Genomic DNA, 72089 nt, shown 5'->3' with positions numbered 1-72089 from the left:
GTGCCGGGGCTTGCCAGATTGCCCCCGCTGGCAAAATGGCGCTCCATCTGACTGGAACTTGCGAGCGTCCCACATGCACTCGTGTCCCAGTTTCTGGATGGCGTGGGAAATGAACCCTGCCCATCTCCGCATCAGGGAGATGGGCAGGGTTAGGGGGGAGTGGGGAGGTCAGGATCGGGGATCAGCGGCGAAGGGGCAGGGACCGGCAGGGAGCATCATAGTAAGGGGACGCACGTGCGTCCCCCTCCGGGGGCTGGCGGCTGGTGATCCGACTGCCAGCCCCTGCAACAATGAAGGGCGCTCCATCTGTATAAGCTATTATATTGTAATATTGGCAGAATCTAAAATAATCATAGGGACACCTAATGCTGTCGTATCATTGTAAAAATGTACGATTACTGATACATTGGTACCATGGTTGCATATCGCGTCTCCTGGGATGCAGAGGGCTCTCATATTGCAATGGATAATTTATGCATGCCCAGAAAATGCCTTCCGAATTGCCAAAACATGCTTCCATCTCCCAGTTACCACCCGTAACGTTTTCCTCCTGTCACTCACTTGGTGACTACTTCCTCGATGTGACCTCAATCGTAACTCACTCTAACTGCTCGTGTGCACTCAAACATCAACCAGCGTGAGACCTGTTGATAGCAAAACTTGGAAGGAGACTCCCTATTGCGGTGATTTTTGTAAGGTGCCATAATATTTGGGTCAATTTTTGGGCAGTGGGGGTCATAGTGTCAGTTAGCAAGCTTTTCTGCTACAATTTAGGCTTTTTTGTGTGTTGGTAGGCATGCTACTATTTTGTGTCTGGGATCAGTAGAGGTGACAATGCTTATTTCCTTGATCAGATGATTAAGGAGCAAACTACTGACTCTCCTCTATCGTTTTAATCTTTTTAAATCCTCTTCTATGCACCTAGTTGGGAGACCGTTTACTATGACCATGGGCTGGATGGTCTTAGAGGTTGGAGTCATCCCACACTGCCACCAGACTCGCACTGCATTACATCTAGCCCTTGGTGTAATTAATGTGCAATCCTGTTCGTTCTTCTTGTGTTGACAATTTTTGTAAAAGATTTTTCTGATTTCATTAACTTTGGTTTTATAATGGACCATCGTGATTTGCCAACTTCCCTAATATCAGGGTCTTTCTACAAGATGGGCCTTGCCTGCTGCCTGCCCTGACCTTGGATTGTTTACTAGAAATGTGTTGCATCATTGCTGGTATATTTAATTTGCCTGTCTTTGGTTACCCTTTAGTAACCAGTGAGTATCTTTCTCTATCAGTCAAATACTGGCATTGATTATGATCATGCTGTCTGCCATCCATGCCCACATTGAGACGCTTGCGCGCCCCATTTTCAGCAATGGGCGTGCCAGCGTTTGAGACGCTCACACGTCCATGTCCTGTCCCGTCCACCGAATCACCATCTGCCAGAAACCGGCCGATGGCGGTCTGTCGGAGAGCAGCCCCAACTGTATGACACCTGAGGTTGCTCTATTCCCCAGCTTTGTTTGATCAAGAGTCATTTAGAGAATCTTGCATTCCTTGTACACCTACAGTCAGGGCTATTTTTCAGCAGGCTCCAGCAGGAACTGTGGCCCTTATTCTAGTTCACTCTTTCTGACAAAATATTTCTTAGATGGACAAAACCATGTGCACTGCAGGTGAGGCAGGTGTTACTTGTGCAGAGATAATTAGATTTGGGTGGGGTTTTACACCTGCCTCACCTGCAGTGCACATGGTTTTGTCCATCTAAGAAATATTTTGTCACAAAGAGTGAACTAGAATAATGGCCTTAGTTCCTGCTGGAGCCTGCTGAAAAATAGCCCTGCCTACAGTACAATAATTTATTAAATAAACATCATTATTAAAAATCTTTTGGCCCCTAGTTATTTCAAAACTACAAAAAAATCCATGTACTTGTGTATTATCACGGCCCCCACTCCGGCATTTGCGTAGTGGGCTATTCAGGGTAGTGAAATCGTATCGCATGCCATTATTGGGCAACACGGATGGTGTAATGGTTAGCATTACTGCCTCACAGCGCTGAGGTCATGGGTTTGATTCCCACCATGGCTCTAACTGTGTGGAGTTTGTATATTCTCCCTGTGCTTGCGTGGGTTTACTCCGGGTACTCCGGTTTTCTCCCACAATCCAAAAATATACAAATAGGTTCATTGGCTTCCAACAAAATGAATCCTAGAATGTCTGTGTGTGCGTGTATATGTGGTAGGGAATATAGAATGTAAGCTCCACTGGGGCAGGGACTGATGTGAATGTTCAAATATTCAAATACTCTCTGTAAAGCGCTGCGGAATCTGTATGCGCTATATAAGAAACTGTTAATAAATAAATAAATAAATAAATTAATTATTGTATGGCATGCGATGCGATTTTCCTATGTAATGTATTCACTGCTCTCTGTCAGTGAATACATTACAAAAATCGGATCCGATAAAAAATCACATCGCATGCCATTATTGTATGGCATGCGATGCGATCAGATATCGGTTCAGATTGGACATATAATAATGGCATTTAATGTGGTATACAATTAGATGACATATAGGGGGAAATTTACTAAAGGAAATTTGTAAAAAATAGGTGTATTTGTATCCAGAAATACAGTTATTTTTGACATTTACTATCCCGAAAATACGGCAATTCGTATTCGTATTGATAGCACATCAATACGAATACGAATTGCCGTATTTTCGGAATAGTAAATGTCAAAAATAAGTGTATTTCTGGATACAAATACACCTATTTTTTACAAATTTCCTTTAGTAAATTTCACCCTTAATGTCATTTATTTAGTCCCCCCCACTATCCACATCATCCCGAAGCATGGCGAGCGGCGGCGGAACGCGTCCGTCCGAACTTTTCACACCCCCAGGATCTTATCCAGGATCCTACATGTTATTGTCAAAGAATGGGACATTTTTTTGGCAAAAAAAAAACATTTGTAATTGGATAGCCTCATAATTAACATAAAATGTAAGTTGTGATATTAGTCCATGGCCCCCATGTATTGCTATTTATAATTATGTTTTGATGAAATGCTTTATTTATGAAAAGTCATAGTCAAACCCTAGCTTGCTAACTCCTAACTACATCAAAGAAAAGGTATCCATTAAATGCAGTGCAAATTCCGCAGCGCTTTACAGTGTATAGTTGAACATTCACATCAGTCCCTGCCCCAGTGGAGCTTACAATCTATATTCCCTACCACATGTACATGCACACACAGACATTCTAGGGTTAATTTTTGTTGGAAGCCAATTGACCTAACAGTGTATTTTTGGATTGTGGGAGGAAACCAGAGTACCCGGAGGAAACCCACGCAAGTACGGGAGAAAATACAAACTCCGCACAGTTAGAGCCATGGTGGGAATCGAACCCATGACCTCAGCGCTGTGAGGCAGTAATGATAACCATTACACCGTCCGTACTGCCCCATATATATAACACATGGTGGGGATAGAACCCATGACCTCAGCACAGTGAGGCGGTAATGCTAACCATTACACCATCCGTACTGCCCCGTATATATATATAACACATGGTAGGGATAGAACCCATGACCTCAGTGCTGTGAGGCAGTAATGATAACCATTACACCGTCCGTACTGCCCCATATATATAACACATGGTGGGGATAGAACCCATGACCTCAGCACAGTGAGGCGGTAATGCTAACCATTACACCATCCGTACTGCCATGTATAGTTAACACATGGTGGGGATAGAACCCAGGACCTCAGCGCTGTGAGGCGGTAATGCTATAACCATTACACCATCCGTACTGCCCCGTATATATAACACATGGTGGGGATAGAACCCATGACCTCAGCACAGTGAGGCGGTAATGCTAACCATTACACCTCCGTACTGCCCCGTATATATAACACATGGTGGGGATAGAACCCATGACCTCAGTGCTGTGAGGCAGTAACGCTAACCATTACACGTCCGTACTGCCCCGTATATATAACACATGGTGGGGATAGAACCCATGACCTCAGCGCTGTGAGGCAGTAATGCTAACCATTACACCATCCGTGCTGCCCCAAATAAGATTTTCTAGAAGTTGCCCTATAGTAACTAATGATTTAAAAGTGTAAACAACAATGTAAAAAATCCCTTTTAAAACTCCTTTCCCTAAATCTAATGCATATTCACTACAACCCATGATATCTGTGCAGATTAGAACATAATTGTGTATATCACAGCTTATCCTGACTTCTTGTCTCTCATTTTTCCAGCTAAAACATTATGTAAATAAAATTAAATACATCGGTCCATATGATGAAAAAATATTTTTTAATGAAAAAGGAGAAACTATCGAAGAACTAGACATTGTGAATTGGGTGAATGTATTTTTTGGCAATATAATGAGTGTCAGGTACATTTATGTTGGTGACTTTAATCCATCACTTCCAGAAGATCAGAAGCTGTTTATTCAACCTTGGAACATAAGATGGAAACACGGAAAGGTCAATCATAAAATCATATCACAATAATAATAAATATAAAGATGTAGCCACTCTCATCTGAGCAGCTCGTGGCGCGCCGTTTGACATCTGCCGCCGGTGAATGGGGAGTGCGCACGCCGGAGACACTCATGTTCCCCATTCTCAGCAATGGACGTGCAAGCGTGTGAAACTCTCCCACATCCACATCTGCCAGCCGCCAGATACCGCTGGTACGCTGGTGGAAACGATGAAAATGGCTCTATCTGTTTTGTAACTACAAGTGAACAATGAAAATGGAAAACAATGTTTACATATATTTCTACTTATATTTTGCAGTCATCATTTGAAGTTTGAAAAATTTGAGTTTTTTTGTTGTCTAATTTGTTTTATTGCATGTGCTGTAATTAGGGATTACTGTAGAACAGTAAAAGATTATTTCAGTTATGATGTCATAGGGCATGTTGTGTGTAATACTGTAATATGGCAGTCAAAATTGTAATGTTATGTAAAAACATTTTGTGGAATTACACGAATTGAGTGTTACTTTCCCATCTACCTTTAAGAATTAGTCCATCAGGAGATATGTTTTGGTTTAAAGGTAGTCATTATTTGCGCTTTCTGAAACAATTCTAAATTTAATACAAAACTGTGCTTATAATGAATATTTTCTGCACCTGTTTTGTTATTATAGTTGACGCAGTCCCTTTATAGGAATATAAGACTTAATAATATAACTGGGCTAGTATGATTCCAACTTTTATCCCCCAGTACTGAGACTAGGGCTGATTCTGAGTCACTCGCTCTGTGTCAGTTACTGTGACTCATGCCGTTCCTCCCAACATTGGTGGCAATGGAGGAGGGACACACCCAAAACTATTTCCATGGCACTCCCGTGAGGCCATGCCCTCTGCTTTGCTGCTGTTGGGTGGCAAATCTAAATCTGCTGACCATGACCCATCCCCTTTCTGCAGTGAATAAACACTGTATGCATGTGCACAGCATCTATTCCATGATGCTCTTCTAAGCAGAGCAGCAGGTAGCAGGGGGGACTTCTAATTGCCCCCAACGCAGGACACTTCTGGCCCCAGGCTAGACACAGTGGGTGCTTGCAGCATAACTATATACCAAGTGGCTTAGAAGCAGCCACACCCAATGCAAACTAAGGCATGCATGTAAACAAGTCAAGGTGGATCAACCAAAAACTGGAGTGCTGATTCAGTGAGTAGTAAACCCATACAGAACATGAATAACAGTGATGGCTGTGGCCACAGCCCATGACAGTGCCCCCATCCCCCCTTAAAGGTGGCCACCGGACACCTTCACAAACCAGGACACAGATAGACAGACTTGAACAAAAGATCTGGCTTGATCAGTGATGATTTCATCTCCTTTTCTGAGAACAGTTGGAAACATTAGGAGAAGCTAGACTCCTCTGTTTGAAAAAAAAATCCTCTAAGAACTTAGAGACAACAAGTGGTCTTCATTAAGTTCAGACTCGAAATCAGAACTAGAATCAGAGTAGAATCCATAGATCACTTCATTCTTTCTGCTAGCTGAATACTTGGGAAGAGTACTGTGATCTGGAGACAGGAAAGCACATCCAGTTGTGATGGCAATGGGCTGCGGTGGTTGTGCTAACGTAGCAGTTTTCTTGTTCTCACCGTCTTCAGAGCTTTAAAGAGATTGGTCTGATAAGGAATGATCTCTCCTAGACCTAACAGAAATAGAATACTGCAAGGCCAGAATAATCTTGGCAGTCAAGGCAGGAGACTCAGAAGATTTCTGGTGGTGTTCATTGAGACCAAATTTTTTTAATGAAAGTATTACAGAATGCCTAGAAATCTTGGAAACAAGTGTCACCAGAAGTGATCAGCCCATGAGCTTATTCAAGAGGTTTACCTTTAAAGGCATAAACAAGGAGGTAAACAATATTGGCTAAAGTGACACATGTAGATGGTCCTGATTCTAAAAAAATGGCATAGTGATTGACCAGAGCAATAAATTGGGCTAGCTCTCATTCAAAGGTTATCAACATGGAGACATCCGCTGAGTCATCTGGGACTCAATATGCAAGAACTAGAGCAGAGTCAGCAAGAGATTCTTCCAAAAGAACTGTGAATGCTATCTTTTTGACAGACTGGTTAGTGTCCGCTACTGGGACTTTAAGACCGGAGTCCCCCCATGGGACAGCATTCCCCCTGTGGGATTACACAACTGGGTTCCCCTTCTTTGACGGCATGACTGGGTTCCCTTTCTGGGACAGCATGACTAAAGTCCCCTTCTAGGACAGCATGACTGAAGTCCCCTTCTGTGATGGCATGACTGAAGTCCCCTTCTGGGACAGCATGACTAAAGCCCCTCTGTAAGATGAAACTACTAGAATCCCCTTGCGGGAACACATGACTAGAATCCCCTTGTGGGACAACATGACTAGAATCCCCTTGCGGGACAATATGACTAGATTCCCTTTGCGGTACAGCATGACTAGAGCCCCCTACTGGGATGACATGGCTGGAGTCCCTCTGTGCAGTGACATGATTGGAGTCCCTCAGCTTTGCACCACTTCCTGGGGCAGTGGCCTTAGTGACTTCCTCTGTGACTATGAGCTCAAGTACAATGACCCTTTTTGTGGTAATACCTACTTGCGACTGCCTCTAGGATTGGCAACTCAGGTACCCCACTTGAGTCTGTGGCCACAGTGACCTCCTCTGCACCTGGTAGCCCAGGTACCTCTCCTGATAGTGATAATAAAAGAGGTTTCCCAGGCAGAATTGGAGGCCAGTCCTGAAGCTTTCTCAAACACCGGAACATTGGATCCTTTATTGGAATCTGGAACATCGATCGCAACGGCTGGGACCGGATCATCCGACTCAGTTACAGGACCCAGATCATCAGTGTGAGCAGATTTTGATCTTGGGGTTAAAACATTGATTATTGGTTCTGAGGTCAAAACATCGGATCTTCTAGTAATAGGACCAAAATTCAAAACCAGAGTATTTTTGGGGCAAGGTTCCATTAAAAGTTTATCTGCAACTGAATCTGAGAATGGAAAATATTTTGCAAGAGCAAAAAAGAATGGTCACTATGTGGTGCACCTAAGAATTGGACACAATAAGACGTAACTTTTAAATATATACAGTATCTATGAAAACTGGTAGCGAACTAAAAGACGCTTAGGACATACATACATACATTGTTGACACAGACATATGTTAAAAAAGGATATTTCTAGCCCTTGCTTCGCGGGGCCGCACAGCCCAAATGTGTATTAATTTTAATTTAGTAACTTTATTTAATAAAGCTGTAATACATTGGTCTGTTTAAATAGAGCAACTGTGTGGGAGGTGGCATGGTTAAACAATAAGCTGTTCTCTATAAAGCTTAGAGACAATATCTCGGCTAGTAGTGAGCAAACTGTTAGCAGAAGCGAGCGATCTCAGTGAGTAGATACATGTAATGTGTATACTGGGATCGCTACCATGTACAAACTGCTGTTTCAAGTGCCAACCCGCTGAATACAGCGTGAGTACGGGACAGACGGCTGGCCGGGCAGCAGCGTCACCCGCTGCGCCTGGAAGGATTGCTGATCGCAGCTACCTGTGGTGCCACGGACACACTTGCTATCTTGAGCTTGGAGTCACGGTGCTAGTACTGATACACTGTGTCAATTCCTGGTGGGACTCACAATGACAGAGACCGCCGGAGCACACCTCATAAATGATTTAAAAAAAAACTGATCAAAATGCATTGTATTAGGGAAAGGGAGTGGGGCACACGCGAAGTGTGCGGTCGTAAATGCAATAAACATATTTGTAAATCCCATAATCCCAAAATGTGCAAAGCAGTAAATTCCTATGGAAAACAGCTTTACAAAAATGTTTGTCATTGTTCATCTGAATGTTTATTTACTCTAATAAAAGTTTGGAGAATGGTCCTTATTCAGATCTGATCGCAGTACAAATGTGTTCTTAAAATGGACAAAACCATGTGCACTGCAGGTGGGGCAGATGTAACATGTATAGAGAGAGTTTAAGACATAGATTTTTTGATCTACACAGTTAGATGCATATGCGAACTCCTTTTTACCAGTGTCTGGTAAGATGGTGGTGCGTGCTAGTCACGTATGTGACAATTTGTTATAGTTTAATATTTCCCATGATCCTTATGATAAATGGTTCTTATCATTGGCTTTTCTTTTTATAAGTTGTCAACTCTATCTTGTGTTTTATTTAGAAAATCTTTGGCATAACTTTTCTGAAGGATTATTTAATTTTGTCAAAACTATTTTTCCATGCATTCTTATCCCCAGAGAGATACTTTTAAACTAATTATGATTGTTTTGACTTAAACGTTGTTTCTTTTCTGTATAGTATGCTTTATTCAGTATACTTTTTGGTTTCATGCCTATTACTTTTAGTATGTAAAGTAATATCTGCAAAATTAGGGTGGTATGCAATCTCCGAGCACGACTGTCGGTCTGTCCCAACAGCCGTGATCCTGGCCCATTTGCGGTTTGCCTGACAGAAATTCAACAGGTGGGATTCAGTGTTCCGCCTGCCGATCATTGAAAAGGGGGCGTGTCTGTGTAAACGGCCAAGGATTGTTGAGATACGGCCGTGATTGCGACAATCCATGGCCGTTCTCGGCTGAACAGGCCCAACAGTTTTTAAAGTTGGGCTCGTTCTGCCATGATGCCTCTTCAATGCTGTCAGTAAAGAGAGCATTGAATAGGCACCCACCGCTATTTCTCCCATCATGCGTAGAGGCGGAGGATTGCATACCCCCTTAGTCTGTGCTGGCTGATTATACAAAGAAGACAAAGCAAATCAGTTTAATGAGACGCACTCCTCATTCATAATGTCCAAAGTGACTTAAAATTGTGCTAAACCTTTATTCAGTGTTATTCATTTTTGTATTTTATATTCTATAACTTGTATCACTTACAGGTCATCATTAGTTACAGTAGTAATCTCAAATTTTTATTATTAGTAATGCTTGACCCGATAAAATGTTTCCCTGTATCAGGGATTACAGTGGCGAAAATATTAAAAATAAGAAAGATATTAGATATAGAGAAAAAGAAATTTTAGAAAGATTAAAATCACTCTCTGCTAACCGTTGGTATAGAGTGTTATACAAAGAATCCTGCTTATGATGCAGGTAAGTGTCGTCCAAGGACGATATTTTCGCCACTGTAATCCCTGATACAGGGAAACATATTATCGGGTCAAGCATTACTAATAATAAAAATGTAAGATTACTACTGTATGGCGTCTGGCGGGGGATGGCGGCTGGCGTCGCCAGAGCCATCCCCTGCCAAGATGGGACCTGCCCCATCTGTATATATATATATATCTGGTGGACACCCCACCTTGGATGGTGGACACCCCACCCTGGATGGAACCCAGGCAAGAGCATTAGGAGTGCGGGGAGTGCCAGACATCAGCGCGATACATATAGAGAACAGAGCTGTTGCTCTGTTTCCAGTCAAGGCACCCACAGCCAGTTTACGTTTGGATCTGGAACTTGGTCTGCCTTCTACATCTGCAGATCAGCCCTGGTACCCTCCGCAGCTATCTATCACTCCCGGAAAGGATTTGCATATATCTTGCATTAAGGATCAGCAGAAAGCGGAGTGGTTATTTCTGACTTTGGCCCTCTTTCTTCAGCATACACACTGGGACATTTCTGCGTCCAATTTCAGCATGGAGTCTGCTATTCCTGCACAAGCAGCTCAAATGCTGCAATGCGACAACCAGAATCCATTCAGCTATTCGGACATTGAAGCCACTGATATACTGTTTTCTGAGCCCATTTTCAACATGAGCCTAAATCCCACCAATGAGGACCTGTGTCGGGAACTCTTAAAACTAAAAAAGAAGGAGATTGATTATTATCTGCACTGCACAACCCTATCTGAATACCATAGAACCAAACAGATACCTCGGGGGTTTAGAGTGCATAACACACCGACAACAGGCAGATTCAATGTGGCCTTTTGTACCAAGTGGATAAGCATACACAATAAGTGTGCAATGGATCTCATGCTATTAGTCATCACAGAGTCCGCTAAGGAACTGCAAACAGCAAAGGAAAAGATCCAAGCTTTTGAAACCCAGCATGAAGCCTTCCTCCAAGCTGATGCAAATAAAGATGTGCTAAAACAACTATCTGAACAAGTGATGGCGTATCGGAATGACCTAATCAAATTCAAGAAAGATAAATTCATCAAGGTCCAAGACGATTATGCTCAGCATCGGGTTTACCGATGGTTGCAGGGAGGAAGAGATCTACAAAGGACCACTGACACTTCGCGTAGAAAATGGCGCAGACAACCTGCCATGAGTTCACGTGACAACAGCACCTCAGCAAGTGAGGGAGAACTAAACACCTCACGTCAAACAGCCCGCCCGAGACAGCAGATCCCTTTAGCTGTGGGCACGAGGGCACGCGAAGCCAGTACGATACAAAACCAACGCGAAGAAGCAATCAGAACAAAAGGAAGAGGAAGACAGCAGCGACAAAGAATGCGCAGGACGTAGTCTTTAATCTTTCGCAAGTAGCCCTAACCTCTGCAGAAATTTCCTTATTAAATAAAGGACTTAACTTCGTGCCCAGAGTGGGGCATGATGTATTTAATTGGAAAATTGACAACTACCGCCTGCAGAGGAAATTGAGACTACGCGAACATTTCTACAAAACTACCCAGATTATGACCATACCCAGCAAAGAGGATATCATTTTACGGAAAATAAGACCACAAAGTACATTTGATCCCTTTCCAACAATCCCACCCTATAGACCTTTGCCAGAGTATTGGCGGATGCTGATAAATCGATCACTGCACCACCCTCCCCTAATCTCACCAAAGAAGAACATCTAGCGTTAAAGCAACTCCGTGACCGCCAAGACATCATTATCCGCTCAGCGGACAAAGGGGGAGAAGTGGTGATTTTAGACTTTTCTTACTGCATGGAAGAATGTAACAGGCTTCTGAGTGATATCGCCACATATGAGAACCTAGCATGGGATCCATCAGATGGCCATATTCACGAACTGGAAGGCATACTGGACAATGCCATCAGAGAAAAGTTCATCTCGATTGATGCCAAGAAAAGCCTGCTACGATCCAAGCCTTTGGTTCCAGCGTTTAATATCATTCCCAAATTGCATAAAGACGCTCAGAGACCCCCTGGTAGGCCCATTATTGCCGCACAGGGATCTCTGTGTGAACCTCTTGCTAGTTTTGTAGATGTCTTTTTACAGGATTGTGTGCAAAGTACTAGCACGTATTTAAAGGACACCATGGACCTCTTGGTCAAATTACAACAATTAGGGGTTTTACCAGCTAACACCATCATGGCAGGTATAGACATTACCAGTCTATATACCTGCATCCGCCATGAGCAGGGCCTTGAGGCCTTTCAGGAGCTTATTACCAACAACCCTGTATATTCGGGGCCTGACCCAGGGTTCCTCATCCAACTACTGAGGTTCACACTTACCCACAACATCTTTATGTTCAATAGTAAGTTCTATAGCCAAGCATCAGGATGCGCGATGGGATCCCCAGCAGCGCCATCCTATGCGAATGCATATATGTATAAAACTGAACAGGAGATCATTTTGCATAACCCCATTTTTCAGAATCATGCCATCTTTTACGTGAGATTTATTGACGATTTGCTGCTGTTCTGGACAGGGCCAGAAGAGATGCTGACTAATTTATTATGAGCACACAATGCGTCTCCTAGCCCTATCAAGTTCAATTATAAAATCAGCAGCAGTCAACTGGACTTTTTAGATGTCCGGATATCGATAATCAATAACAAAATACACACCCAGCTCTTTACTAAAGAAACAGATAGAAACATGCTGCTACAGTTTAATAGCTTCCACCCCACGTCCACCATGAGAAGTCTCCCTTATTCCCAGTTCCTATGGGTATGTAGGATCAATAGTAACCCGAAGATCAGGGATGTTCAAATAGAACAAATGGTAGACAAATTACTCCAGAGGGGGTATCCTTGGGACCTCCTGCAAACAGCCAAAAAGAAGGCATGTGCCCATAGCAGGGATGATCTACTAACAAGTCCAAAAAAGCAGTCACCAAGGAGCAGAGTAAGGTGATTACCTGGGTCAATCACTTTATCCATAAAAGTAAGACCACCAAAAATAACTAAGACTAAGATAACCATCACTAAGACCACCAAAAACTTGTGGAACATAGTTAACACTGATCCAAGTCTACCCAGCCTACAGGGCACCCGCATACAGGCAGGCTACATTAGAGGGCGCAACATCCGTGACAGCTTGGTTAAATCTGATATTTCTTCCATGCAGCCTAACCCCCAACATTTTTTGTCCAGAAAAGGTGGGTGTTACAAGTGTACTGGATGTGTGACCTGCAGCTACATGGTAGGGGGGAGCACATTCAGGCACCCCCACTCTGGTAAGACATTTCAGATCAAACAGGTACTCACATGTAGTTTGAAATATGTGATGTACCTATTAACCTGTCCCTGTGGTCTTAACTATGTGGGTAAGACCATTTGTACATTCAAAGAATGGATTGCTAAACACAGGGCAGCCATCAGAGCCGCAGTGGTTAAAGGGCATAGCGAACAATCAGTAGCCCGCCACTTTTTAGAGGCCAAACACAATATCGTCACCCTGAGATACCACATCATAGATCAGGCCCCAGACAACAACAGAGGGGGAGACAGAGAAAAGCGGTTATTACAGATAGAAAGCTGCTGGATACATAGGTTGGGCACTCTTGCCCCAGGCGGCCTCAATGAGACCCTAAATTTAGGCAGCTTTCTATGAGTAATTGGTATAGCATGTTTAGTCCAAAAAATATTTTCATGCACATTGACCTTTTATTTTGTGCAGTGGCGTGCTTTCAGCATGCACTGCCCATGTACCTTTCTCCATAGTGGTCCCGATAGCAAGTACAGTGGGACAGTTTTGGTTTCTCATCCCTAAAAAATTCATTTTGATAAATAGTATAGCCTTTTGCTTGTGTATTTATTCGCATATATAAAAAATTGTTTAACATAATGTGATAATTTATGCCATTTGATGTGGAACACCATGAGCCCCACTGAACGCATATGCAAACCTTCCATGTTCTGCTGTACCTGATAGTGCTATACATTTATTGGTATTAATTATGTAATTATTAATAGACACACAGGTATTCCAGGGCATGGACCACATTGCCATCTAGTGGTCCTTCAGTGAATTAGCTGTGGGAATTTGTTTGTTTTGTTTCTTAAAACTGTTTAACACCATGCACTATGCACTTTACACTTTTCATGTCATTTTATATTGATATACACGTATATCATTAGACCATAGTATATCCTGCATAAAGCGGGTCTTACAATTGTATTATTATCCTTATGTATATTGTTTTTCTTTTTCCCTTAGTTGCTGTGACCTCCCCGCCCGGAGACCCGTAGGGTCACTTCCTGGGTGAACCCGGAAGCAGAATGCGGTGGACCCGGGCGGGAGAAGGAGCAGCAGGGAGGGTCTTCCAAATGTAAGTTTTTGTATTTAAACACTGCACTGTTGTTTGTTTGAGTTGAGCACTTTTGGTCCTGACGACAGGGAAACCCGAAACGGCGTTGACCGCCTCACAATAAAATTTGATTTCTACTAAGAATTGGAGTGACGCCTTACCCTCTGCTTCTACTACATCTGGTGGACACCCCACCTTGGATGGCACCCAGGCAAGAGCATTAGGAGTGCGGGGAGTGCCGGACATCAGCGCGATATATATATATATATATATATGTATATATACAGTATAGCAGCAATTGATAACTCCGGCACTCAGCGGATCTCAATATAACAGTAGAAGTAACAGAGGCACTCACAAGACTTGTTGCAGGATAACTGAGCAGTCTTTAATCCAACATATTTCGGGGATAAATCCCTATCATCAGGGAGCAAAGTACAGGCACCAACAGACAGATCCCATCTGGTTTCCATACGTAACAAAATCTTACTCCTATCACCACCACGCTTAAGTGGGGGTAAGTGATCAATGAGCTTAGTGCGCAAGCTGGCAACGTATGGCCCACTTGGGCACAATGTCTAGCCACCGGCTGATCACTAGTGCCGGTGGCGATTGCGGCACAAATGCAGCCATTCCTTCATGCAATGTAGTGTCAGTCTTCCCCACATAAAGATATCCACATGGGCAGAAAATCACATAAATTATAAAACTGGTGGTGCAAGTTATTACATGATTAATGTAAAATTTTCTACCCGTATAGGGATGTATCACATGGATCCCGGTCAAGAGGGAGCTACACGTGGTGCAGCCCACACACCTATAACTACCATTAGGTTTAGTTAGAAAATTTTTAACTTCAGTAGTAAATTCTGACACATAAATTTTAACTACATACATACATACATACATACATACATACATACGCACACACATTGTTTATACATTTATGAAAATGGATGAAAAAATAAATAATGCCAATTATGGAACTAAGAGAATAGCTCCTTTTTTTTTTTTATCTAACATATTTTATTCATATTTATACAAATAACAATGTATAAGATTCTCAATAAATGCACAATTTACAAAAAAAAAAAAAAAAAATGAAATAAAAAATAAATAAATAAATAATAATATTAATAATAAAATAAATAACAACAATAAAAATAAATAAATAAATAAGTACAATAATACAAGACAACGTCCTTCATGTTATTCAGAAAACATATCACGAGATTGCAGATTAACACATATATTTTGCTTTTAAAATAGTTCCCATACCATTTTTAAAGTGTTGTTACTATATCTATTCTTACATTAATGTTTTAAGTTATTACGGATGAATAATGTTGAAGGACATAGTAAGTATAAACAAAAAAAAAAAAAAAAAAAAAAAAAAAAATTAGATAAAATATAGCCCGGGAATATTCAATTTGTAAGAGTTCTTCAGAGATTCTTTTTCAAAAGAGTTACCATGTAAAAGGTCAAAATTTGAATTTATAATACTAGATTCACAAGATGGTCATGTTTTTTCCTGCCCTGTATAGATTGTGTGAAAACATACCATGGGTTCCATATTTTAATAAATTTTATAGAGTTGTTCTGTAGAAAAGCTGTTATCTTCTCCATTGATGCTACAAACCAGATCTTATTTGCCACTGTTTGAACTGAAGGAGGGTTTTCATTCTTCCAGTGTGATGCAATAAGGCATCTTGCCGCACTTAGTATGTGGCTTGCTAATTTTTCTGAAAGAGGGTCTAGAGAACTTATCGGATGTCCCAACAGAAAAGACCATGGATCCCTAGTTATTTTAGTTAGTAATACTTTACTCAATAAATTTGCTACTTCTTCCCAATAAGCCACTATTTTAGGACAAGTCCACCATATGTGCAGGAAAGTGCCCGACTCACCACAACCTCTCCAGCATAGGGGGGAAGCTGAACTATACATTCTATTTAGTCTAGCTGGTACCAAGTACCATCGATAATAAATTTTATATGCATTCTCCTTAATCAGGGTTGAGATTGAATTTTTAGATAATCGCTCACGAATTACAGGCCAGGAATCTTCTTCTGGTGTATCTCCCAAATCAATCTCCCATTGGTGTTCAAAATTTGGTGCAGGGGGTTCTGATGATGTTACTAGTAAATTATATAAAGACGAGATCATTCCTTTCCTGAATGGTTCATCTAAACATGAGCGTTCCAAAGGAGATTTTAGCATCCTGGAGGGAAAATGATGGGTGTCAATATCGTGTTTTATTTGTAAATATGTGAAGGCATTCAAATCTGGGAACGAATATTTTTCCTGCAAATCGCCTATACTCATACAGATTCCCCCCTGGAGGACATCTGAGGCAAATATAATTCCTTTGGAAATCCACTTTGCTGCTAAAGTGGTTGCCCGTCCCTGCATCAAAGATTTGTTTTTCCATAGTGGAGTAAGGGGAGAAGGATCAGATAGTAATTTATATTTTCTAATCCCCTGACTCCACACTGAACAGGTGAAGTTAACTACAGGATTGCTAGCCACCTCGTAAGGTCTACTTTTTGTGGGGAGCATTAATACTAGAGGGAGTGACACGATTCCACTCGAAGTAGCCTCGAGGTCTACCCAACTTGGTCCCGATGATGACGAAAACCAGACCACCGCCTGACTGAGATGTGTAGCTAAGTAATATAATTTAATGTCCGGAAACCCTCGACCCCCTCTGGAGGTTTCTTTGCGTAAAGTCATAAAACTGATTCTGGGATTTTTCCCCTTCCAGACAAATTTAATAAACCATTTATGGAGCTGGTTGAGAATCTGGATAGGAACACTAACTGGTAGTGTTTGAAATAAGTAGAGAAGGCGTGGCAAAATGTTCATTTTAAGAGCGACTATTCTACCAAACCAGGATATATAATATGAATGCCATAAGTTTAAATCTTTTTTAATGGAATTGAGAATTTTTGGAAAATTGGCATCATATAGTGAGTTATATTTATTAGTGATGTAAATGCCAAGATATTTTATTTTATCTGTCTTCCATGAGAAGCTATATTTTGCTATAAGTGGATTTAGAATTTCTGGAGTCATGTTAAAAGGTAGTGCCTCCGTTTTTGTATGATTAATCTTGTATCCAGATAAATTGCCGTATGTTTTAAGTATGTTAAATAGGTTAGGGAGTGATGTTTGGGGTGAGGATAACGTAAGTAATACGTCATCTGCAAACAGTGACATTTTATAGTCCTTTCGGTCAGTTAAAATACCTTTTACCGTCCTTGACTGACGGATGTATGCTGCCAGAGGTTCTATAGTCAAAGCAAAGATCAGGGGAGATAATGGACACCCCTGTCTTGTGCCATTAGATATTGGGAATGAGTTTGACACCATACCATTGATCACAATTTTGGCAGAAGGAAACGAATATAGTGCTAATATACCCTGTAAGAACGGACCATCCAAACCGAAATGACGCAGTGTCTCTATCATAAAAGGCCAATTAATTCTGTCAAATGCCTTCTCGGCATCTAGAGAAAGCATTATTGCAGGTATTTTTCTAGAATTAATAATATGTATCAGATTAATTACCTTTCTTGTATTATCTCGCGCCTGACGACCAGGTATAAATCCTACTTGATCTTTATCTACTAAGAATGGCAAGATAGTGTTTAGGCGCGATGCTAAAATTTTAGAGTATAATTTTAAGTCATTGTTCAGTAAAGATATAGGTCTATAATGATTACAATTTGTTGGGTCTTTACCCTCCTTATGAATGACTATTATACGTGCCTCTAAGGTTTGTGGAGAAAAATGCTCTCCTTGCATAATACTATTAAATAAAGAGTTTAAATGTGGTACTAGGATCTCTGGAAAGGCTTTGTAATATGTTGCGGTAAAACCGTCTGGGCCTGGAGCTTTATTGGACTTTGAAAGTTTAATTGTTTGAAGAATTTCTTCTTCCGTGATCGCTGTGCTAAGGGTTTTTGCATTTTCTACAGACAGATGTGGGAGTTTACATTTGGATAAGAATTGTTGAATCGAGGATGTAAGCGAGTTAGAATCTTTTTGAGAGGTGTTATACAGTTTGGAGTAAAATGATAGGAATTCTTCTGTAATGTGTTTCGGATCATAAAGCTGTTTGCCTGTAGACGTCTTGATTGAGTGAATATTATTATGCGAAAGTTTTGACCTCAGCTTAGAAGCTAAAAGACGGTCTGCTTTATCACCTTTCTCATAATAAGATTGATTAAGCCATTTCAGCGAGTTTTCCGCTTGGTGAGTGAGAAGGAGGTTAAGTTCTCCTCTGGCGGTCTGTAATCGAGATAGGTCTTCTACTAGGCCTGAAGATTTATGTTTTTCATCTAGAATTTTTAATTGATCTGATAATCTACGTATTGTTTGAGTTCTAGTTTTTTTTGCATGTGCAGCAATACTTATCAAATGTCCCCGAATCACCGCTTTATGAGCTTCCCATAGTAACATTGGACTTATCTCTGGTGACTTATTAAGATTGAAATATTCTTGTAATTTATTAAATATAAGAGTTTTGCTTATTGGATTAAGGAGGATCCGATCGTTTAGTCGCCATTGCCCATGGCCCACAGCCAACTCAGCGTCTTGAATATCCACACTTACCGGACCATGGTCTGACCAGGTCCGAGGCATAATGGCCACATTAACAATGGACTGAGTTAATTCAGTACTGAAAAATATCATGTCCAGTCTCGTGTAGACTCCGTGCAATGGCGAAAAGAATGTATAGTCTCTAGCTGAAGGTTCTTTGATTCTCCAGGTATCAAATAATAGTTGGTGGGAAAGAAGTTTAATCAAAGCCGATGAGGCCCCCGAAGAAATTTTCTGAACCGATTTCGGTATAGGGATAGATCTATCTAGGTGTTCATCTATAATAGTATTAAAATCTCCCGCTAGGATCACATTTCCTTTGCGATGTTCTGAAATATGTCCATCTAAAGTATTAAAAAACCGGGGTTGATTTTGGTTGGGTGCATATATGTTGATTAGAGTATAAGGTTTATTATGAATTAAACACTCTAGAATTAAAAATCTCCCCTCAGGATCCCGAATAATCTTAGAGTGAGCAAATTTAATATGAGCAGCGATTAATATAGCAACTCCTTTTTTCTTACGTTGAGGATCACATGCATGGAAAACATTAGGGTAGCGTCTACTCCTGAGTTCTGGGTGGTGGATTCCCGAAAAGTGGGTCTCTTGTAAAAAAATAATGTCTCCCTTTAATTGTTTTAGACTTAGGAATAACAATGACCTTTTTTGTGGAATATTAAGACCTCTTACGTTTAAGGACACTATTTTAAGTACCATGGTAGCATATGTGTTGGAATTAGCATTAACAAAGATTTAAATATTAAAGTTTTTGTATAATGGCGCATAAGTAGATAACTAACTCCCGGGCAAGGGGTATAATTGCAGTTAACATTGTAATACATAAGCACATAGACGAAAAAAAATCCAAAAAAAAAAGAAAGGGGTGGGGGACAGGAACAGAATATAAGTCCGTTCCTCATATCGGACCCAGGGGTAAAAGTGGCTAATTAGCCAAAATTGTCCGATGCCGGTCCTATTGACCGGTTGGGGGTTAACCTCAGGTATACCCAAGTCGTCTAAAGACTTGAGAACCTGTAATATATATACATCGAATGTATAAAGATCCCAAGCGCGCGTTTTAGTTTACTATGTATATCGTACTTGTTTAAACCTAGTATCCTAAACACTTCCCAACATTGAAATTACAACTGTTCAAGATTATTAAGCTGGACCAGCTATGAGTTGTGTTGCATCCTAAATACTATATATAATTATTATTTAAACTTGGCATTCCAAACATTTCTTATTAATGAAATAGCAACTGTTCAAAATTAATATATTGAACCATCTACGATTTTTGTTGCATCTTAAATACTGTATAGCAATAACTCTATCGTTTGTCGAATAAAAACAACTATTATTGTCATCCAAAGTTCAGCGTATATTGTCCTTAGGCTTCAACGTAAATTGGCCACAGACTATATCAGATATATCAGTGACGCATTCGTGACCATATGGAAAGTACCTTTTAAAATATTGTTGCTATTGTGTAACTGAAATATTTCCTAGTAGTATAATTTTTTAAGAACTTCAGTTTGTATTTCTAACGGTTTGGGCCCACAGTCTGCCATTCCTCTCTCGGGGCAGATTTTCGATTTAGCGTAGAATTGGCCTCCAGAGGTGGTTTTGGACAAGGAAGTTTTAATGACTGAAGAATCAGCAGGGCTTCATCTGGTGTTCTTGCAGATAGTATTTTATCTTCCGTTCTAACTTGTAATGCAAATGGAAATCCCCATCTATATCTGATTTGATGATCTCTCAGAATTTTAGTAATATCACTCATCTCTCTTCTTTTTGTTAGTGTAATTGGTGATAAGTCCAGGAAAATAAGTAGGGTTACACCCTCAAAGACAATTTGAGCAGATTTACGAGCTTGAATATAAATTTTGTCTTTTGACTGAAAGTAGTGTAATCTTAGAATGACATCTCTTGGTTGGGAGGGATTTAGAGATCGAGGTCGAAGAGCACGGTGAGCTCGATCTAGAATTAGCATTTCATCTGGAATAGAAGGGACTAGAAATCGGAAGAGACGTAGGAGATAGTTTTCTAAGTGGGATGCCTCGACTGACTCAGGAATGTTCCTGATGCGGAGGTTATTCCGTCTTCCACGATTATCCAGATCCTCCTGCTTATCAGATAGGAGGAGAATGTCATGACGCATTTCAATACTGCCTTGATCCAACATCTGTTGGTAGCTAGCGATCTCATCATGTTTCTTCTCTAGTGTATTCACACGTGTGCCTAAGTCATCTATAGCAGTTTTAAGCCCTGATACGGCATTGTGAACCTCATCGTGAATCATTTGGCGAAAGTTGCGTAACTCTGATAATATGGATGAGATGTCCGCCTTTGTCGCAGGAGATGATGATATATCCATATCAGATCCTACTAGTGAAGCACTCATCAGCGGAGGTGACAGGACAGATTCTTGGGATTTAGGTACAGGATTGTCGTATGTTATTATAGGTTGGGAATCTGTCTTCTTTTTTTTCTTATTGTTTGGCATTTAAGGGGGTCTGAGCTTTCAATGTTTCGAGAAATGTCCAGAAAGTCTACAGTTCTTTTTTAAAAGTGTAGCGCGCCTGGGATCAACACACAACGCTTTTACATTTTGAAGCTAGTGAACAGCTTGGCTTTTAGTATATGTTTCTTGAAGAACAGCAGTAACACTGCCTGTGACCCAAATAGACTATTATAATACAATGTGTAAATAATGTTGCAATAGTCTGGATTTCTGAGACACAAGTGCTATAAGATACACTTATCTGAAGTGTCTCTATGAGCTGTAACAAACAGATCTGGGTGTCACTGTCTGCAGAGATAACTGTTGCTCCCAAGATGGCCCCTGTAACTGTCAGTATAGGATTGATTTATTATTTTCATTTCTTCACAGATACAGTGTGTGGGTAAAGTGATTTCTGATCTGTGTTGTGCTTCTGGGGAATGGCAAAGTAGCCGGACCCCAGGTAGCTATTGTCCTGTACAAGTCCCTCCCAGCTCTATATCAGCGCCGCCCCTCCTCCGTCACTAGGAGGCAAGCTCATAGAGACACTTCAGATAAGTGTATCTTATAGCACTTGTGTCTCAGAAATCCAGACTATTGCAACATTATTTACACATTGTATTATAATAGTCTATTTGGGTCACAGGCAGTGTTACTGCTGTTCTTCAAGAAACATATACTAAAAGCCAAGCTGTTCACTAGCTTCAAAATGTAAAAGCGTTGTGTGTTGATCCCAGGCGCGCTACACTTTTAAAAAAGAACTGTAGACTTTCTGGACATTTCTCGAAACATTGAAAGCTCAGACCCCCTTAAATGCCAAACAATAAGAAAAAAAAGAAGACAGATTCCCAACCTATAATAACATACGACAATCCTGTACCTAAATCCCAAGAATCTGTCCTGTCACCTCCGCTGATGAGTGCTTCACTAGTAGGATCTGATATGGATATATCATCATCTCCTGCGACAAAGGCGGACATCTCATCCATATTATCAGAGTTACGCAACTTTCGCCAAATGATTCACGATGAGGTTCACAATGCCGTATCAGGGCTTAAAACTGCTATAGATGACTTAGGCACACGTGTGAATACACTAGAGAAGAAACATGATGAGATCGCTAGCTACCAACAGATGTTGGATCAAGGCAGTATTGAAATGCGTCATGACATTCTCCTCCTATCTGATAAGCAGGAGGATCTGGATAATCGTGGAAGACGGAATAACCTCCGCATCAGGAACATTCCTGAGTCAGTCGAGGCATCCCACTTAGAAAACTATCTCCTACGTCTCTTCCGATTTCTAGTCCCTTCTATTCCAGATGAAATGCTAATTCTAGATCGAGCTCACCGTGCTCTTCGACCTCGATCTCTAAATCCCTCCCAACCAAGAGATGTCATTCTAAGATTACACTACTTTCAGTCAAAAGACAAAATTTATATTCAAGCTCGTAAATCTGCTCAAATTGTCTTTGAGGGTGTAACCCTACTTATTTTCCTGGACTTATCACCAATTACACTAACAAAAAGAAGAGAGATGAGTGATATTACTAAAATTCTGAGAGATCATCAAATCAGATATAGATGGGGATTTCCATTTGCATTACAAGTTAGAACGGAAGATAAAATACTATCTGCAAGAACACCAGATGAAGCCCTGCTGATTCTTCCTTTTTATTATAATATTTGAATTGAAATGATAAACATTATCCTCATCACCATCATCCTCAACTTTTTTTCACTATCACCTTCCACAGGTATTTTATTTATGGTTGATGTTTAAATATTGTCATCAATGTCCCCTATTTCAATATTTTATTGACTTTTCTATTTTCTTTATTTTTCGTTGGAACAGATATTTCTCAATTTTTCTAATTTTCTACTATTTGCTGATTATTGTTTTCTCTTTCCCCTTTATTCTACTTTAAATATCTTAATTTATCTAGTAAAACTTCCATCTGCTGTGTACAGGTATTTTACAGTATATTGAGAGTTGGAAATTTTCCTCATCCAAGGCTTTCTTCTTTTCTTTTCTTCACTCTCTCATGCATTTTTTCCTTATTGCAATATATATAAATATATATATATATATATATATATATATATATATATATATATATATATTATATATATATATATATATATATATATATATATATATATATATATATATATAGTTCTGATATAATGATAGGGATCTATTTCTCTACTGTACCTGACGAAGTAGTATAGTTCCATTCCCTAATGTGAACCTCTTATTTTTTTTTCTTTATAATATTTTTGTTTATATTTTATCCCTCTACAAAATTCTTGTTCCTACTTTTTAATTTTTATTTATCAAAATGTATATTTCCTCATTAGGCCTTTTTAACTCTTTTTTTTTAACAAATACATTAATGCTGTGCATTAATAATGATATGTATTTTTCTTTTTTTAAAACAATCTTTAAAGCTGTAGATATTGATTGTACATTATTTGTTTTAAATTCCTTTTGGGATCATATTGTCATATTGGTGCTTCCCTAATATTGCTAATTCCATTATAATGAATTATCTTTAACAATGGCTTAACTCACCATGAATGACACTTCAAAATAATTTAACACGTTAATTACTTTATTTATCATTAAAGTTCTATGAAAAATATATTTATAAGAAAAGGTTGGGAATCTGCTGCGGTATTTAGTACTATAGTAAAAAGGAAAACTGATGGCTGACAGCACAGAGGTTACATAAACTACTAAAGTGTTCTGGAGATGTTTTACTAGCTAGTTTTCTGTGAGATATGATGATAAGGCATTAGCCAATAGGGTGTAAGAGGGGAGGAGTGGGCAGTTAGAAAGTAGCAGGAAGTGATGTTACAGCCCTCCCCCCCATCACTATGTTTTATGTTCGGCGGCAGTAAAGTTTCAAGTTCATTGATAATTTATTTTAAACAAGTGTAAAAGCAAAACTGGAAAAATGTGAATATTTAGAAGAGTGAATCACAACACAGACTAATATTATTTCCCAGGTTCCAATAGGATTATGTTCTGGGATCTGTCTTCCAGGAACAAGACGGGCAATGAGCAAAAACTTCCACACCTGCTGCTATGAGTGTATCCCATGCTCGGAGGGGGAGATATCCAATGTGTCTGGTAACTATATTACATTGCTTTCAGCATCCCTGTGTTCATTGTAAAGATACATATAGAGCAGTGATGGCCTCGAGTCGCCTGTCACTTCAAGAAATAGCAATCATTTGGTGATATTTGCAGCCATTATAATGATCAGCCATACTAAAGAGTTATAATATCCCCCATCACACCAGCCCCATGCTGTCCCCATCACACCAGCCCCACACGGTAGTGTCCCATCACACCAGCCCCATGCTGTCCCCATCACACCAGCCCCACACTGTAGTGTCCCATCACACCAGCCCCACACTGTAGTGTCCCATCACACCAGCCCCATGCTGTCCCCATCACACCAGCCCCACACGGTAGTGTCCCATCACACCAGCCCCATGCTGTCCCCATCACACCAGCCCCACACTGTAGTGTCCCATCACACCAGCCCCACACTGTAGTGTCCCATCACACCAGCCCCATGCTGTCCCCATCACACCGGCCCCACACTGTAGTGTCCCCATCACACCGGCCCCACATTGTAGTGTCCCCATCACACCAGCCCCGTACTACCCCATCACAAACAGCCCACACTGTCCCACCATGATAACAGCCCCTCACTGTTTCCATTGCACCCTGTCCTTTCTGTCCCCCGGTCCCTTTCAGAACATATAATACAAGTACAAACAATATATACTCAGAAGGGGGTTCACTGCTCACTGTCTTTTGCCGCAGATCCGATAAGGCTGCCACCCCCCCCCCCCTTACACAGGGGAGGGGTGCAGCATGATCGAACGGGCAGGGTCAGGGACAATGAGTGGCAAGAGCAGCGTGCAGAGCAGGGCGGGCGTTGGCAGCATGCAGAGCAGAGCGGGCAGCAAATGCTGCTGCAGGGAGTGGAGGACAAACATTTGAGCCAGCAGAGCTCTATGCAGACCCCGCTGCCGGCGCTGTACACTCACCAGGGCGGTCCCAGCGCCCAGGCCACTGACACTCCATCTCCAGTGATGCCGCTGCCGGTGCTGTACACTCACCAGGGCGGTCCCAGCTCCCAGGCCACTGTCACTCCGTCTCCAGTGACCCCGCTGCCGGCGCTGTACACTCACCAGGGCGGTCCCAGCTCCCAGGCCACTGACACTCCATCTCCAGTGACGCCACTGCTGGCGCTGTACACTCACCAGGGTGGTCCCAGCTCCCAGGCCACTGGCACTCTGTCTCCAGTAACCCAGCTGCCGGCGCTGTACACTCACCAGGGCAGTCCCAGCTCCCAGGCCACTGGCACTCCGTCTCCCGTGACCCCGCTGCCGGCGGTGTACACTCACAAGGGCAGTCCCAGCTCCCAGGCCACTGGCACTCCATCTCCCGTGACACGGCTGCCGGCGCTGTACACTCACCAGGGCAGTCCCAGCTCCCAGGCCACTGGCACTCCGTCTCCTGTGACCCCTCTGCCGGCGCTGTACATTCACCAGGGCAGTCCCAGCTCCCAGGCCATTGGCACTCTGTCTCCTGTGACCCCGCTGCCGACGCTGTACAATCACCAGGGCGGTCCCAGCTCCCAGACCACTGGCACTTTGTCTCCAGTAACCCGGCTGCCGGCGCTGTACACTCACAAGGGCAGTCCCAGCTCCCAGGCCACTGGCACTCCATCTCCCGTGACCCCGCTGCCGGCGCTGTACACTCACCAGGGCAGTCCCAGCTCCCAGGCAACTGGCACTCCGTCTCCTGTGACCCCGCTGCCGGCGCTGTACACTCACCAGGGCGGTCCCAGCTCCCAGGCCACTGGCACTCCGTCTCCAGTGACCCCGCTGCCGGCGCTGTACACTCACCAGGGCGGTCCCAGCTTCCAGGCCACTGGCACTCCGTCTCCAGTGACCCGGCTGTCGGCGCTGTACACTCACCAGGGCAGTCTCAGCTCCCAGGCCATTGGCACTCTGTCTCCTGTGACCCCGCTGCCGACGCTGTACAATCACCAGGGCGGTCCCAGCTCCCAGGCCACTGGCACTTCGTCTCCAGTAACCCGGCTGCCGGCGCTGTACACTCACCAGGGCAGTCCCAGCTCCCAGGCCACTGGCACTCCGTCTCCCGTGACCCCGCTGCCGGCACTGTACACTCACCAGGGCAGTCCCAGCTCCCAGGCCACTGGCACTCCGTCTCCTGTGACCCCGCTGCCGGCGCTGTACACTCACCAGGGCAGTCCTAGCTCCCAGGCCACTGGCACTCCGTCTCCTGTGACCCCGCTGCCGGCGCTGTACACTCACCAGGGTGGTCCCAGCTCCCAGGCCACTGGCACTCCGTCTCCAGTGACCAGACTGCCGGCGCTGTACACTCACCAGGGCAGTCCCAGCTCCCAGGCCACTGGCACTCCGTCACCAGTGACCCCGCTGCAGGCGCTGTACACTCACCAGGGCAGTCCCAGCTCCCAGGCCACTGACACTCCGTCTCCTGTGACCCCGCTGCCGGCGCTGTACACTCACCAGGGCAGTCCCAGCTCCTAGGGCACTGACACTCCATCTCCTGTGACCCTGCTGCTGGCGCTGTACACTCACCAGGGCAGTCCCAGCTCCCAGGCCACACACTCCGTCTCCTGTGACCCCGCTGCCGGCGCTGTACACTCACCAGGGCAGTCCCAGCTCCGAGGCCACTGGCACTCCGTCTCCTGTGACCCCGCTGCCGACGCTGTACACTCACCAGGGCAGTCCCAGCTCTGAGGCCACTGGCACTCCATCTCCTGTGACCCCGCTACCCCGCTGCCGGCGCTGTACACTCACCAGGGCAGTCCCAGCTCCGAGGCCACTGACACTCCGTCTCCTGTGACCCTGCTGCCGGCGCTGTACACTCACCAGGGCAGTCCCAGCTCCCAGGCCACTGGCACTCCGTCTCCTGTGACCCCGCTGCCGGCGCTGTACACTCACCAGGGCAGTCCCAGCTCCGAAGCCACTGGCACTCCGTCTCCTGTGACCCCGCTGCCCCGCTGCCGGCGCTGTACACTCACCAGGGCAGTCCCAGGTCTGAGGCCACTGACACTCCGTCTCCTGTGACCCCACTGCCGGCGCTGTACACTCACCAGGGCTGTCCCAGCACCCAGGCCACTGGCACTCCGTCTCCTGTGACCCCGCTGCCGGTGCTGTACACTCACCAGGGCAGTCCCAGCTCCGAGGCCACTTGCACTCTGTCTCCTATGACCCTGCTGCCGGCGCTGTACACTCACCAGGGCGGTCCCAGCTCCCAGGCCACTGACACTCCGTCTCCAGTGACCCCGCTGCCGGCACTGTACACTCACCAGGGCGGTCCCAGCTCCCAGGCCACTGACACTCCGTCTCCAGTGACCCCGCTGCCGGCGCTGTACACTCACCATGGCGGTCCCAGCTCCCAGGCCACTGACACTCCGTCTCCTGTGACCCCGCTGCCGGCGCTGTACACTCTCCAGGGCAGTCCCAGCTCCCAGGCCACTGACACTCCGTCTCCTGTGACCCCGCTGCCGGCGCTGTACACTCACCAGGGCGGTCCCAGCTCCGAGGCCACTGGCACTCCGTCTCCAGTAACCCGGCTGCCGGCGCTGTACACTCACCAGGGCGGTCCCAGCTCCCAGGCCACTTGCACTCCGTCTCCTGTGACCCCGCTGCCGGCGCTGTACACTCACCATGGCAGTCCCAGCTCCCAGGCCACTGGCACTCCGTCTCCTGTGACCCCGCTGCCGGCGCTGTACACTCACCAGGGCGGTCCCAGCTCCCAGGCCACTGGCACTCCATCTCCTGTGACCCCGCTGCCGGCGCTGTACACTCACCAGGGCGGTCCCAGCTCCGAGGCCACTGGCACTCCGTCTCCAGTAACCCGGCTGCCGGCGCTGTATACTCACCAGGGCGGTCCCAGCTCCCAGGCCACTTGCACTCCATCTCCTGTGACCCCGCTGCCGGCGCTGTACACTCACCATGGCAGTCCCAGCTCCCAGGCCACTGGCACTCCGTCTCCTGTGACCCCGCTGCCGGCGCTGTGCACTCACCAGGGCGGTCCCAGCTCCCAGGCCACTGGCACTCCATCTCCTGTGACCCCGCTGCCGGCGCTGTACACTCACCAGGGCAGTCCCAGCTCCCAGGCCACTGGCACTCCGTCTCCAGTAACCCGGGAAGGCTAGCTCTGCTCCCTCCAGCAGACAGGTGAAGCCCCCCCCCCCCCGTCCCCTTCTGATTGGAAACACAGCACGCATGCTGGCTTGTCCGCTTCCCTTGCGCACTTCCGGGTTTTTACTCTCCACACACTTGTTGGTGAGACGCGTGTCAGTCAAAGTGCCTTGGTGTGTCGCGAGTGATACACATGTCATAGGTTAGCCTTCATGGATATAGAGGATGCTATTATTGTATGTTGTTATGTTTACATTTTGTGCAAGTGGTAGGTTTAATAGTTTTGCTAAATTACTTTAGCTAATATCTGGCACATAAGAAATGTCACAGGGTCATTTAGACGACCCATTAAATAATTTCTCCTGCCTTTGCAAATTAAGGTCAGACTGAATGGCGCACGGTGTGGCAAGTGTGTATCTCACCGGAGCCGTTCACTGTCGGGGTTTGCACATGTGCAGAAATGCGCATGTGCAAATCCGGGCAATCAGGGCTGGGCCAGATTTGGAATACTACTAGGGAACCGGAATTGGCCCTTCTAGTCAGGTCCTGCAATAGTACTCTACTTAAAACAAATAGTCAGGAGCCTTAACCCAAGTCCCAATGCTGAGAGACTTCCTGTAACTGGGCACCATCTATAATATTACCATCTTCGCTTATTAAAGGAACATATGCAAATGCAGAGAGTCCATTCATTGGCCCACGTGCGTTCTCACGAGGCCAATGATTTCGCCATGTGCCTGTCCATGCTCTGGGTGTGTGGTGGATGGTGGGGGGTGGCCATGTGGGGTACTGGGCTGGTCCATTAACATATGGGAACACCCAGCATTCCATGGGCTTTCCCATGAAATACTGGGCAATCTCACGCTAATACGGCTGTGACAAACATGCGGGGGACGGGCAACATGCGGGGGACGGGCAACATGCGGGGGACGGGCAACATGCGGGAGACGGGCAACATGCGGGGGACGGGCAACATGCGGGAGACGGGCAACATGCGGGGGACGGGCAACATGCGGGGGACGGGCAACATGCGGGGGACGGGCAACATGCGGGGGACGGGCAACTGATATCACCAGATGTCAGCTACTTGGCCACTTCCCCACGAGAAACCTTATATATGTGTGCACCTTCCACATCTTTCCATGGTCGGCCAACCATTGAAAGCCGTATGAAGGTCCCAGTGGCCTGTGAATGGATCTTTATGTAAAACATCCATTTGCAGCCAGTGCGAATGTATGAATGGTGGGCCGCTGTGCCGCCATTCGCAAGGCTGGATCGGGTTCACTCGCAAGGATACAAATTTGCATCCGAGCGAATGAACCAGAATAACCCCCTATATTTGTTGGGGTGCTAGACTTAACTAACAAACCTATTTTCTGAGAAGGAGGGAAAGAAAAGGCCCCACATACAGTATGTCAGAAACTGGTACTAACTGCTCAATAAGAGACCTCCCAAACGAAGGAGAGACCCAGTTATGGGATTATAGGAGGAGTTGCTAAAATAAAGAAACTGACATGGTGATCCTAATTAAGTTCCCCTAATGTATGCAATTATCTGACTTTTAATAATTCATTGAATTAAATAGATACAGTACGTTTGAGCACTAGGCCATAAATCATATTTCCTAACAATACCACGGCTAGACATATGACATGTCCCTGTATCATAGAAATCATAGCTACAGTATCCCATTTAACAGAACTGTTCCAAGAGGACAATTCTTTAGAATGAAATGACTATATACCATTGTATGCACTAATAAATAACCTAGTACATTACCCAAGCAGTCAGTGTTTCCTAATGAATTCCATTTTTTAAATACTTTTTCTATAAAAATATCCGGTACTTGTGTATTATCATGGCGCCGGTGCGAGAAACGTAGTTGGCATAGTCAGTGTCAGCCAGCGTAGTCGTAGTAAGGCAGCGTGTAGTGTAAAGTAACGAGTAAAGCTCACAGTCGCTGTTCCGCTATTCCGCTTATTGGGGGACATACACACTGTCACAGTCACAGTCATAGCGATTAAACTACTACACCAATAGTGCTTACACTATGCTGGAGGGACTGCCTCCACCGCAGTGCTGAAGGGACACTAAGCTGGAGGGACTGCTGGCGCCGTGCTAAAGGGACACTACGCTGGAGCGACTGCCTCCGTCGTGCTGAAGGGACACTACGCTGGAGGGACTGTCGCCACCGTGCTGAAGGGACACTAAGCTGGAGGGATTGCCTCCACCGTGCTGAAGGGACACTACGCTGGAGGGACTGTCACCACCGTGCTGAAGGGACACTAAGCTGGAGGGACTGCCTCCGCCGTGCTGAAGGGACACTACGCTGGAGGGACTGCGCCGCCGCCGTGCTGAAGGGACACTACACCGGAGGGACCGCCGTGCTGAAGGGACACGACGCTGGAGGGACTTCCGCCACCACTGTGCTTAAGGGACACTACGCTGGAGGGACGCGCCACCGCCGTGCTGAAGGGACACTACGCTGAATAGGACAGTACGTAAACTACTTAATGGGTTCCGTGATAATACACAAGTACCAAATATCCTTATGCAATTTATAAATGTATATGTATTACAAGAGGCCCAGATACCAGTATTTGTCACCCAAAAAAAGAAAAATCTTTGAAGAATTTTCCAAGCGATAGGACTTTGAGCATTCAGTCACCAGATAAGGGAGGAAATGTTGTTCAGAAAATAATAGACTATTGTAGCTAATGGACCTTATATTATATATCCAGCTATCCAATGGTTATGGTATAAAACATAGACTGACTCATGATAGACAGTCATATGGTCAACAGTCACAAGGTCGACAGGAAAAAGGTCGACACAAGTTTTTAATGTTTTTAGGGTGTCTATGTTGACATAGGGCGACATGGACACTGTCTAAGTGTACCATGTCCCCTTGCATGGCTCGCTGTGATTGGCACACTATTATATTCTCCCTCCACATCCTAGTGGATGGTAGGGCATGAAATACCGCCTGTCGGCACATGTCGGTTGAAAATTCTGTAAAAAAAATGCATGTCTGCCTTTTTCATGTCAACCTTTTCCATGTTGTCCCTTTGGCCATGTCTACCATTAGACCCTGTCGACATTTTGACGGTCTATCTTTTGTACCTTTTGGCCGTCGACCATTAGTGGTCCACCATATGACTGTCTATGATGAGTCTGTCTATGATCAGTCCGGATACCCTATTCAATAACCAGTGGTGCCTCCAGGTGGGGCTAGAGTGCAGTTCAAAATTCAAATAGGAGACTCCCACCAACTGCCACCCAAACGCTGCCAAACATCTCTGGTGTGGACTAACTGGCGTTTGGTATGAATCCTCTTTTCATTTTAGGTTTTATATGCATGTGATTAGTTAACAATAGTGTAACATTTTGCCTGTTTTTGCAAATACTTTTATTCTTTTATTATATTAGTGCTGTCACCAAATCTAAAATAATACCATAACAATTAATGTGAAACTTTTTTTTTTTTTTTTTAAGGACACTTAAGGTGCATACACACTGTACAATTTTTTTGACTATCTTATTTGACCAATTTCGTTCATTTCGGCCTTTCTGAACAAAAATGGTCAAAATATCTTTCAGTGCTTTTGTGACGAACGATGAATGATGATGCCCGTACCCACCAGTTGTTCATCAAGGTTGTTCATCAACTGTGCATGCAGCTCAATTTGGATATCTTTCAAAAAGAGCCTATAAACTGTAGCTAGATCTTTTGTCTTTTGTCTGTCATCAATATCTTTCGTCAACATCTTTCGTCCAGGACACTGGGTTTAAGGGAAATGTCTTTCAATGAAATTGGTCAAAAAAAATTGTACAGTGTGTATGCATCTTTAGAATACTTATTAATAGAAATAGTCTTCATATGCAAGACCAACCAATGTAATGTACAGTATTGTATAACAAAAAAATGCAAATAGTGTTTGTGTTACTGTATGTGCTAACATAACTTTCATTTGCTCCATTTATTTTTTAGACAGTCAGACATGCCTAAAATGCCCTGAGGATGAATGGCATAATGAGAACAAAGACGTTTGTGTTCCAAGAATATTAGAATTTCTATCATACAATAATGATACGATAGCTACAGTTTTTTCTGCAATTTCTGGGATATTTTTTCTTTTAACTGTTGTAATATTTGGAATATTTGTGTCCTTCCGGGACTCTCCCATAGTAAAAGCCAATAATAGAAACCTCAGCTTCATTCTTCTCACCTCCCTCAAGCTGAGCGTCCTCTGTGTGCACCTGTTCATCGGTCGCCCAGTGGACATCACCTGCATGCTACGCCAAATATCCTTTGGACTTATTTTTGCTGTTGCTCTGTCTTCTGTCCTGGCCAAGACTGTCATGGTTTGCATCGCTTTCAAAGCCACCAGACCTGGAAGCTCCTGGAGAAAATGGCTGGGTGTTAGATTGCCAAATTCTATAGTGTTGATCTGCTCATCTGTCCAAGTTCTCACCAGTGCTATCTGGTTGTTGGTGTCTCCTCCTGTTCAAGAGTATGACAGGAACACATATCCTGGAATGATCATCATCCAATGTAATGAGGGTTCTGTGCTGGCATTTTATGTCATGTTAGGTTACATGGGATTCCTGGCAGCTCTGAGCTTTGTTCTGGCTTTCATGGTGAGGACATTACCTGACATCTACAATGAAGCCAAGTACATCACCTTCAGCATGCTGGTGTTCTGCAGTGTGTGGATCTGTGCCATCCCAGCCTATCTGAGCAATAAGGGGAAAAACATGGTCACTGCAGAGATATTCGCTATATTGGCCTCAGGTATCGGAATACTGAGCTGTATATTTTTTCCTAAATGTTACAAAATTCTGCTGAGACCAGAAATGAACATTAAAAGAAGATTGTTAGAGAAAAGTTAATTCTGAGGAAGCCGCTGAACATCCATAGCGGAGAAATGTGTTAAGCTTTAGGGACTACATCTAACCTCCATCCAAATATGATGATATTGATTACTATTCCTGGGCACTCTTTCTCCTAGAAGGGAGATACAGGACACATGCATTCTCTAAAATTAATTAAGTCAGCATAATTAAGCCAGATTAAGCCTAAATTGTTTGGTACTTATGTAATATCTGGGCTCCCGTTTTTCTAATGAGACTGCTTCCCTTCGCTGCGCTCGCCACGCTTCGGGCATGGTGGCTCGCTGCGCTCGCCACACTATATAAAATCAACTCCATGCGTAGTTGGATAGTAGGGGTATGAAAAAATACATAAGTACCAATTGTTTTGTTATATGTTAATGTGTCTTATTAATTTTATGATCTAATCATTTATTCGTTTTTTTTTATATTTAATAAACTGTTGTTATATACCTCAAATAATTAGGAAAATGCTATTAATTATTTTCTATTAAAATAATGAAATATTTTAGACTCCGATGGCAATAATGTTGGCTTTATATTTATGTGTATATGCCTGATGAAATAGACTTAATTGATTTTTGAGGTGTTACGTCATATAAGACATTATTCACCATTGCATGGTGCACATCTATTGAAGGTAAAACTTTTACAGTGTATTTTTGTTCACACCGTCATAAAGATGCTAAATCCCCCAAATCCCCAAAATGTTGGATTTATGTGATACCTAAATACACTTCATTAGCGCTAACTCCAGAGTGCTGCTGCCATTATTTCTCACTGTGCATGTGTGTGTGTGTGTGTATATATACATGTGTGTGTGTGTTTATATATAGATGCACTGATCAATTCATGAACATAAACCCCGTTATTTATTTAATTGATTATTTGAATGTTAAGGTGAGTTAGTTTGTTGTAGTGAGTGCTGTTTGTATTTACTAGAGTGTGTGGTCACAGGCCACTGCACCCCAACCTGGGAAGTGTGGGTGCTGTTTGCACCCCATTTGTGACACCTGTAAGGTTATGCTGTATACTATACACACAGACCAGTGGTCAGGTGGACAGAGTAAAAAAATAAATAAGGAAACCAATACTGTAAAATAGTAAATAAAATTAGTGTATGATGCAAACAGACTTTTTAAAGCAACAGTCCATTGATGTCCGCCATTGTGTGCATTCGATTCCCTTAGACAATTAATTTAATAAAAATAGCATGCTGTATATAAACGCAACCCAACATATTGCAGTAATTGTCTCATCACCGTGTAAACATCTTAGTTTATTTATTCAGAATTTCCAATTGACATAATAAGCAGCACAAACACCTTGCAATGTCCTGTGCTGTAAAAGGCTACAGCTGTAAGTGTTGTCTGTAGAAGTATAATGGGGAGAGATAAAAGTTCCTGGATGCCGAAACACTGTGCGTTTAGAGAAGAACAGATACAAATTCCAAGCAGCTGTGGAAACGGTTTAGCGTCTACTGTATATACTGTGTTTTCTATTTGCCTAATAAGTAGCACAAGATATAGTGGATTTATTGACTTATAGCAGGGGTCAGGGAACTTTTTTACCTTTTACTCCAAAATATATTTATATGCATCGACATTACATATAATTGTAATACACTTTTGTTGGTAAGCTGCTCAATCAGAGGTGTGTCATTCAGGTGCCAAAAGGGAGGGGTAAATCTGGTTTGGAAAAAAAACCGTTTGTATCCCAATTGCACACTGAATGAGAAAATAACTACATATTAATCAGATAATACAGAGATCTTGGTTGCATATATCTGCAGATATAGGGCTAAGCCCCCAGGCCGTACGTCAAGGCCTCTCTGTCACTGGGGGTCCCTAATACTGGGTATGGGTCTGGGGTGTGGGCCCCCAACATGCCGACACAGGCTGAGTACTCCAGGGCAGCACACAAATGAAAATTAGTAAGGGTTAATAAGAAGCACATAAGTGCTATGTAGGGAAGTGAAGGTGGGATTAAAATACAAAATATATACAATGTGATAGGAAAAATAAGAGTTAATAAAGTGTTAGGGTGTGCTAACCTGGAGCAGACCAGCCCTACCAACACAGGGGGCACCACATTCCCAAACCCATCCCATAAGCAGTAACATATATGTCTGGGCTTAATAGCCCAGTGTAAGGCCACATGATAATGGCGTATAACGTCTGAGAGAGAGGCCTTGACGTACGGCCTGGGGGCTTAGCCCTATATCTGCAGATATATGCAACCAAGATCTCTGTATTATCTGATTAATATGTAGTTATTTTCTCATTCAGTGTGCAATTGGGATACAAACTGTTTTTTTTCCTATAATTGTAATACACACTGTACCCTCAGACATTTATGATAGATCATGCTGGAACGGTGCACAGCCTGGCAGCCATTAATGATGACGATGATGATAATTACCATGTATGGCTGTGTGTGGTACAATCATCAATGGCTGCCAGGCTGTGTGTGGTACTGTACATGGTAATCATCATCATCTGTGGCTGCCAGGCTGTGTGTGGTACATACATGGTAATCACACCAATGGCTGCCAGGCTGTGTGTGGTACATACATGGTAATCACACCAATGGCTGCCAGGCTGTGTGTGGTACATACCAATGTATGGCTGTGTCATGGGAATCAACAATGGCTGCCAGGCTGTGTGTGGTACAATCATCATCTGTGGCTGCCTGGCTGTGTGTGGTACATACATGGTAATCACCAATGGCTGCCAGGCTGTGTGTGGTACATACATGGTAATCAATAATGGCTGCCAGGCTGTGTGTGGTACAATCATCATCTGTGGCTGCCAGGCTGTGTGTGGTACATACATGGGAATCACCAATGGCTGCCAGGCTGTGTGTGGTACAATCATCATCTGTGGCTGCCAGGCTGTGTGTGGTACATACATGGTAATCCCCAATGGCTGCCAGGCTGTGTGTGGTACATACATGGTAATCAATAATGGCTGCCAGGCTGTGTGTGGTACACACATGGTAATCACCAATGGCTGCCAGGCTGTGTGTGGTACATACATGGTAATCCCCAATGGCTGCCAGGCTGTGTGTGGTACATACTGTTAGAATGCAGCGCTCAGCGTCTGTCTCCATACACTGTTTAGTGTGCAGCCTACAGACTGCCTTGTCCCCTTCTGGCCACTGTAGCTAGACGTCACCCTGAGTGACAGCTCGCTTAAGCGTATAGCAGGGCAGAGACCCCTGACCCTGCTGGCAGCGTTTCCTTTCCTGTAAGGAAGTCCCCGAGTGATCATGTGCCTCAGAGCGTGTGTGACATCCTCCATGCTGTTTGCAGCTCCACGTGCACCGGAGCACACAAGACAAAGCCCCGCTGTAATCCTGTTACAAGCGTGACTTTTGCACAGGGAGATCCATCATCATTGGCAGCAGCGACGACTGGGAGAGATACCGCAGCATAAACCAGTTAATTGCCATTAACCCTGCACAAGCTAAACGCCACAGCTAAGTAACACCCGAGACTGTGATTCCTATGCAATCAGTTGTATACTGCCTGAAGTTAACTACTAAAGTACTGTTATACTTTGCAAGCCTGTCACTTGAATAAACCTCAAGTTGGTTATATCTTCTAAGTGTGTCGTCTAACAACCACACTGCACGTATTTATAGACACTCTGCCAATAGGTTATGGGCCCAGCACGTCACGTGCGCGAAGATTAACCCCCTAAAGACCAAGTGCTAGCGCAGTACATAAAAGAACACAAAGAAATATTCCTAAATTGTCATTTGTGGAAGAGTTAACGAGAATGCACAGTACAGGGCATAGCATGAACTTTCCAAAACTCAAAGGCTCAGAGAATTATACAACATGGAAGTTCGCTATGGAAATGCAGCTTAAAAGGGAGAAGCTATGGAAAGTCACAATAGCCCCAGGAGATAGTCCAAACCCAGAAGAGGTAGACAAGGCTATTGGCACAATAGGCCTGGCTGTGGAGCAGCATGTTTATTCTACTATCTGTGGGAAGGAGTCCGCTAAGGACATGTGGACAACTCTACAAGGTGCTTATGAAAATAAAGGCTTAATGAGAAGAATAAGTCTGAGACGCACACTGTATGGAACAAAGTTGAATGCATGCAAGGACATGAACGATTACATTGATAAGATACTATCGATAGCTCAGCAATTGGCATGTGTAGGAGCAAAAGTGGATGAGGAAGAAGTGGCGATGGTAATGCTGCAGAACTTGACAGAAGAATTTGACTTCCTAGTTGTCGCACTAGAGTCAAATGAAACCAAGCTTACAACTGAAGTTGTGAGAGCCAAGCTACTACAGTTCCAAGAGAGAATCCACAAGGATGCCATAGCTGAGGGTTCTGCCTTAGTAGCAAAGGGTGCAAAACCCAAGAAATGCACATTCAAATGTTATGTGTGCCACAAAGTAGGGCACAAGGCTTCAGAATGCAGGATGAAGAACACTAGTGGCATGCACAAGCGGCATGACAAGAAGAACGAGTCAGCACTGAATGTAACAGACAAGCCAAGGAGGGATCTCTGGTACATGGACTCGGGAGCCTCTAGACACTTCAGCTGCAACAAGGAGTGGTTCAATTCTTTAACACAGTGTACACCCACAACAGTTACCGGGATTGGTGAAAAGGTCCTTACTGCATCAAATGTTGGGACAATCACAGTGAGACTAAGAATTGAGGGACAGACAGTAGTCACAGATATCCAAGACGTCCTGTATGTACCAGAATTGGGAAGTAACCTCATCGCTATCAGCGTACTCGAGGCAAAAGGCTACAGAGTCCAGTTTGCAAAGGGCAGGTGTATGGTGCATAATGAAAAAGGGACTGTAATTGCTTCAGCAACCCGATGCAACCAACTATACGTCCTAGACACAGATGAATGTGTAGCTTTGGCAGCCTCTGCTGAAAATGAGTCGATGGAACTCTGGCACAGGCGTTTGGGACACTTAGGATATGATAATGTCCAGAAATTAGCTGATGGGATGGCAACAGGAATCACAGTGAAAGACACCGGAAGACCTGTGTGCGAGAGTTGCATAAAAGGCAAGCAGACCCGCAACCCATTTCCCAAGTCAGCGAGCAGAGCAGAATCACAGTTAGCTCTGGTGCACACAGATGTGTGCAGACCAATGGAAGAGGAGTCAACCAGTGGTTACAAGTACTTCATGACTCTCATTGATGACGCCACAAGAATGACACACGTATACTTCATAAGGAAGAAAAGTGAGGTGGTCAAGAAAATTGTGGAGTACAAAAACCTAGTGGAAACTCAGACGGGCCTAAAGCTAAAGGTCCTGAGATCCGACAATGGGGGAGAGTACGAAAATGAAGAGCTAACCGACTTTCTAAAAAGGCATGGCATAAAGCATCAGCTGACGATGGCCTATACGCCTGAACAGAATGGCGTAAGTGAAAGGGCGAACCGAACAATCGTTGAAAGAGCACGAGCGATGGTGAACGATGCTGGCCTGGAGAAGAGTTTTTGGGCAGAAGCTGTATCTACCGCAGTATACCTGAAAAACAGAACACCTACAGTGGCCGTGAAGGGAAAAACCCCCTTAGAGGCCTGGTCTGGGAAGAAGCCAGACATCAGTCATCTCCGTGTCTTTGGGAGCAGAGCTTATGCGCATATACCAAAGGAGAAAAGGAAGAAACTTGACCCGAAATCATAGTGCATATTGCTAGGCTATTGTGAGGAGAGCAAAGGGTACAGGCTCTGGGATGCAGGGAACAGACGTCTTCTGAAATCAAGAGATGTGATATTTCAAGAAACAGCATCACCCACAAAAGCAAAAGAGCAAGAAAAGCAAGCACTAGTAGAGGTGTGTGAAATAGAAAGCATACCTGAAACAGAAAATACTGAAGAGGGAAGCGAACCAACGAACAGAGCTTCCGTAAGAAGGTACAAGGGCATACCAGCCAGAAGATATGAGGAAGAATATGCGAATATTGCCTTCAGTGAACCTCAGAGTATTCGAGAAGCGAAAGCGTGCAGTGATTGGGCGAAATGGAAATCTGCAATAGATACAGAGCTATCAGCACTGAAAGAGAACGATACTTGGACCATAGTAGATAGGCCAAGCAACCGCAAGACAGTCAAGAACAAGTGGGTCTTCTGCAAGAAGTTAAATTCAGACGGAGAAGTTGCCCGTTACAAAGCCCGTCTTGTTGCTAAGGGATACACACAGAGATCCGGAATTGACTATGGGGAGATATACTCACCTGTTGCGAGGTACAACACTCTAAGATTAGTAATTGCAGTCGCCACCTTACAAGACTTACTGCTATATCAACTAGACTTCGACTCAGCGTTCCTAAATGGAGAGTTACTTGAAGAAATCTATATGGAATCACCAGATCACTATAATGAGGATGAACTTCAGACAGAGAAGGTGTGTCTTCTGAAGAAATCCATATACGGCCTAAAGCAGAGTGGTCGTTGCTGGTACATAAAATTGGACACAGTACTACTTGAAATGAATTTTATTAGATCAGAGACTGACCACTGCCTTTATCACAAAACTCTGGGAGAAAAGTTGTTCATCACAGCAGTCTATGTGGATGATATACTTATAGCAGGTCACGAAGATCACATCACAAGTGTGAGAGATCAACTAAAACAGAGATTCAAGTTGAAAGACTTAGGTCCAGCCAATCATTTGTTGGGAATGAGAATTGTTCAAAACTTGCAAAAGGGAACAGTCACGGTCGACCAACAAATGTACATCGAGGCAACAATCTTGAAGTATGGGATGGCGGACTCCAAGTCAGTAAATACACCAATTGACAAAAGCATCAAGATGACAAAAGGTATGTCACCAACCACACGAGAAGAAGTAGAGGAAATGCAAGATGTTCCTTACAAGAACATGGTTGGAAGTCTTATGTATGCAAGTATTGGAACCCGTCCAGACATCACTCATGCAGTCAGTCGGGTGAGCCAATTTGCAATAAATCCTGGAAGACAACACTGGATCACAGTGAAGAGGATTCTGAGATACCTAAAAGGTACAAGTTCCTTGAAATTAAAATTCGCCAAGACAAGCAATTCAAATTTGGAAGTCTTCTGCGATGCCGACTGGGGAGCAGATGAAGATGATCGTCGTTCCCACACCGGTTACCTGTTCACACTGGCCGGAGCAGCAGTTAGTTGGGCGAGTAGAAAACAACCAACCGTTGCTCTTTCGACAACTGAGGCCGAATACATGGCTCTTACAGAGACATCAAAGGAAGCACTCTGGATCAAAGAGACTTTGTGTGAGTTAGGTCTACTTTTTGAAGAAGAGACTATCAGCATCGCATGTGATAACAGGGGAGAAATAGATCTTTCCTGTACTACCAAGCACCATGGAAGGTCGAAACACATCGCGATAAGACACCACTTCATCAGGGAACTAGTGGAGAACAAGTCCATCGATGTTGAATACATTGCAAGTGAACAGAATGTCGCTGACATGCTTACAAAAGGACTGTCGACAAACTTGCTTATTAAGTTCGTGAAGGACTGTGGACTTGTCTAAGTTCAAAATGTTGATTTGAAGTTTTGATGTTCTGAATGTCTTTTCTCTCTAACCATATTTTCGGTTACAGGTATTACAAAAGGACAAAGTATTGTATTGAGTTCTTTTATGTAGCCGAAGACAGCCTTGAGCGAGGGGGAGTGTTAGAATGCAGCGCTCAGCGTCTGTCTCCATACACTGTTTAGTGTGCAGCCTACAGACTGCCTTGTCCCCTTCTGGCCACTGTAGCTAGACGTCACCCTGAGTGACAGCTCACTTAAGCGTATAGCAGGGCAGAGACCCCTGACCCTGCTGGCAGCGTTTCCTTTCCTGTAAGGAAGTCCCCGAGTGATCGTGTGCCTCAGAGCGTGTGTGACATCCTCCATGCTGTTTGCAGCTCCACGTGCACCGGAGTGCACAAGACAAAGCCCCGCTGTAATCCCGTTACAAGCGTGACCTTTGCACAGGGAGATCCATCATCATTGGCAGCAGCGACGACTGGGAGAGATACCGCAGCGTAAACCAGTTACATACATGGTAATCACCAATGGCTGCCAGGCTGTGTGGGGTACATACATGGTAATCACCAGTGGCTGCCAGGCTGTGTGTGGTACATACATGGCAATCACCAATGACTGCCAGGCTGTGTGGGGTACATACATGGTAATCCCCAATGGCTGCCAGGCTGTGTGTGGTACAGCCATTGATAATGTGACGTCCAGGTAACTATTAGTGTCTGTGCAATGTTTCCCCTAGACTAGAGATGAGTATAACATGAAAAAGGAGAAATATGTGCTCCCTAGGGTGCACGGGCAGGCGCTGCCAGGGGTGTTTCGCTAATAGCAGCCACTTGACACTGGGGTTGTCAATCCCATGTAGGCAAGTAGCAAAAACAAAAAGGGAAGTGGCGCTTTGTTTGATGAAACGAATAGTAAATTTAATAACAATTTAAAAATTGATACATAAACATATAAATTAAAAATAAAAAACTTTACATATAGGTAAAGATAAAAAACTGAACCCGTTGAATTATGGAAAGTGCACTGGGTACTGCAGGTGGTGGAATTGGACCAGACTAGGATATGGAATTGAAAAAATAGGGGAGGGGGCAAGTTCTGATTCAGCTGATGCTGGAATTTAGCTCTCTGTTGGTTGGATGGTGGTACCGATAATGCCCAGGATGGGCTGATAGTTACCCAATGCCGCTAGAGGATTCCAATCCCTTGGGATAGCATTACAGCAAATGTCCTCAAAGTTCATACGGCTGTAGGTACACTGGTTCAGTTTGTAATCCAACTGGTAGTTGCTGGTAGCTGGATGTAGATGCCAACTTGTATCTCCTGTGGTTGGAAATTTGGGAGACAGTAACCAAATATGCAAGGGCGAGAGGCCAGCAGCTGAGAAGGGTCCCAATACACTTGGAGGGATTGTGATGAAAGTCAGGTCTAGATAGGGCTACTGACGCGTTTCGATGCTTTAGAGGGTGCAGCTTTACAATAATCATCAATGGCTTCCAGGCTGTGTGTGGTACATACATGGTAATCACCAATGGCTGCCAGGCTGTGTGTGGTACATACATGGTAATCACCAATGGCTGTCAGGCTGTGTGTGGTACATACATGGTAATCACCAATGGCTGCCAGGCTGTGTGTGGTACATACATGGTAATCACCAATGGCTGCCAGGCTGTGTGTGGTACAATCATCATCAATGGCTGCCAGGCTGTGTGTGGTACATACATGGTAATCACCAATGGCTGTCAGGCTGTGTGTGGTATATACATGGTAATCACCAGTGGCTGCCAGGCTGTGTGTGGTACATACATGGTAATCACCAGTGGCTGCCAGGCTGTGTGTGGTACATACATGGTAATCACCAATGGCTGCCAGGGTGTGTGTGGTACATACATGGTAATCACCAATGGCTGCCAGGCTGTGTGTGGTACATACATGGTAATCACCAATGGCTGCCAGGCTGCGTGTGGTACATACATGGTAATCACCAATGGCTGCCAGGCTGTGTGTGGTACACACATGGTAATCACCAATGGCTGCCAGGCTGTGTGGGGTACATACATGGTAATCACCAATGGCTGCCAGGGTGTGTGTGGTACATACATGGTAATCACCAATGGCTGCCAGGCTGTGTGTGGTACATACATGGTAATCCCCAATGGCTGCCAGGGTGTGTGTGGTACATACATGGTAATCCCCAATGGCTGCCAGGCTGTGTGTGGTACATACATGGTAATCCCCAATGGCTGCCAGGGTGTGTGTGGTACATACATGGTAATCACCAATGGCTGCCAGGCTGTGTGTGGTATAGCCATTGATAATGTGACGTCCAGGTAACTATTAGTGTCAGTATTACAAGATGATATAGTGACATCTGTGCGATGTTTCCCCTAGACTAGAGATGAGTATACCCTGACAGGAGCCTATAACCAGGCAGAGAAATGTGGCGCGGCAGTACAGACTGGTGAGATGGTGCAGCAACTAGTCGAATGTACTGATGAAGTGGATGGACTTGGAGGCGGGGCCCGGAGTGTCACGCATTGAAGTGTGTTATACACAAAGGCCTGACACAGTGCACTGTGTGTTGTCCTTGTACACTACAGTGCTGTAACACACACAGCCCACACTGCATTGCATCAGGTCCTTGTACACTACAGTACTGTAACACACACAGCTCACACTGCACTGCGTCAGGTCCTTGTACACTACAGTACTGTAACACACACAGCCCACACTGCATTGTGTCAGGTCCTTGTACACTACAGTACTGTAACACACACAGCCCACACTGCACTGCGTCAGGTCCTTTTACACTACAGTACTGTAACACACACAGCTCACACTGCACTGCGTCAGGTCCTTGTACACTACAGTACTGTAACACACACAGCCCACACTGCATTGCGTTAGGTCCTTGTACACTACAGTACTGTAACACACACAGCCCACACTGCACTGCATCAGGTCCTTGTACACTACCATACTGTAACACACACAGCTCACACTGCACTGTGTCAGGTCCTTGTACACTACAGTACTGTAACACACACAGCCGGGCATGCATATAAAATCTATGTATAGATTATATATGAGAGGAGAGTACCAATTGGTGAGATCAATATATATCAAAAACCAAAACCTACAAGGAGTGTGGAACAAATCAGTACAATACATAAACACTTCCCAAACTAAAACTGAATCTAAACTGTTAGCTTATATTGCAGAGTAAATATCACTTCATATTTTCAAAGACTTTCATAATTTGAGTAGAATGGGAAGATAGTAGGTGGTATAAATACAGTATGGCTGCCACTTAGCATACAACTTGAATACCCCTTTCTCCATATCTAGAAATGCAGTGCATCTATCGAAATAGAATGGAAAGGAGCTCCTGCTTCACCATATTTAACACTAGCTGACCCGCCCGGCGTTGCCCGGGAAAACCTTGGGGTTTCTTTATTTCCAAAATTGCTGAAAAATGTCATCTTACAGTATGCTGTGATAAAGACCTAAGATTGTAATTTATTATAGATTCCACCATAATGTTAGAATGTCTTTGCATTGATACTCAATGATGGCAATGAAATCAGGTGTGGTGTTGTTGTTTGAAACACAACGCTCCTGAGTTGATAACTTGTATGTGTTGATGAATTCCACATCCACTCCTGAGATTTAGCACCTACTGTATGACATACCCTCCAACATCTGAGGTCAGAAATCGGTACAAAATCAGAAAGGGACATGGCCACACCTCCATTGTTATACTTTCAATGGTACAGTTTCTAGGGTGTGTAATTACAGGCGCTGAGTGCGTGGGGTCCGGGGTGGGCGTTACTTACCCCGCCATAATTAATTAAAAATTCACTGCTCCCTGCCACTGCCACTCCCCTCACCGAACCTGCCTGCAGCAGTCTCTGAGGTCTGGGGATCTGTAAAGCATATGCACCGAGCATCTCTACCGAAAAAGGTGGGGCAGCCTCTGAGTGTGGGAGCAGGTCCGCGGGCCTGGCCACATGATGTCATGACGCGACGCACGCTACCCGCACCACTGTAATGCACAACTGGGAATGGGTGCAATGGGCCAAATTCTTCCCTACACCCGCCGGGCCAATCCACTAATCCAGCCATCACAATCATCAATGGATGCATTGATAAGGTTTGGAGTTTAAGAAGTTGAAGAATAAGACTGAGAAAAAGAATTGCCATGTTACAAAGTGTACAATTTACTCAATAAATCGTGAAAAAAATGTAAGTGTACATAGAAGTACAATCAAGAAATGAAAGTAGGATTAAAAAATAAGTTCTGATTCAAACTGATAATTGTTTGGATGGGGTGGGTTGGGAAACAAATCTATAAGTGGGGGTATGGATATTGTGGGCTTAATTGGTGTTTGTTACACCTACAGGGGGCCCTCAATTGATGGGATTTTCACTAAAGTGTCACGGTCACAGTGTCACCATAGGGGGATTCCCAATTGGGGTCCAGGTGGTCTTTTAGGGACCCTTTACAATCCTGTAGGTCTCTTCTCCTTGAGCTTACAGTCTCCCTTAATGATAGTCAATCACTTAGGGAGACCGTAGGCTCCAGGAGAAGTGACCAACGGGATTGTAAAGGGGTCCCTAAAAGACCACCTGAACCCCAATTGGAAATCCCCCTACGGTGACACTGTAGTGAGAATTTCTCATCAACTGGGGACCCCCTGTAGGTGTACCAAACACCAATTATGCCCACAATATCCATTCCCCCTCTACCTATAGATTTGTTTCGCAACCCACCGCCATCCAAACAATTATCAGTTTGAATCAGAATTAATTTTTTAATCCTACTTTCATTTCTTGATTGTACTTCTATGTACACATATTTTTTTTCACGATTTATTGAGTAAATTGTACACTATAACGTGACAAATCTTCATCTCAGTCTTATTCTTCAACTTCTTACACTTCTTACACTTCTTACACTCATAACATTCAAACAAATGCATGCAGCGCTCATGCCCATCGACCAAACATTATCTATGAACCAAAAGAGTCTGGGAAACCCTTAAGGCAGAGCAGTGCCTAATATCCAACTAACAGGGTGAGTGCAGTGTACCCACTTTGTATTGATCAATGGGTGCATTGGCCAGGACAAAGATTTCTCACTGCAACTGGCCGGGGAGCGCAGTGACAGGCTGGAGGAATGGAGAGACGGATATGGGGAACAAAGTAGAAACGGTACATTAGGTACAGTTTTTATTTGCCGGTACAGACGGTTAAATAAACTAATTATTTTTTGTGTTCTGTGTGTTTGTGTGTGTTGTACTGTTTTTGTGTGTGTGTTGTAGTGTATGTGGTTGTGTGTGTTGTATTGTATGTATCTGTCCAATGCGTAAGTGTGTGAGGTGTGCTACGTATATACAGTATGTGTGTGTTGTGTCTTTGTGTATCTGTGCAATGTTTAAGTGTGTGTTTTGTGTGTGTCATACTGTTTTTTGGGTGTGTGGTGAATGTGGGTGTGTGTTGTGCTGTTAGAGGTATGTTATGTGTGTGTGTTGTGTGTATCTGCCCTATGTATAAGTGCGTAAGGTGTGCTATGTATAAATCTGTGTGTGTAGTGTGCTGTGTGTATCTGTGCAATGTTTAAGTGTGTGTTTTGTGTATTGTACTGTTTTTGGGTGTGTGTTGTAGTGAATGTGGGTGTGTGTTGTACTGTGAGTGTTGTGTTGTGTGTATCTGCCGAATGTGTAAGTTTGTGATGTGTGCTACGTATATATGTGTGTGTAGTGTGCTTTGCGTATCCTGGCAATGTTTAAGTGTGTGTGTTCTGTGTGTTTGTTGTACTGTTTTTGGGTGTGTGTTGTAGTGTGTATGGATTTGTATTGTACTGCATGTGGTGTGTTGTGTGTGTGTGTGTGTGTGTGTATCTGTCCAATGTGTAAGTGTGTGAGGTGCTCTACATATAAATGTGTGTGTTGTGTGCTATGTGTGCGTATGTGGTGTACTGTGTGTGTGCGTGTTTACAATGTGTATGTGTGTGTGTGTGTGTGTTGTGTGGTCTATGTATATCCTCAATTATTTCCCAATTGTTTAAAGCCTTCACCATAATGTTAGAATGTGTCATTCATACTCAATGACAGCAATGAAATCAGGTGTGGAGTTGTTCCTTCGCAAACGGTTTCCCAGATCATCGATCTTTTCCCCAGAACATCAATGATGGAAAATTACAACTTGGTGTTTTTTAAATTTCTAAGTGAAATTTCCCAAAAACGGCTTCGAGGTGCACACCACCGGGTCCAGAGGTATCTTGTTGCTGAATTTGGTGTCTCTGAGTGCCGCGGTGTGTCCGCAATGCGACGGACACGCACACACACACACACGCACACAGACTCTTCAACTTATTATATAGATAAGATGGGGCTGTTCTTATCATATCCGCCAGCAAGCCATCCGCTGGTATCTGGTCGCTAGTGTACCAGAGGACGTGGACACGCAAGCGTCTCACAAGGCTTGTGCGTCCATTGCTGAGAATGAGGTGTGTGAGCATCTCAGCTGCGGAGGATGGCTGTCGTAGCACCCAGAGCCACTTAAATTAGAGTGGCTCCATCTGTAGATATCCATTTAGACAGTATCATTTTCCTAGCCACAGTAATCAACAAAGTAGATTCAACAGGGATATTCCAAGGTGTAAAATCAAGTAATAGAAAAACTTCTCATAAGAAAAAGATCTGCAAATTTGTAATCTGGAAAAAGGGACAGAGAAGGATTGTCTTTTTTGTTGGCGCACTTTAAAGAGAAAAGGGAATGTATCTTAAAATATACCTTTTATTAATATCTTTATAAAAACCGTTTAAGTGAAAATATAAACCACATATAGACATTTAACAAACATTGAACAATAAAAAATGAGATGAGAAGCACGTGTTGTGTAGATAATTTTGTTTTGTTATTTTTGACGCTACTATAGTGTCCCAGTTCAATTTGTACACAGGGTTTATAAATTATAACAAGCCCGTTTGTTGCTCACTCCACTATTGGTCTGGTAATATTAGATGTAGGTTGGTGATATGCTGCTCTATTGGCAGGTGTACTGCTATGGCAGCTATATGACCCTTATTTTGGTGCGCTGTGCTATTGGCAGGTATACTGCTAGACAGCGTTATAAGTTAGGTGTCTGTATTGTGACACTTGTAGAAGGTTGCTCTATTGGCAGATAAAACTGCTATGGCAAAATAGGATTTTTATTTATTAATGACAAGCAGGTATGCAAACTCGTTTTGTTTGTTCACTCCACTGTTAATCTAGTGGTATTTTATATGGGTTGGTAACAAGCTGTTCTTATTTGCAAATATATTGCTATGACAGCTATGTGACCCTTATTGTGTTAGTGAAGGTTCTTTATATTTGACACTTGCTGTTTTCCTTCAAATACGCTGTACTGTCAACGGATGTACTACTGAGCAGCGCTATGAGATTAGGTGTCGAAAAATAGCGACACTAATATGGGACTGCTCTATTTGCAGATAAAACTGCTATTTCTGTATCAAACCATTGTCTTTGGCAGCACCCCCAAACTTAGTCAAACTGTAAGTCAACTTAGAAACCTAAACTTTGGGGAAAACAATAACCAACCTATATATATCTGGTGCAGAAGCATTCCCAAACCCCCCCTCCCCTTAAAGTACAAATTTGTAATCTGTCAGACAAAAGAGTGAACTTTAAGCCAAAAATGTTTCACCTTGGGGCAATGCCATAGACAGAGTTGTGTGCAAAAGTGGCTGTTGCATGACTATATTTTGGGCAATTTCCTGTGTCCTCATGGATAACATTTTTTTTTATTTGTGCCTGTGAGAAATATGCTCGATGTAGGAACATAAAATGAGTTTCCTGTAATCTTGCACAACATAGATATTTCATAGTTTTAGGAAAAAATTTCAAGACTTGAGCAGAGTTGTCAGAGTCAGGGAAATTTTTGGACCAAGACTACCACACTGGAGCCCAACGTTTTTCCAATGACATGGTATTTATTCAGAACATAAATATCGAAGTTCAAATCTAGATATTTTGGTAAGTGTATATAGTAATTGAAGGGGGCATGAAGTCGTCAGAAGTCCAATCTTATGTGAAGGTAAGTTGCTAAATGCGAAGTGTCGGGACTTTAAATATAAGAAAAATTGAGTAGGGATGTCAAATTTCGATTGTAATTGTTGAAAAGAGTAAATCAAACCTCCATGATCAAAGACAGCTGAGATTCCCTTTTCTTTCCATTTTTGGTATATTCATCCAGTTTTGTGTGACGTGAAAAATCTTGTTCACACAGAAAGGGAAACAGTAGATAAAGATGGGGGTGATACAATACCTAGGTATTTTAGTTCAGAGTGTGTAAACTGATCACAATTTGATCACAGTTTACACAGTGTACCAATGAAGGCACAACATGTTCAAATCTTTTGGTTTAAATATTAGTAAAAATGTTCTAATCTAAATTTAGTAGAGATTGGGCAGTAAGAACCTGGAAGTGTGGGATACCTGCCTGGTTTTGACAAAACTTTTAAAATACCATCATTAAAAAAGAAGGGGCGGCCATTTAGAAGACTGTTATAAAGAGCTTCAAGAGGTGAAACAACTGAAGTAGTTTAAAAAAAAGTCACCGGTATATCCATCTGGGCCAGGGGACGTTCCTGCCTTAAGTTCTTTAATTACAGAAATAACTTCTACAGAAGCTCGGTGACAGGGGATAATAGGATCTGTTTGTGAGTATCGGAGAGTTGAGGTAAAGAAATACGGGACCAAAAGGAGGTTTTGTGGCCATATGGATGTCAATCTGAGAGTACAGTGTAGAATATATAATATCTGGAGTATGTCCTCACCATCATATCTTAATATCCATTCGTATTGTGTAAGGAAAGAATTGCTAAACTAGACTTAATTCCTCTGAGCAAGCGACAGTAGAAAGAAGTTTACTATTTTTGTCTCAGCGCATGTGGAAGTGATATTTGTTATAGTTTAGCTTGTGGTCTCCCATTTGCTGTAGCAATGCATTATATTGTGATTTACACAAATAAAATGCAGATTGCATTGTCAAGTTCTGGGAGCGCTTCCAAGATTTAAAAGCTTCATTAAGGGCAAGTTGGGCTTCACACATATTCTCAGACTAGTGCTGACTGATGTGTATATATCCAGAGTGAAATTTCTTTCACCGAGCGCATTCACCAGACTTCTTTGTGATCCAATAAAATCCAAACTTTTATTTCTCCATTAAAATTTTTCAAGCACAGACGACGTTTGGAGTCATTAAGCGAACCTTTCTCAAGACATCAGCTATGACTGTTCTCCAGCTGACAGTAAATTCAAGACTCCCAAGGCTCACCTTATACATCATATGACAGCCCCCAAAAAACCTTATTAAAGCCAATCATTGCACCAAGACAACTTGCATACATAATGTCACACCGCTGTTAGCATACCTCTCCGATCGCTCCTTCTCCGTCTCCACTCCGAGCTCCTCCTCTCCTACTACCCCGCAGCCAGTCGGTGTTCCCCAAGGGTCAGTCCTTGGCCCTCTCCTCTTCTCCCTCTACACCACCTCCATGGGCACCCTCATCAGCTCCTATGGTTTCCATTACCACCTTTATGCTGATGATACCCTAATCTATCTCTCCTCCCCCGACCTATCCCCTTCACTCCTGTCCAAGGTCTCCGAATGCCTCACGGCCATCTCAGCCTGGATGACCCAATGCTTCCTCAAAACTAAACATGGCTAAAACTGAACTTCTAATCTTCCATCCCCGAACATCCCCTCTTCTCCCACTATCTCCATCAGCATTGGTGAAACCGAGATCACCTGCACCGACCAAACGCGCTGCCTCGGTGTCATCATTGAGTCCTCCCTCTCTTTCACCCCCCCACATTCGTGCTCTCTCACAGTCTTGCCGCTTTCACCTACGCAACATCTCACGCATCAGACCATTCCTCTCCACTGACGCGACCAAAATTCTCATTCACTCTCTTGTCATCTCCCGCCTTGACTACTGCAACATCCTTCTCTCTGGGCTACCTCTCACCCGCCTCGCACCTCTCCAAACCATTCTTAACGCTGCTGCTAGGCTCATCTTCCTTTCCCGCCACTCTACCTCCGCCTCCCCCCTCTGTCTATCTCTTCACTGGCTCCCCATTCCTTTCTGAGTTCTCTTTAAACTCCTCACCACCACCTACAAGGCTCTCTCCTCCTCCACCGCTCTTTACCTCTCTTCACTGATCTCTATCCACACTCCCTCCCGTCCTCTTCGCTCCATCGCTGACCGCCGACTGACCTCTCACCTAATCACCTCCTCCCACTCCCGTGTCCAAGACTTCTCTCGCGCTGCCCCCCTGCACTGGAACAACCTCCCGCCACCCATCAGGCTTTCTGATTCCTTTACCTCCTTCAAGTGCTCCCTCAAAACCCACTTTTTTCGACTAGTCTATCCCTCCTCCTAACCTCTTTTGATCCTCCTATCCTGCCTCCGTTCCCCTCCGTTCCTACTTATCCTGTTGTTTTTCGTTCGTCCACCAACCTATTTTTAGTCTGTTAACTCTTATGAGTAGGGTCCTCCTTCCTCACGTACTCACCCTACCTCTTTACCTCACCTGTCCTCCTGTCCTGTTCTTCCCTTCCTCTACTTCATCTTCAGTCTCCTCGACAATTTTGACACCTACTTCTGAACTGATGCTGATTTTATTTCTACCAGCTATACCCCTATTTATACTGTATTTTTCAACACACCCTGTACGTTACCTTGTCATTTGTTTTTTGTTTGCTATGTACGGCGCTGCGGACACTTTGCGGCGCCTTATAAATAAACGTACTACTACTACTACTAGCATTTAATGCAAACAATATTACCTGTTGCATATACAGTATCCAGTTCTTTCCTGTGTCCATCGTGCACCATCACTCCTGCACGCTTGGCGTGCGTTCCATTGGCAGGAAATCTCATTACTTCCTGCCCCTGTCTGCGCTCCAATGGAGCTGTGTGCACAGTTCACTCTCTATAGTTATGAAAAGGAAACATTTTTCTATTGTGTTGAAAATAAGCCTCAGTAGTGTTGTGTTATAGAATGAGTCCTGGTACTTGTGGATTATCACGGCTCCCACGATGTGCATCGCATTGCAAAAAATCGCATCCAATCGCATGCCATCGCATGCCACTATATATGGCATGCGATGGGAGCCGTGATAATCCACAAGTACCTGAGTCCTTCATGTTGTTATAGTGGCTTCAAATGGATTCAAGTAAATAGAAAATTATTTAATTAAATAAATAAGTGCAAAAATATTTAGAATTAATTGCACATGATATTGTCCAGTTAGAAAGTAAGTAACATTACTGAATATAAATGTAACTCACTTTGTGAAATGCTGAGCGTGCACCTTTAAACCACCGGGCGGTTTAGTGTCCATTGCAGCTTAACGCCATACTGTACCATAGAAAAAATGGTGGCTGAAGGTGCGGCACAATGTGTTGAGTTGAGCAAATATAAACTGGATGCGATCTCACTGTATGAAAAGCTGCATGTGCGTTTTAGCACCACCACGGATACAGTGTGTACTATAGAAAATAAAGGACTCATACAACAAAGGATGTAATCCGCATTTGCAGCTCTGGATTCATGACATACTGTTCAAGTCTATTGATTACTATATGACAGGTTCCAACAGCCAATCAGGGGCATCTAGGATGGAAACTTCAGTATCAGTATTTAATGAATGTGCAGTAGGGTTTCGTAAAACAGCTGGTGAGTGTTATTACAGTCTCTGTCAGGGGTGGATTGGAAACAAAATCTGGGGCGGGAAAGGTTCTCAAGCAGCCCACGGAGGGGGGGGGCGGCTGGGGTCATGGTAATGAGCGGGGGGTGTCACGTTAATGAGTGGGGGTGGGCGGTTGGGTTCATCACGGTAATGAGCTGGCCAGGGGGGTGTCACTTACCTAGCTACGGTGAGACGCTGCTCGAGGCCATGCACGCTGAATCCGTCGGCGGCCATATTGACTATGGGCACTGGGCAGTAGATGGCTGCGGCCGCGGGCACTAACCGCTGTGGTAGTGCAATCCAAGGCCCGCGACCCAGCCAGGGGAGAGCGGCGGCCCAGACAGGGAAAAAGCGGCCTAACCAGTACCGGCCCACCGGGAAATGGCCCGGTCTCCCGTGGGCCAATCTGCCCCTGGTCTCTGGCTTTTCCAGCATCTTAGTACATTCAAATGTGACTTACAGTACATTAATACAGCAGGGTATGATTTACAATGCCCAGCAGTGACAGGAAAGGCCACGGGCTGCAGGGTGCACTACAAGGCATATAAATGCTAGATGTAAGAGGACACATCTGAAGGAAGTCAGCTTTGTACTGAAAGTATAACACAGCATAATAAATATCCAGAATAAGAGGAATCTCTGTGTTAATGATGAAGCATGTATGTTTGAATGCAGCATTTACACAGATGAACAGATGGCTGCTCAGGGTAAGAGCTCCCAGTGGATGCCTTTGCTTTTTCCTTAAATATACAGCAAGCAAGAGGTTAAAATGAAAGATAGTTACAGAGGTAAAATAGGAGCGTGTTTTACCTGGATCCTTTCATGTGCTGTATAAGCGGTCAGCGCTGGCTGGTGTGTAATCTGATAGGAGACTGCTGCTTAGTCCTGTGCCCAGGATGTGTTCTTAGATGGTGATTAATTGTAAGGTATATTTCATTTCATACGTGAATATGAGACTACTGTTAGTAATGAACAAATACCTGGTGTCTGCAGTCACTCAGCCAATACTGTAATTGTGGCGCAGTCTCCAGGCACCAAGAACAGAAACCTGATCACAACCCCTTTCATGCGGGATTAATGCCTTTTGTGAAACTCCGCAAACTCATTTATACAAAGGACTATTGTGTTTATAAACTAAATGTGCTAAATACAGCGAGCGTAACTTAGGTATTTGTAATATATAATTCTACAGAAGGTTCACATGTTCTGTCCGCAGACATATAGTGTAATTCAGCAATAGACGCAGAACAAGGTTGTTATAATATTAGCAAACTGCAGTTTATTAATGTTTAATATATAACTGATAAAATGTAAGAGGTTTTGATAAAAGCCCGTAAGGGCTGAAACGTCACCTATACACAGGCTCTGTGTTGTTTTATTTCTCAAGTCCCCAGTGCCGCAGCTACTATACTCGTGTATATATATATATATAGATGCAACTTTTTCGATGTATTCATTTCACATCGTCATCAGGATCCTGATGACGATGTGAAATTAATACATCGAAAACGTTTGATCACTGAACTGCAGTGTATTGTCCTTATTGCCTCCGGGTGCCGCCGACTTGCATCTATACACGGGGAGACTTCACCAGGTCTCTCAGGACAGGCACCGGAGCCCAGTATCCTATCTTACAAGGTGTGCTACTCCCCTTTGCACCATATATATATATATATATATATATATATATATATATAGATATGCGACGGTGTGGCACTCGTAGCCAAAACAAAGTACAGTAGTCAGGCCAAATAGCAACTACTGTAATTTGTTTTGGCTACGAGTGCCACACCGTCGCATATCTACATTCCATTTTTAGTGGAGGCACCGGCAGAGTTTTTCTGGGTCACAGGGAGTGCCAAACCGCAGGACTATATATATATATATATATATATATATATATATATATATACGTGGGTACAGGGAAGGTCACTCGCCAGACTGAAGTTTTTAAATAATTGCTTTATTTCATCACATTAAATTACGCTGCCATCACTCTGGTCAACGTTTCGACCCGAATTAGGGCCTTTATCAAGACTTGTTTTGACAGCCATCAGATATACATCGAACAAGTACACACCTTACCGTGTGGAGAAAGCAGCAACACGATCTGTTGCACGTGCAAGGTGTAAGGTATAAATAAAGGTGTAAGGTATAAAATAAGGTATAAATAAAAATTTCCTCACCTTGGAAAACAACTTCTTTTATTTCAATGGTGGCTTTTTACAGCAAGTGGGGACAGCCATGTGCACCAGGTTTGCCCCCAGTTATGCCAACCTCTCCCTAGCCAAATGATGAAGAGGACTCTGGCATTAAAACCTGTGGGGATTAAACCTGGTATCTTAGCATCGCTACATCAATAGTGTCCTTTGCTTCTGGCAGGGGAATGTAGAGGATCTTCAGTCATTCTGCACATTATTGAATAGAAATAGAGTAAATTTAAAGTTCACCTTTCAGGTTAGCAAAGAAGAGATTCATTTCCTGGAACTTCCCATCTATGACAAAGATTACACCATACAAACAAGAATTTATCATAATCCTAGAGACATCAACAGCTACACTAACAAAGAGAGCGAACATATCAATAGATGGCTAGGAGGGGTTCTGAAAATCCAATTCCAGTGTGTAAGTGTGTGTAAATAAAAGAAATAAAAATGAGGTTAGGATGATGGGCAGACAAAGTATCATCGCCGTAAAGAACAAAAGATCCAGGTCCAATCACAATGTATATGGTTTCATAATAAAATATCGCTCTCACCACAAGAGAATGGAAGCTATCATTAAAAGGCACTGTTACTTATTACAGAAGGACCCCATATTATGCAAGAACCTCCCCTACATACCATATTTCATATACAAGAAAGCAGACAATTTGAAAAGGAAATTAGTCAAAAGCACCTTTGGGATCCACCAACGAAGTATGTATCCACCAACGAGAATGGGAAGCTCTTGAGTATGCGATGCTCGTGCATGTCATTCTCAGAGAACAGTGCTACGGCTTAATCTGTACAGTACAGAACATATCTATATATCTGTTGTGAAAGGGTGAAAGGAGCCTGCATTAGGAGGAGATGCAGATCCTGATATGCCCCATGGTAGGTAGCTCTTAGTTTAAATATGGGGTGTGGTGCCCCTGGACTTGTTGAGCTGGGTGGCTCTAGTGCAGCACACCCTTACATTCTAATAACACTTTGCACTATTTTCTTTTTCTCACTAACACTATTTCTTTATTATTTTAATGACATTTTATTTTTTATTTTCTCTCTCTCTCTCTCTATCTCTCTCTCTCTCTCGCTCTCTCTCTCTCTCTCTCTCTCTCTCTATATATATATATATATATATATATATATATATATATATATATATAAAAAACACTTACCCCCCCGAAGAAGGATGAAGACCAGCACTCAGACGCAGGTAAAGTGAAGAAAACGTGTTTATTCCATAGGTACAGGTAATAGCAACACGGGCTGTCCCGACAGCCGTTTCAACTGGGCATCAGCCAGTTGTCATCAGGGGATGACAACTGGCTGATGCCCAGTTGAAACGGCTGTCGGGACAGCCCGTGTTGCTATTACCTGTACCTATGGAATAAACACGTTTTCTTCACTTTACCTGCGTCTGAGTGCTGGTCTTCATCCTTCTTCGGGGGGGTAAGTGTTTTGCATTTCTATTTATGACCTGGCACCGACGAAAAGCCTCATCATTGGAGTGCCGTCCTGTTACCCATCTACCTATATATATATATATATATATATATATAGAAGGTGCTTGGGGATGCGGCGGCACTCAGAAGAACGACAGGAGGCAAGCGGTGTAGTGTACCGACGTTTCAAAAGCCCGTGGGCTTTTTTTATCAAGGTGCTATGGTGAGAACAAGTTACAAAGATGTGAATCTTACCTATATAGCAGTCAGCTCCGTCCGTGTATCCCACACGCTCCGGTCAGGCGGCGCTGAAAGATGACGTCACACCCATTCACAGGACGTGCGGGGCGCACGGAGAGAGGCTTGGCCGCTAGGAACCAATGACAATGCAGCAGTAGTAAACAAAACACTCGTGCTGAAATGAAGGTATCATAAATATACAGATACTAATAAAAAAGGTGCAAAAACATAACTGAGCTGCTGCAAGCCTGTTTGTGCTTGTTTGCAAAGGATAAAGTGCAAGGTGCATATAAACAAATGACGACATATAACATATAATTAAAAGACAGTGCAATGAAAAGATTGCGGACTAGTTATTATAGATATATTACAAATATATTTGGTTCTCTCCTATGTAGTAGAGGGAGTAGTTCACTAGTATATAGCATTTTCATGAATATTATAAACGCATATGACCAACTGAAGGTGATTATAGTGAACATTTATGTTGACACTTAATGTGTCGACTATATCAGATTATTGATATAAATGCATGCTCCAAGTGTTGTTACGGTCATGTCTAAAGGAAACAATTGAGGCCCAGATTTTCATTAAGGCCACGGGGGGCCAAGGTGCCCAGCGTGAATATCCAGCGACTCTCCTTTTGTAACAATGCCAAAGACCTGTTTCCTCCTCTAATTGATGGGGGTACATGGTCTATGATTTTGTATCGCAGTGTTGCGATCGAGTGTCTAGCTTCGCTGAAATGTCGTGCCACAGGCTGTTCACTTTTGCCGGTGGCAATCGCGATTTTTATAGCCGATCTGTGTGCGGCTGCCCTCTCCTTGAATTGTCGGTCCGTTTTGCCGACATAGTGTCGGCCACAAGGGCAACTGATGAGGTATATAACAAATTTCGACGTACACCCTAATCGGTGTCGGATCTTATATCGTTTGCCAGTGTACGGATGACAGAAGCTGTCACCAGGTATTAGATGGCTGCATGTCGTGCATCCACAACAACGGTAGCAGCCCAATTTTGGCGTGCTGAGAAAGGTAGTTTGCGCAGGAGGGGGGTACTTGATGTTATTATGTACTAATAAATCTTGCAGATTTTTACCTCTTTTGTATGCGCTCATTATCTTTTTGGATTTAAGCCCTGGGAGTGTAGGGTCTGTTCTTACGATAGGCCAATGTTTTTTGGCAATTTTGTTAATTTTAGGGCTTAAAGAATGATAGGTATTGACCCAAATTACCCTGTCTGCTGTGTTATCTTTGGGTTTAGCTGTCAGGGCTACTTGGCGTGTCAGGGATGCTATTTTGTTTTTAGTAGCTGTGACCTCATCGGTGGAATATCCTCTTTGTACAAATTTTGCGGCCATTGAGTCAAGGGCTGGATGTAGATCAGCGGCTTCGCTGGTAATTCTATGAACCCGCATTAGCTGGGAGTGCGGGAGGGCTTTTATAAGGGGAACTGGATGGTGACTCGTAGCTAGCAGGATAGTGTTCCTGTCAGTAGGTTTAACATACAGCGAGGTAGATAGTTTACCCTCTGTGATGCAAATGTTTACATCAAGGTAATGGACTATATTAGGGTGCATGCTGTACGTAAATTTAATGGGAGAGTCTGAGAGATTGTGCTGGTCAATCTGGCTGGTGAAAAGGGTTTCATTTCCTGACCAAAAGACCAGCAGGTCATCAATATAACGGGTATAAAAAATGAGCTGCTGGCCTAGGGCAGGGTTCTTGGTGAAAAGTTTGTCTTCAATAGAAAACATATATGCATTTGCGAATGAAGGGGCCACGGAGGACCCCATTGCACATCCGTGCAGTTGCAAGAAGAACTTGCCATTAAATAGGAAAAAGTTCCTCTTTAAGGTTAGTTCCAACAATTGAAGAAAAAATGTCAAAGAGGGTCCTGTATATCGGGGATTATTCGTGAGCAGTTGACGAACTGCCTCCAGTCCCTCTGTATGTGGTATAGATGTGTATAAATTAACCACATCGATGGTTCCCATCAGGCAATTGTCAGGGATAGGGCCCAGATCTGCCAATTTGGCCAGTAAAGTAGTAGTGTCTTTTAAGTAGGTCTTTTCGTGTTGAACACATGGCTGGAGGAAAAAGTCAAGATACATAGATATTTTTTGATACAGTGACCCCCGGGCCGAAATAATGGGCCTACCTGGGGGTTTGACCAATGTTTTATGTATTTTTGGTGTTAAATATAGGAGTGGAGTGATGGGGAAGTCCGTGGTCAGGGCCTCCAACGTAGCTTTATCGATGGTGTGATCTCTCACCGCTGTAGTCAAGACATCATCCAATTCTCTTTTGTACGATGGGGCAGGATCTTTATCCAATAGTAGGTAAGTGCTAGTATCAGCCAGTTGTCTCTCAGCTTCTGCTACATAATCGGACGTATTTAAAACCACCACAGCTCCGCCTTTGTCGGCTGGTCTAATAGAGATGGTAGGATCATTGCTGAGGTTTCTAAGAGCCAGCCATTCTGATTTAGTAAAATTGCCATACCCTGGTGTCTTGGTGTCCAACTTGGCAATGTCCTGTTCTACCATGCGACAATAGGTTTTGATTGAAGGGTTGTATGATACAGGTTCAAAGCTTGATTTCTTACGCAGACTGGCTGGGAATTTGGGCAATGGTGTCGATGATATGGGTGTGTCAACAATATTGTTTTGAAAAAATTCTCTTAGTTTAAGGGATCTGTGGAGTTTGAATTGTTCAACCTTCATGGTAAAGGGGTCCATTTTATTATGAGGCACAAAACTAAGGCCCTTGGACAATACAGTTTGTTCAATGGCAGTTAACGGTCTATCTGAGAGATTAAATATTAATTCTTGGGGTGGCGAGGAGGTTGGAACCGCACTTTTGTGCCGCGATCTCTGATTTTGCCCCCCGCGCCGTGTGAACGGCCTGAATCTCTTGGGGGCAATGCATGCACTGCTGCTCCTAAAGGGAGCTGACCAGGGTTATTCGGCATAGTGTCTTGATCACTTGCTGAGGACCTGTCATCTCTTGATGACTCGCTGTCCAAACCTCTACGATTAAATCGGGAAAATTTACGTCTAGGCATATATCGGGGCCCTGTATCTCCACCTGTCAACCATGGATAGATGGCATGTTTGGCATAATCTTCATTCACTTTATCTTTTTTGTTCTTTTTATACTGGACTAGCTCTTTTCTATATTTGTCCATTTGGGTGTTTAACTTGTTTAGCCAATCTGTTGTAGTGTCCATGCTTAACGTGGGTTGGTGTTGCGTTTCGAAAGATGAGAGCTTCTCACGAATGGTTTTTAGCTCTCGGCCCACTTCTTCTATGACTGCCACCATAAGATCAAGTGAACATTTGTTCAGTATGGATGTCCACGTTTTGCAAAAAGGGATATTGTATCTCCCTATGGTTGGTATATTTTTGACACGAAATCCACGAGGGATTTTGCGCTCTCTCACGTATTCGGATAGTGTAACACCATGATAATAATAGTCAGTTTCTCTGCGTTTGAGTTTTGCCCATTCCTGGTATAGTTGAAGATGGTCTGGTATTTCATTAGTTGCCGGGAAGGGGTCTTTAAATAGGACTCTTTCGTAGTCTGAGTCAGAATAACTAAAGGTTGACCCATGTGTGAGCTCCACTCTTGAATTGGACTGCATAGTGGCTGCATCCAAGGTTTGGTCATCTGCGTTGTGACTCATGGTTGCTAGAAAAAGTGCTGGGTGCAGTAGTTCCACAAAATTTACTTAAAGTGCACTGTTGAATAAAGTGCTAGTGCCGTGCAATGTGCTGTGCCTGTATAAGGCAGGTGCAGTGCTGAAGAAAAAAAGCGTTAAAAACAGGTCACCTGCTATTGTGGAACACAGAGGTGATTCCACAAGGCAGGATTCAAAGGTTCACCAGTAAAGATAAGGTAATGAGAAGAAAAGGACTCCGGGTGCCTTCCAGACTGGGTCACTGGGACTCTGTCTAAATACAAGATGCTGTGGTGGCACTCCGCTCTGTCAATATAGCAAAAAGCTGTATCTGGCTCAATGGCTCCGGTGCCTTCCGTGCAGGGCAGTGATGCTCTGTATATAGAAGGTGCTTGGGGATGCGGCGGCACTCAGAAGAACGACAGGAGGCAAGCGGTGTAGTGTACCGACGTTTCAAAAGCCCGTGGGCTTTTTTTATCAAGGTGCTATGGTGAGAACAAGTTACAAAGATGTGAATCTTACCTATATAGCAGTCAGCTCCGTCCGTGTATCCCACACGCTCCGGTCAGGCGGCGCTGAAAGATGACGTCACACCCATTCACAGGACGTGCGGGGCGCACGGAGAGAGGCTTGGCCGCTAGGAACCAATGACAATGCAGCAGTAGTAAACAAAACACTCGTGCTGAAATGAAGGTATCATAAATATACAGATACTAATAAAAAAGGTGCAAAAACATAACTGAGCTGCTGCAAGCCTGTTTGTGCTTGTTTGCAAAGGATAAAGTGCAAGGTGCATATAAACAAATGACGACATATAACATATAATTAAAAGACAGTGCAATGAAAAGATTGCGGACTAGTTATTATAGATATATTACAAATATATTTGGTTCTCTCCTATGTAGTAGAGGGAGTAGTTCACTAGTATATAGCATTTTCATGAATATTATAAACGCATATGACCAACTGAAGGTGATTATAGTGAACATTTATGTTGACACTTAATGTGTCGACTATATCAGATTATTGATATAAATGCATGCTCCAAGTGTTGTTACGGTCATGTCTAAAGGAAACAATTGAGGCCCAGATTTTCATTAAGGCCACGGGGGGCCAAGGTGCCCAGCGTGAATATCCAGCGACTCTCCTTTTGTAACAATGCCAAAGACCTGTTTCCTCCTCTAATTGATGGGGGTACATGGTCTATGATTTTGTATCGCAGTGTTGCGATCGAGTGTCTAGCTTCGCTGAAATGTCGTGCCACAGGCTGTTCACTTTTGCCGGTGGCAATCGCGATTTTTATAGCCGATCTGTGTGCGGCTGCCCTCTCCTTGAATTGTCGGTCCGTTTTGCCGACATAGTGTCGGCCACAAGGGCAACTGATGAGGTATATAACAAATTTCGACGTACACCCTAATCGGTGTCGGATCTTATATCGTTTGCCAGTGTACGGATGACAGAAGCTGTCACCAGGTATTAGATGGCTGCATGTCGTGCATCCACAACAACGGTAGCAGCCCAATTTTGGCGTGCTGAGAAAGGTAGTTTGCGCAGGAGGGGGGTACTTGATGTTATTATGTACTAATAAATCTTGCAGATTTTTACCTCTTTTGTATGCGCTCATTATCTTTTTGGATTTAAGCCCTGGGAGTGTAGGGTCTGTTCTTACGATAGGCCAATGTTTTTTGGCAATTTTGTTAATTTTAGGGCTTAAAGAATGATAGGTATTGACCCAAATTACCCTGTCTGCTGTGTTATCTTTGGGTTTAGCTGTCAGGGCTACTTGGCGTGTCAGGGATGCTATTTTGTTTTTAGTAGCTGTGACCTCATCGGTGGAATATCCTCTTTGTACAAATTTTGCGGCCATTGAGTCAAGGGCTGGATGTAGATCAGCGGCTTCGCTGGTAATTCTATGAACCCGCATTAGCTGGGAGTGCGGGAGGGCTTTTATAAGGGGAACTGGATGGTGACTCGTAGCTAGCAGGATAGTGTTCCTGTCAGTAGGTTTAACATACAGCGAGGTAGATAGTTTACCCTCTGTGATGCAAATGTTTACATCAAGGTAATGGACTATATTAGGGTGCATGCTGTACGTAAATTTAATGGGAGAGTCTGAGAGATTGTGCTGGTCAATCTGGCTGGTGAAAAGGGTTTCATTTCCTGACCAAAAGACCAGCAGGTCATCAATATAACGGGTATAAAAAATGAGCTGCTGGCCTAGGGCAGGGTTCTTGGTGAAAAGTTTGTCTTCAATAGAAAACATATATGCATTTGCGAATGAAGGGGCCACGGAGGACCCCATTGCACATCCGTGCAGTTGCAAGAAGAACTTGCCATTAAATAGGAAAAAGTTCCTCTTTAAGGTTAGTTCCAACAATTGAAGAAAAAATGTCAAAGAGGGTCCTGTATATCGGGGATTATTCGTGAGCAGTTGACGAACTGCCTCCAGTCCCTCTGTATGTGGTATAGATGTGTATAAATTAACCACATCGATGGTTCCCATCAGGCAATTGTCAGGGATAGGGCCCAGATCTGCCAATTTGGCCAGTAAAGTAGTAGTGTCTTTTAAGTAGGTCTTTTCGTGTTGAACACATGGCTGGAGGAAAAAGTCAAGATACATAGATATTTTTTGATACAGTGACCCCCGGGCCGAAATAATGGGCCTACCTGGGGGTTTGACCAATGTTTTATGTATTTTTGGTGTTAAATATAGGAGTGGAGTGATGGGGAAGTCCGTGGTCAGGGCCTCCAACGTAGCTTTATCGATGGTGTGATCTCTCACCGCTGTAGTCAAGACATCATCCAATTCTCTTTTGTACGATGGGGCAGGATCTTTATCCAATAGTAGGTAAGTGCTAGTATCAGCCAGTTGTCTCTCAGCTTCTGCTACATAATCGGACGTATTTAAAACCACCACAGCTCCGCCTTTGTCGGCTGGTCTAATAGAGATGGTAGGATCATTGCTGAGGTTTCTAAGAGCCAGCCATTCTGATTTAGTAAAATTGCCATACCCTGGTGTCTTGGTGTCCAACTTGGCAATGTCCTGTTCTACCATGCGACAATATTATTATTATTCAACAGTGCACTTTAAGTAAATTTTGTGGAACTACTGCACCCAGCACTTTTTCTAGCAACCATGAGTCACAACGCAGATGACCAAACCTTGGATGCAGCCACTATGCAGTCCAATTCAAGAGTGGAGCTCACACATGGGTCAACCTTTAGTTATTCTGACTCAGACTACGAAAGAGTCCTATTTAAAGACCCCTTCCCGGCAACTAATGAAATACCAGACCATCTTCAACTATACCAGGAATGGGCAAAACTCAAACGCAGAGAAACTGACTATTATTATCATGGTGTTACACTATCCGAATACGTGAGAGAGCGCAAAATCCCTCGTGGATTTCGTGTCAAAAATATACCAACCATAGGGAGATACAATATCCCTTTTTGCGAAACGTGGACATCCATACTGAACAAATGTTCACTTGATCTTATGGTGGCAGTCATAGAAGAAGTGGGCCGAGAGCTAAAAACCATTCGTGAGAAGCTCTCATCTTTCGAAACGCAACACCAACCCACGTTAAGCATGGACACTACAACAGATTGGCTAAACAAGTTAAACACCCAAATGGACAAATATAGAAAAGAGCTAGTCCAGTATAAAAAGAACAAAAAAGATAAAGTGAATGAAGATTATGCCAAACATGCCATCTATCCATGGTTGACAGGTGGAGATACAGGGCCCCGATATATGCCTAGACGTAAATTTTCCCGATTTAATCGTAGAGGTTTGGACAGCGAGTCATCAAGAGATGACAGGTCCTCAGCAAGTGATCAAGACACTATGCCGAATAACCCTGGTCAGCTCCCTTTAGGAGCAGCAGTGCATGCATTGCCCCCAAGAGATTCAGGCCGTTCACACGGCGCGGGGGGCAAAATCAGAGATCGCGGCACAAAAGTGCGGTTCCAACCTCCTCGCCACCCCAAGAATTAATATTTAATCTCTCAGATAGACCGTTAACTGCCATTGAACAAACTGTATTGTCCAAGGGCCTTAGTTTTGTGCCTCATAATAAAATGGACCCCTTTACCATGAAGGTTGAACAATTCAAACTCCACAGATCCCTTAAACTAAGAGAATTTTTTCAAAACAATATTGTTGACACACCCATATCATCGACACCATTGCCCAAATTCCCAGCCAGTCTGCGTAAGAAATCAAGCTTTGAACCTGTATCATACAACCCTTCAATCAAAACCTATTGTCGCATGGTAGAACAGGACATTGCCAAGTTGGACACCAAGACACCAGGGTATGGCAATTTTACTAAATCAGAATGGCTGGCTCTTAGAAACCTCAGCAATGATCCTACCATCTCTATTAGACCAGCCGACAAAGGCGGAGCTGTGGTGGTTTTAAATACGTCCGATTATGTAGCAGAAGCTGAGAGACAACTGGCTGATACTAGCACTTACCTACTATTGGATAAAGATCCTGCCCCATCGTACAAAAGAGAATTGGATGATGTCTTGACTACAGCGGTGAGAGATCACACCATCGATAAAGCTACGTTGGAGGCCCTGACCACGGACTTCCCCATCACTCCACTCCTATATTTAACACCAAAAATACATAAAACATTGGTCAAACCCCCAGGTAGGCCCATTATTTCGGCCCGGGGGTCACTGTATCAAAAAATATCTATGTATCTTGACTTTTTCCTCCAGCCATGTGTTCAACACGAAAAGACCTACTTAAAAGACACTACTACTTTACTGGCCAAATTGGCAGATCTGGGCCCTATCCCTGACAATTGCCTGATGGGAACCATCGATGTGGTTAATTTATACACATCTATACCACATACAGAGGGACTGGAGGCAGTTCGTCAACTGCTCACGAATAATCCCCGATATACAGGACCCTCTTTGACATTTTTTCTTCAATTGTTGGAACTAACCTTAAAGAGGAACTTTTTCCTATTTAATGGCAAGTTCTTCTTGCAACTGCACGGATGTGCAATGGGGTCCTCCGTGGCCCCTTCATTCGCAAATGCATATATGTTTTCTATTGAAGACAAACTTTTCACCAAGAACCCTGCCCTAGGCCAGCAGCTCATTTTTTATACCCGTTATATTGATGACCTGCTGGTCTTTTGGTCAGGAAATGAAACCCTTTTCACCAGCCAGATTGACCAGCACAATCTCTCAGACTCTCCCATTAAATTTACGTACAGCATGCACCCTAATATAGTCCATTACCTTGATGTAAACATTTGCATCACAGAGGGTAAACTATCTACCTCGCTGTATGTTAAACCTACTGACAGGAACACTATCCTGCTAGCTACGAGTCACCATCCAGTTCCCCTTATAAAAGCCCTCCCGCACTCCCAGCTAATGCGGGTTCATAGAATTACCAGCGAAGCCGCTGATCTACATCCAGCCCTTGACTCAATGGCCGCAAAATTTGTACAAAGAGGATATTCCACCGATGAGGTCACAGCTACTAAAAACAAAATAGCATCCCTGACACGCCAAGTAGCCCTGACAGCTAAACCCAAAGATAACACAGCAGACAGGGTAATTTGGGTCAATACCTATCATTCTTTAAGCCCTAAAATTAACAAAATTGCCAAAAAACATTGGCCTATCGTAAGAACAGACCCTACACTCCCAGGGCTTAAATCCAAAAAGATAATGAGCGCATACAAAAGAGGTAAAAATCTGCAAGATTTATTAGTACATAATAACATCAAGTACCCCCCTCCTGCGCAAACTACCTTTCTCAGCACGCCAAAATTGGGCTGCTACCGTTGTTGTGGATGCACGACATGCAGCCATCTAATACCTGGTGACAGCTTCTGTCATCCGTACACTGGCAAACGATATAAGATCCGACACCGATTAGGGTGTACGTCGAAATTTGTTATATACCTCATCAGTTGCCCTTGTGGCCGACACTATGTCGGCAAAACGGACCGACAATTCAAGGAGAGGGCAGCCGCACACAGATCGGCTATAAAAATCGCGATTGCCACCGGCAAAAGTGAACAGCCTGTGGCACGACATTTCAGCGAAGCTAGACACTCGATCGCAACACTGCGATACAAAATCATAGACCATGTACCCCCATCAATTAGAGGAGGAAACAGGTCTTTGGCATTGTTACAAAAGGAGAGTCGCTGGATATTCACGCTGGGCACCTTGGCCCCCCGTGGCCTTAATGAAAATCTGGGCCTCAATTGTTTCCTTTAGACATGACCGTAACAACACTTGGAGCATGCATTTATATCAATAATCTGATATAGTCGACACATTAAGTGTCAACATAAATGTTCACTATAATCACCTTCAGTTGGTCATATGCGTTTATAATATTCATGAAAATGCTATATACTAGTGAACTACTCCCTCTACTACATAGGAGAGAACCAAATATATTTGTAATATATCTATAATAACTAGTCCGCAATCTTTTCATTGCACTGTCTTTTAATTATATGTTATATGTCGTCATTTGTTTATATGCACCTTGCACTTTATCCTTTGCAAACAAGCACAAACAGGCTTGCAGCAGCTCAGTTATGTTTTTGCACCTTTTTTATTAGTATCTGTATATTTATGATACCTTCATTTCAGCACGAGTGTTTTGTTTACTACTGCTGCATTGTCATTGGTTCCTAGCGGCCAAGCCTCTCTCCGTGCGCCCCGCACGTCCTGTGAATGGGTGTGACGTCATCTTTCAGCGCCGCCTGACCGGAGCGTGTGGGATACACGGACGGAGCTGACTGCTATATAGGTAAGATTCACATCTTTGTAACTTGTTCTCACCATAGCACCTTGATAAAAAAAGCCCACGGGCTTTTGAAACGTCGGTACACTACACCGCTTGCCTCCTGTCGTTCTTCTGAGTGCCGCCGCATCCCCAAGCACCTTCTATATACAGAGCATCACTGCCCTGCACGGAAGGCACCGGAGCCATTGAGCCAGATACAGCTTTTTGCTATATTGACAGAGCGGAGTGCCACCACAGCATCTTGTATATATATATATATATATATATATAGCTTCAGCTTCCTATTACTAATATTTATTAACACTATAGTATTTCACCGGTGTGCCGCACTGGGCTTTCTAGTTTACGATAGTTTTTCAGGCTGCCACACACTGCACCTAGAAATAGCGCTAGGGACCCCCAATATACAGAGAAGCCTTGACGTGGCTTGGGGGCATATCATACACCTGCGCAGGTATATGTAGTCAATATCTCTGAATTATTTTATCATGTAGTGTTCTAGATTGGTTACTAATACCATTCAGTGTGCTAGGGGAACCAATGTCTTGCTTTACTTACTCAGTATTAACCCCTCCATCTCATGCACCTGAGTGGTATTACTGAACTAATTGAGCATCTACCAATATCCATTTAGTGTGTCAGTACAGTACAACAATGTACAGTGTTCAGGGGGAGCGTTCGGGTCCCCTAGGTAGATCATTTCATAGCAATAGGGTGCTGCAGTTTGGCGAAGCCAATGCATCATAGAATAAGCATAACTGATGGCATGGGATCACTCTTCCATGCTTGGCAAGAGGCTGCCTCTATAGAGGTGGTGGAGCCCTGCACTGCCAATGTTCCATGTTTGCCAACTATTCCTGGAGACCAGAATTAGGACAACGCACACTTCAGGTTCTGGTTCCCCGGACTTCCAGATGCAGTTCAAAGATTTTTATTGGCATTCTGATTACATAAACTAACCTTATGGACTCCACATTCACTGACTTCCTTGCCCCCCAGAATTGGCTCAAAATGAATTGGCTTTTTGTGACTATGCACAAGGTTTACAGAGACTGACTGCCCAATGCACGCTGTTTAGAGCATAGCAGGATGTATTACGGAAAGCATCTTGCTTTACTACCACCTTGTGGCTCCAAACTGGGATATGGCTCAGCACATCACCCCGTATAATACACATTTGGTTTGTGCCAAGGACTTTCTCATATATTTCATTGCTGTGATTCATTATCATTCCTATGTTTTTATGTTTTACTGTATGTGATAAGTTTTGAAGTGTTATCGTTCTCTCTAATACATTTTTATTGAGCACCCTTGGTCAATACACTTTTCCACTACTTACACATAGCTGTACATCTGGAGACCTGTGCTGTTTTTTAAGTCCACTCTTTGTTTACTATTTACATACTGACATAATCTTACATATCGACACAATTTGTATACTGGCGGTCTGAGGGAGATACAGACCAGGGATGCACCTGCAAGGACTGCTGAGGAGTTGTACCATCTGCTACTTTTTTTTTTGTTAATGTAGATGCTTTTGTACCTCTAGCAGTAGTCTCATCCAAACAACATTTTGTACAAAGTTGCTAATTCAGCTCCAGGGACTCAGTTAGGATAGTGAATGCCAAGTTTAGCCCACCCTTACAGACCTAATCTCTGCATACATTTCCCCACTGAGTTCCTGAGGCAGGTTGAGCTACTCTGTAGCATAGTATATTTACAAAATGGTGGTGACCGCAATAAGTGAGTCCCCTTTATGGAGCTATGCTCAGAATTCACAAGTAAAGTGGAAGCAAAGGATGACAGTAAATGGCGATGGTGCCTCATAGAACACTACGGTAGTTTTCATTAATGCAGAAACCGCCATCTACAGTAGCTGCACAGTAGTGTAATGATATGCTTTAACCTTATTACGCCATAATGGGACATTTGTCATGGTGGTAAAAGGAAGCCAGGATGGCGGTCCAACGTGATAGACATCTGTATGTAGTTTTAGCCTTTTTGACAATTTTAGGGAACAATATACAAAACCAAATCCAATCACAAAATTCTCCCAAATCCAAAACTGCAGGACATATGAGAACCAAAAATAGGAAAAAAGGTCTGATGCACATCTCTAATAATTTATATGTGTATTGTACCTGGTTTATTGGAATACATTATATAAATTAAATACAATAATACACTGGTTTAACACTGGTTTAGCAGATTTCTTTGAGCTTACATCAACACAGCTTTAGGGGGGGGGGGGGTTAATATTTGATTCCAACTGTTGGAACGTTGACAGTCAGAATCCTGCCCCATTTTTGATATGGTCGACACAGAATCGACAGGCAGAATTAAATTTTGAGTGGAGAAAAGTGGGCAAGTTCTATTTGAGATAGGGTGTTGCTAAAGGCAAGTAGTCCGATTCTATCTTTTAGCTTTTAGAAGATCCCATCTTAGTAAATAAACAAGTAGAACGAGTGTTAAGTCAGTCACAGCTCAAGATAGCCATTGCCTGGTTTATTACATTATTTATTTACAGTTTCTTATATAGCGCAGCAGATTCCGTTACAGCGTCTTATATAGCGCAGCAGATTCTGTTGAGCTTTACAATAGAAGACAGTGATAAAACAAACTGGGTAACAACAGACAGACTTGAAGGTAGGAGACATTAGACCGCATGTATCATCAGCGTGGTAGCGTGTTGTGACAAGGGTTGTTGATAAATTATTTATCATAAGTCAGCTATAAAGAAATATCCCAGATTTTAAAGCTTACAAAGAAACGCATGGTAAATGCTATTCAAAAAAATGTAGTACATAATCTAGAAGTGCATTGGAAACAGTATATTTTGAACTGGTTTTGAAAAGACTATCATCTAGAATGGTGGCCTCCCATTTTGAGACACATTTGTAGTCTATTTCTAAAGCTTTCCAAAGCAGCACCAGACTTAGAAGTTACTACTGTATTTACTAAGAATTAAATAGACATAAAGTGGACCAGTACTAGCCAATCAGTCCCTAACTGCTATTTGACAAGCTTGGTTTCAAACATGGCATTTAGAAACTGATTGGCTGGTAGTACCTCCATCTACATTATCTCCATCCAAGGCTTAGAAAATAGACCGCTCATCAAATCCCTAATCAGAAATCAAATAAGACATACAGTAATTTTAGAAACACTTTGAGATATGTTGTGTGAAACAAGTCTTTGTCCAACAGGAATAATTAATATATATTGATGAACAAACATTTATTTGCACTAACACTTCAAATAACAGTTCATTCTATTTTACTACCATGCATATAAAAACAACATAAATTCTATATTTAACTGTATATGACATATTGAGTAAATACATTCATTTTGTAAAATATTTAATTATTTTAATTGAAAAAAAAAAATATTAGCGTTTTTATGAGAAATTTTTCTCTAACAGGCGTCTCTTACTGTTCACTTCAGGTCTCAGAAGAATATTGTAACATTTAGGAAAAAATATACAGCTCAGTATTCCAATACCTGATGCCAATATAGCAAATATCTGTACAGTGACCATGTTTTTCCCCTTACTGCTCAGATAGGCCGGGATGGCACAGACCCACACACTGCAGAACACCAGCATGCTGAAGGTGATGTACTTGGCTTCATTGAAGATATCAGGTAATGTCCTCACCATGAAAGCCAGACCAAAGCTCAGAGCGGACAGAAAACCCATGTACCCCAACATCAAATAAAAGCCAAGGACCCAACCCTCATTACATTGAATTAAGATAATCCCAGGATATGACTCAAAGTCATTCTGTTGAAAGGGAGGAGACACAGACAACCAAATAGCACTGAGTAGAACTTGGACAGATGAGCAGATCAACACTACAGAATATGGCAATTTAACACCAAGCCATTTTCTCCAGGAACTCCCAGGTTTGGTGGCTTTGAATGCAATGCAAACCATGATAGTCTTGGCCAGGATAGAAGAAATGGCAAAAGCAAAAATGATACCGAATGATATTTGGCGTAGCAGGCAGGTGATGTCCACTGGGCGACCGATGAACAGGTGCACACAGAGTAGGCTCAGCTTGATGGAGATGAGAAGAATGAAGCTGAGGTTTCTGTTATTGGCTTTTACTATGGGAGTGTCCCAGAAGTAAATGAATGTTCCAAATATAAGTATAGTTAAACTAAAGATGAACCCAGAGATTGCAGAAAAAACTGTGGCTATTGTGTCATTGTTGTATGATAGAAATTGTAAGACTTTAGGAACACAGACTTCTTTTTCCTCGTTAGGCCATTCATCCTTAGTACATTTCTGGCAGTTTTCACTGTCTAAAAAGTAAATTGTGAAAATTAAAGTTATACTACAATAACATATAACATTTGAATTACTTACTGTACTTTAAGTAGGACATTTCAATGATTGGTCTTTAATAAGGTGTTATTTTACAGAAATGTGTTGTCTAAGTGTCCTTTAACTAATATGTACGGCACTACGAACCACTTGTGGTGCCTTATAAATAAAAATGTTATAACAATAATACATTTATATATTTTAATACAGTATGTGCTTATTGTATTACTGGTGAGTGAGTTTATACAGCCATCCTTATGTATTTGGAAAGGCATCTATTGGGATAGATTAAAAATATGTACCCCTCCTGATTTTCCACTAACGAGCACTAAGCTCTTCTAGCCAGGACTTGTGGCACTGTAGCAGGTGAGATGTTGTGTCAGGTTTTCTTTACTATATTTCCAACCAACCGTCCTTTGGCCAGTCAGCATAATATTGGAAGCACCAGAGAGACAGGGCTACAAAAATATTTGCCCTCCCCCTGGGGAACAATCACTTGTGTGAATGTGTTAATAGCTCTAGGGTTATTTACAACACTCCCTGGTTCTAATGAATGTAAACTTAGCTTATCTTACCTACCTATAGCTTCAGGTCCAAGTCTTCAATAAATGCAGACAAATCTAAAATTTTGGACCATCATTTCCTTCTATTGGGCTTTATACTGTAAAAGTGACCTACAATTTTCAATGGCAATCACACAAAATGAAATATCTAGGTGGCGTAATTGAAGAAACATTACTCACAGTCTTAGGATGCTAATTTCCGTAGACAGTTTGCATCAATTACTTTAGACATCTCAACTTGGCATATGTAAATCCATACTCACATGGACCAGCCTCAACTCCGCTGTCAATATAATGTGCT

The sequence above is a fragment of the Crinia signifera genome, chromosome 1 (assembly GCF_055691185.1).
Source record: "Crinia signifera chromosome 1, ASM5569118v1, whole genome shotgun sequence".
NCBI classification, from domain to species: Eukaryota; Metazoa; Chordata; class Amphibia; order Anura; family Myobatrachidae; genus Crinia; species Crinia signifera.
Note: the sequence above shows the minus strand (reverse complement) of the source record.